Source organism: Telopea speciosissima, chromosome 2 (assembly GCF_018873765.1).
Source record: "Telopea speciosissima isolate NSW1024214 ecotype Mountain lineage chromosome 2, Tspe_v1, whole genome shotgun sequence".
Classification (NCBI taxonomy): Eukaryota; Viridiplantae; Streptophyta; class Magnoliopsida; order Proteales; family Proteaceae; genus Telopea; species Telopea speciosissima.
The window spans coordinates 41,978,883-42,050,971 of NC_057917.1; the positions used below are offsets into that span (position 1 = coordinate 41,978,883).

Consider the following 72,089-nt stretch of genomic DNA (forward strand, 5'->3'; position numbering starts at 1 on the left):
GTGTCCGTAAAAAGGCCTGATGACTTGCATTGAATATCATTGATGTTAACTTCTGTAATTGTTTATTTATGTAGTAATATAGGACAGTGTTAGTTCTGTTTTCATTTTTGTATCCATTGCTTCTTCTGTCTCTCTTTCTATGTATCTATCTTATAATTTCAGCTTTCTCAAATTTTGCAGATTGTTGTGCGGTCAAGTTTTGTTGTGGTTACCGTCACTCTTCGTATTGATTGTGATTATGATGCATTCTTTTATTGGAAGTGTTTTGGAATCTTCCTCTGTCTAACTATTGAAGAATAACAATTTAAAAAGTCGAGGTTTTTGACTCTTCTCATTCATGGCCTCATTTTGCCTTGGTTATTTCCAAACTACATAGCTCAAAATAAAACAGTCTTACCACACATTTTCACCTTTTTTTATTTGAAATATTAATTCCACATTTTCAGACGGGTAGCAATTTGCCGATTAAAAATGTAGAAGAAAACATTATACTAAAATGTTTATTCACTTTTTAGGTTGTTTTTGTTACTGATGCCATCTTAAGTGTTTGGAATTGAGCTTCAAGTTAAATCAAAGCTTGCATGACCTGCACTACCAGAGGGAATCTAAGGGTACTCATGTTCTCATGTTGCATTTTGGTTGCATCTTTTTGCATTTTATTTTGAACATTTAGTTTGGCTGAGTTCGATGGATTCTCAACCACTTCTAGGATTATATTAATTGGAATCAAGTCGGAATCAATAAAGACCAATCCCATTTATGTCACCTTAATTGGTGTTGAAAAAAAAAGAGACCAACCCCTTCTCTCCCTCCTCTGTTCTCGAAGATTCTTCTGTCCCTCTCTAGGATATTCCCTACCCCATGATATCCCCCACCCACAAATATAATAAATTTACTTAATTTCTCCTATTTTGGAGGAGAGTCTTTTTCCCTTCAAACTCTTCCCCTCTATACCCTCCCCTTCTCTCTTTCTCGCTCATTCCCAAGCTGTCTCCCCCCATCCACAAATACACTAAATTTACTTAATTTCTCCCTTAGACATTTTGGAGGAGAGTTCTCTCTCCCTCTCTCTCATACGGACACTCAAAGCTGATGGAGAGTTCTCTCTGCCTCTCTCTCTCTCTCTCTCTCTCATATAGACACTTAAAGCTGATCCTGATTCTCTCTCGAACTCTTCCAATGTTCCTTCTCACAAGTTCTCACTCTCTCAATATATCTCCCCTCACCTGTTTCTCAATTGCCTCGACATATGGCCACACGTGCATTTGCACGTGCACGTTTACTAGTATATGTATATATGTATATATATATATATATTTTAAACTTGGGCTTCCTTTCAACTACATGGAGGGTTTACCTTCACTTTACACCATGTATATATATATATATATATATATATATATATAGGTTAGGTTCACCCCGAGGCCTCAACCCAGGCCCAGCCCAGTGGGGTCTAGCCCTGCCAGGGCCAGGAAAAGCCTCAACCCAGCACGACCCTGTGTTAATCCCAGGCCCAGCCAAGCCTTGTCCGGGCTCAGAGCGGGTTAGGGCTGGCTGGGTGTTTTTGACACCCATACTTCTTGGGGCCCTGCCTCCATTCTCCCCCCCCCCCTCCTAGTTTGGCCCCTTGTGGTCTACCCTCTTTGGTATTTCTAGGAGTGCTCCCGACCGAGGTGATTTGGTTATTTGGTTTGCTTCTTCTTTAGGTCTGTACAATCTGAAGTCCGCTTGGGACCTCTCCTTAGCTGTAAAGGAACGGTGGTCAGTTGACACAATTTGGTTTGGCTTCCTAGTCATATTCCCCGTCACAATTTCACAATTTGTAGAGCTCTTGGATACTACCTATTGACGTAATCTTTCCTCATTTGGAGGCACATCCCACTGACCCCTTCATGTATCCTATGTGTATCCTATGCCGGAATAGGTTCAAGGATATATCTCTTCTTCCACTGCCCTCGCTTCTAGTATATGGTCTTAGCTTCTTGGTCATTGTTGGCATGTCAAAAGGTACATTCTTCATTTTCAACGGGAGTGGATTTGGAGTGACATAACTTTTGATGGCTCGTCAATTAGTGAATGTGACAATAAACTTGCTTTCCATGCCACTACCACCAAATTTGGTTATAATAACCTTCAAAGATAAACTTCCAACTTCAGATCGATCCTTCCATTAGATTTGGGACTCCCTCCATTGGTATCAGAAGCATATTATCATTAGTGTCTTTTAGTTTTATCAACTCTCCCAAGAATAGACGTATTGTAACTTATTAGAATCTCCCTCACTAACTCCTATGTGGGTCTATTGTATTTGGTCCTTTTTCTTTTTCTTTGTATTTCTTCCCCTTTGGGGCCCCGCTTCTCTTTGATAATAAATTTTTATTCACCCAAAAAAAAAAGTAATCCTAGAAGATTTATGGAGCCAGGATCACCTCCAAGTTCATGAAAGGACAAGTGAATCTGGAATGCAATAAAAAACAAGCTATAACAAACAAAACACAATGAAAATTAACATAGACAAATACTAATGAAAGAACTAAACATTTTGGATATATTTAATGTGATTCAATAGTGTTCTATCTTTACAAGACCATATGTTGGTTCCACTGCAGCAATCACAAAATTTACTGCCCAAGGGGTTTCTCTGAGTGGCGCCACTGAAAAATAATGAAATAACTCATCTTCTATCAAGCTATATCTATTATACACCATTTGGCAATAGAGATGAAACAGGTCAACGAAGTCATAGACGTATGATCGGAGCAAGCCTAAGAATGGCAGTGACAGCTGCAACAGCTAATTGTCAGGGCAATCTGAGAGAAGCATCTTTAGTGTTTCGTAAGTCATGAAGACAATGACCACACTTGGGACAACCTTGTAGTATTCTGGCAATATTCCCCGGTAAAAACCCCGCAAGCCTTCAGTCCTGATAATGTGCTTGTAAGTCCCCAAAAGACCTGTCTTATAGACACGGGCTTGACCAGCTGCCCCTTCCAACTGCATCCGTCGCCTTACAAGATCCAGAGGGAATGTAGCTGCAAATTATTAAAGCACAAATGTCAGTCTGCCCCCCACACCCAAAAAAAAAAAATCAATTATAAATTGGTAATCCTATTTCAGCAAGTATCATCATGAATAACTTCCAAGATACAGTTATCGCATTAGAACTTGATAACTTCAGAGAACAGACTTAATAACTTCCATTTACTTGAGCTGGCATAATAAGGGTACATTTAGGTTCAGTTAGCTTTTATGACTAAATGTTGTCAAAGGAAAGTACCATCAAAAGGTCATGAGGTCTTCTAGTTCTAAGGAGCAAGTTTTAAATAGGAGGTGGTTCAACGATACAACTTCATGGGCAGCAGAAGAAAGTACCAGGTACCTGGAGATACGAAAATGAGATGAATTTTTATTCAATAGGTGCAGGACAACATAATTTTGCATTTCATTTATCTGTAATTGGTTCCATACACAAGCTTTGAAAACATCCAGCACTGATTCATTTTGGTTGCCATGATTCCCATGAATCAACATGCCAATATGCTATAGGAGCAGTTGTGCTGTCACCTAGTTTATCAACCAAGAGGCTAGGTCTTCCCACCACCTACTTGACCTGAGGCTCAACTAGTCAACTGTTTATGGTATGGGTCAATTTTGATTGGTAGTCAGTTTGGGAATTATTATATATCATGCAACGAGCATATCCTTTTCCACTCCTTATTCTCCAGGGTTATAATGTTTTCTGTAATTGTCCTCATCATTTTGGAATCTATCTCTGTAACTTGGGTATTTCTACCAATTAGTGATATTTTACAGACTAATATCCAAAAGGCTATATATATATATATAGATGGATAAAGTGGAAAGGTGCATCAGGAGTTTTATGTGACAACAAGGAGCTCTCCTAGAGTCATTTACCGATAAAGTGGCTTTACAAGAAAGGTGGGATCTTGAGGGAGATACCAACGAGATGTGGATTGAGATGACAACTTATATTAAGAAAATTGCTAAAGAAGTCCTAGGGGTTTCCAAGGGTTCGCGTCTGAGTTCTATAGAGACTTTGTGGTCGGATGACAAGGTCCAAGCAGCCATTAAGACTAAGAAAGTTTGTTTTCAGACCTGACAAAGGACTAACGAGGTAGAGGATAAAATGAGATATTATGCGGCCAAAAAAGAAGCTCGGAAGATTGTGGGAAAAGCAAGAGCGAAGAAATATGATGACCTTTATGAAAAACTTAATACAAAAGACGGGGAAAAGGTGATCTATTGGATAGCTAAAATAAAAGAAAGGAAGAGCAAAAATTTGGACCATGTTAGATGCATTAAGAGCGAGGATGGTAGAGTACTATTACGAGATGCGGACATTTTGGAGAGATGGCGTGAATATTTTTACAATCTACTAAATGGAGCTACCTTGACTGATAGGATGGATTCGGAAGTGCAGAGGAACAGTCTTGAAGCCTACACACGTCATGGACTTTTGCAATAAGTTGGCGAGGCCGAAGTTAAAAAGGCCCTACGAAAGCTGAAGGTAGGCAAAACCCCAAGACCGTATGAGATCCCAATTGAAGTGTGGAAGAACTTAGGAGTACGGGGGGCATCTTGGCTATCCAAGCTATTTAACAAGTTTTTGAGTACAAAGAAAATGCTAGATGATTGGAGGAGAAGCATTGTAGTCTCAATTTATAAGAACAAAGGTGATATCCAGAACTGCAATAACTATAGAGGCATTAAACTAATGAGTCATACAACGAAATTATGGGAGAAAATCATTGAAGTCCACCTAAGAAGAGAAACTAATATATCGGAGAACTAATTTGGTTTTATGCCAGGGCGATCCACAACAGAAACTATTTACCTTCTAAGGAGGCTTATGGAAAATTTTAGAGCTTACAAAAGAAACCTCTATATGGTCTTTATCGACCCAGAAAAGGCCTATGATAGAGTTCCTAGAGAACTCATTTGACATGTCTTAGGGAAGAGAAGGAGCTCAAGTAACTATGTGAATATAATTAAGGACATGTACGAGGATGTGGTGACAAGTGTCAGAACCGCAGAAGGCCAAAGTAGTAAATTCCCAATTACAATTGGGTTACACCAAGGATCAGCTCTAAGCCCTTATCTATTTGCACTCATCATGGATGATTTAACCTGGCATATCCAAGATGAGGTCCCTTGGTGTATGCTTTTCGCTGATGATATTGTTTTGATAAACGAGACGGTGGAAGGGATTAACGCAAAACTTGAGCTATGGAGATTATGCTTGGAATCAAGAGGTTTTAAGTTAAGCATAACAAAGACAGAATATATGATGTGTAACTTTAGTCAAACCAGGAGAGGTGATGAAGTAGTGAAACTTGAGGAGCAGGAAATACCACTAAGTGAATACTTTAGATACCTGGGGTCAGCCATTAACAAAGAGGGTTATATAGAGGATGACGTTTCCCATAGAATTAAAGTAGGATGGATGAAGTGGAGAGGTGCATCACGAGTTTTATGTGACAAACACATGCCTATTAAGCTTAAGGGGAAATTCTATAAGACAGTAATAAGACCAGCGATGATATATGGGGCGGAATGTTGGGCCATTAAGAAGAGTAATATATATAAGATGAGTGTAGCGGAGATGAGGATGTTGAAAAGGATGTGCAACAAGATCAGGAGAGATAAAGTACGGAATGATTGTATTAGAACCGAATTGGGAGTTGCACCAATCCAGGACAAGCTCCGTGAGAGCTGCTTGAGGTGGTATGGTCATGTCCATATATATATATATATAGATTTGGAAGGAAAACAAGATTTCCCATGGTATTTTCTGGACAACTCAATATGTCATGTGCTGTCGAAACTAGGTTGGTAAAAACTGGTCGAAACTTGGTATTTTTCGGTCGAAACTGGTCGATACTACCGAAATGTTCTAAATATGGTCGAAATCTGACTTGTACCAAGTTTTGTAAGAAACTGAGAGAGTTCTTGAACCATGGGAACGAGAAGTCAAAACCTACTGACAATTAGGTTGAAGACGCCCTACCGGGCCAGGTGGGGGGGAGTAACAAAGGTTTGGAGATTTGATTCCCTTAATGTTTACATCCCAAATTAACTTCATTTTTTTTTTTTTGAATACTTTATTTCTCGGCCACTGAGTTCATGGTACACGTGAGTCAATATTCAACCCTAAAGAACTAAGCTCTACAAATCTCAGTGGGATTTGGAGGTTGTTACCAGTTATTTCCTAGAAAACCAGTATGATAGACCTAGAATCCAGCCCAGGGTTTACCCCTTGGGCCAGAATCTTGAATAGAACCAAGTTCTATTAAATTTAACTGTTGTTTGGGTTCTTTTGAAAAAGTTGATGAGCTCGGTTTTCTGGTTACTGAAATCATAAATCAGTCTGATAGACTGAGATCTTCCTAAGATCTAGAATGCTGTCAACTGTTTCAATCTCTTTTTCCCCATAATCCAGTTCATGCAATTCAGTTTTTGTCAGGCATTTAAAATTCAGAATCAAGAGACAAATTGGCCTATATGACCTGATAATGTCTAAGTTTTAGCGCAACCTTTCTCTATAGGTGTGGCATAGCAAATCCTGGTATAAACTGGCTGAGATCCTATCCAATCCTGAAACTTAAACCATGGATTTTGTTGCATTCAGATTGCAAATGATCCAGTTTTTAATGACTAGGTGCTTACGGGGGTGCTCAGAAGATCCCAAAATCCTGTTAATGTGTAATAGTTTGTTACTAGGCAGTGTTGTCCCATTAAAATTTGGGAAGTTGGCTGTAAGAAGCACATGTATACATTTCTTTGATGATCAACACTGCCGCAGAATAACCCTTTTATTCCCTTGGGAAGAATTTATTTCCTCACTCTTTCATCTTTTTAGAATCTGCGATCAGTTCAAATCTAAACAACCTCACCATCCCAGGACGGGGAAATTGATTCAATTTTACCCCCTCAAAGTGACAAAGCTACACAAGCATCCCATCTTCCCCTAATGTCAACTCTCAGTTTTGGTGACTAGAACAACTAGCCAGTTTTGGCGAGAAACACAGATCCCAAAAAAATAAGGACAAGAATGCTTAAAGGTGGAGTCACGTATAAATGCTAGGAAGAACTTAAAATGACAACTGAAAACAGTAGCCAACACAAGACTTGTCAATAACCAATAGGACAGATATGTACAAATTTTTTTTTATTTATTTATTTTTTTTTGGGGGGGGGGGGGGCACAGTAGATGAAAATGAGACAACACTAACTTCAAAAAATTCAGAAATGTAGACATAACAAAGTTGATAGCAAATACATATAGTTATTTTCTAAGTGTATGCATTCAAAACATTGTAGCGACTTCTGTTTTATTGATTTCAGTAAAAATTTTCTCATTAAGAGACTGAAAGTCATGTTCCCCATTATATAATAATTTCAGTCATGATGTATATTAGGCTAGGCCAGATTTGGTATGATTTCTAATTCAATTTCGGATTAATTTCAAGAAATAGTCAATAAATTGAAATTGTTATGGTTGCATCAATCTGAAATATTTCAAGAACAAGAAATCCATTTGGTAGTTCAATTTCTGAGAATAGCTTCTCTAGATTTCTTTGGGAGAGGGTGGTGGTGGGCAGTGGCAGAGCCAAGAAGGGGCAGTGGTGGTGCCGGGTGGTGGCGGCGGTGGTGGTGGCAGGGTGATGGTGGCGGAGAGGTGGTGGCAGTGGGGTGGTGGCGGTGGTGAGATCATCAGGGGAAGAAGGGCAGTGCTTTATTCTTAATATGAAATTACTGTTTTGCCCATCAAATTGACCATTTGCTCAACAATGAGCAAGAGTGAAATGAATTTCAATTCTAAAACTGAAACAGCACCTCAGCTATTTCAAAATTTCTATTCCATTTGATTTCTATTTCACTGAAATAAAGCGCAAAAATCAAACCAAACATTTCCAAAATAGAAATCACCGATGAAATTGAAATAGAAATCATACCAAATCAGGCCTTAGATAATAATTCACAAGGCATATGTTAGATAATAACTTGTAAGGAGAGGATTCAATTATTTCAAAGGTTATGTAACAGCTCAATATAGTAAGTGTCAAGGCGTTTTTGAACCCACAAGACGAGCAGAAGACAAGTTGTCCACCTAGAACCAGAAAAAAAAAGGAAAAAGTGGAAAAAGATGGGGAAATGAAAGGAATTGGGGGGATGGGTCAAAATGGGGGTAAATGAGAGCAAATGGAAGAATAGGGCGAAGCAGAAAGAAACATAAGCATCAGTCGTTTCCCTGGGTACTGCGGTCGTCTCCACAGAAGCAGCAGCAATAGGACTGGAGGAGAAAGATGGCTACAGTAACTGCAGCCACAGCTACAGCCACCGCCGCTGCCCAAGATGCAGCAACAATCACTGCTGCTATAGCCACTGCCAAGAAAAAGAAAAGGAGGGAGGAGAAATCTACCTGTTTTGGTCATCAGATTCATCTCTGCCAATCGTCTCCGTAATCTCAAATCGAGGAGAAGAAGACCAAGCAAACTCAAGTCTTCATCTCCAAGTTCCAATGAGAATTTGGTTCCTTTATATTTAATGACTAAAAAAAGTGTTTTTTTTTAATTAGAATACAAAATTCCCATTTTACACATAACTCCTTTAAAACTGAAAACTAAAGGGCAAAATATATTTTGCACATAATCCAGTCTTTTGCCGATTAGTTTAGGTTATGTGCAAAATATATTTTCCTTGGTAGACTACCTTCCAAGGTATATCGGTTGAGAGAGTTTTATGCTTAGTTTGAGTCTGTTTTTGAGTCTTTTAAAAACTTTGTAAGAGCTACAATCCTGGACACCAATTTGATGAATGAGTATGGTTTTTGCCTCCATTATTCTACGACATTCAGAATAACTTCTTGTGAGATGCAGTGAGACCCTTGGTGAGATGCTAAGGAAAGCTTGGTGGAATTCTAAGCTAGGGTTTGGTGGGATGCCAGCTCTAAGGATCAGGTAGGATGTTAGATACTTGACCAATATGCCAAAAGCTCTAGAGCTGATGGAACGCGTTAAATCAAACCCTTTAACCTATCCCATACTAGGCTGTCTCAATCTAGTGTATAGATCGAGCTCCAATAGGCACATAACAGACCACCCCACAGCCGTCGTCCTTGACGGCTCTCACTCTAGGCACCTTTCACTCTGGTGGTAGGTAGCCCTTTCCAAGCGGCTCTACTCTGCTCTAGGGTTATTGCTTAGCGGCAGGTAGCCATTTCTTGACGGATTTCAATCTATTTCAGGTTGCCCTTTCTGTGACTCGAACCCATGATGCGGTGTCCAGCTTTGATACCAAATGTTAGGTACTTGACCGATATGCCAAAACCTCTAAAGTTGATGGAACATGTTAAATCAAACCCTTTAACCTATCCCATACTAGGCTGGCACAATCAAGCGCCCATACAATAGATCGAGCCCCATTAGGCAGATAACATGAGATTCCTGATTCATATCTTTTCTTCTTTTATGATTTTATTAAACCGGAAAAGAAATCAAGTATATGTGTCTCCCTTGTTTGACTTTTCTTGTTTCTGTTCTGTTATGTTCTTGCACATACCCTACTTGCTAGTCTTAACTTCTCCATTGTTACATCTGATATTTCAATTCAAACTGTAGATTTGACAATCGAATACTACTCTAAACTTAACCCACAGATTCAAAATTTGATCTTTATGATGTTCTCCAAGAATCCTACTCAAGTTGGATTTTAATTCTACTTCCTTTTAAATCACATGCTGTTTACTATTTCAGATTGTTAATTTCTTGTAAATTCTGATATCCGATCGTTATTATGATCTTTTATTGGCTACCAGATTTGTTTCTTAAGTTTCTGATTTCATTATTGGGACAAAACCCTAATCAAGAATCCTATTGTCAAAAGGATTAGCACATAACTCTATATCTGACCATCTAGTTTCAGTCAATTTTGAGTTATTCTAGACCATTAAAGTGAGCTTCAACCAGAATTTAATTCCTATCTGAGTTGTTGATTGTTACTTATCGGATTTCTTTTAAATATAGTCTTTTCCCTTCACTCAGATTCTGGTTTTCAACTGCGTTTCTGAACCTAATCTCTTAAGGTTCTTGAAACCTATCACTGACCCAAAATGAACCAGTCTTCAACCCCCCCACCCCCACCCCACAAAAAAAAAAAATTGCAACCGTTAGCCAAATATTCAAGTATCATAATGTAAATAGGCCTTTAAATCAGTACTTTTTATAACCGATAAAAGGTTTCATAGTATATCCCAACCAAGGTACTAAAACTCGGAACTCGACCCTGGGAAAAACCGAGATATCGGTCGAGTTGGTGGATTTTTTTTTTCAACTCGAAACCTGGTTTTGGTGCGTTTTAGACCTAGTTTTGGTCTGAAACTTGGTACTCAGCCTATTTTAGGCTATTTAAACACAATGACATTATCAGATTTTGCTAAAACAAAATCTAAGTAAATGCTTTTGTATTTGTATTTCATTTACTTAAGATATTATTCATAAATAAGCAAATACCCCTATTTGAATCCAAGAACAAAAACTGGCTTTTCGGCGGTAGATGCAATTTTCAAGTTTCTAATCCTGAGGTTTTTCTCAAATCTAAAAATTCCATAAATCTTTTTTTTTTTTGAGTGAATAAATTCCATAAATCTTAATATGGTAAAACATTGCTTAAAAACCAAAAGTGCAGTAAAGTATTCATTTGTTTTGATGTCCAAAAAAATAATTTCATTCAAAGCGATTTTGACAGCATTCGCACATCAAATTAAGTTTGACCGGTACATAACTCCTTCAATACAAATCAGATTTAAGCAATCTTGGATTTGTTGGAAAGCATTCAAAACAAAGCTTTCCAACAAGTCCAATATTGCTAAAATCTGATTTCTATTGAAGGAGTTAAGTACCGGTCAAACTTAATTTAGTGTGCGCAAATTCTATCAAAATCACTCTGACTGAAAATATTTTTTTGGACATCAAAATAAATGAATATTTGACTGCACTTTTGGTTTTTAGCAATGTTTTACCATATTAAGATTTATGGAATTTTTAGATTTAAGAAAAACCCCAGCATTAGAAAGTTGAAAATTGCACCTACCGCCGAAAATCCTGTTTTTGTTCTTGAACTGGGGGGTCGATTGTTTTTCCTTTTGGAATTTGATTTTTTCACTATTTTTATTGGATTCAAATAGGGCGGTATTTGCTTATTTATTAATAATATCTTAAGTAAATGAAATACAAATTCATTTACTTAAATGATTTTAGGCATAAATAAGTGTCTGCATGCCAAGATTTCCCACCGAGATCTCAAGATCTGGCACTCATATAAAGGAGTTTGGGTCGAGATTCTTAAGATCTCACAAGATCTATATAAAGGAGTGAGTCGAGATTCTCGAGATCTCGCTCGAGTTGTTGCACTTTTTGCATTCGTATGCCATCTTGTCTTTGACTTCTCAAAAAAAGGAGATCTCGGTCGAGATCTCGCGAATTCTTGGTCAAGATCTCGCGAGTTCTCGAACTATGATCCCAACAAGCAGCAGTGTAAGATACCAGAAGGTACTTTACAGCACAATTTACACAAGACGAGGTAGGATAACCATATAAAACAAGACAGCATAGAAATAAAACCCACTGTTCCAAGGGCAATATAACTACAAACAAGATCAACAACAATGTCATTTTCTCCTTCAAAAGGAAAAGGGAAACAATGAAGAAATTTGTCATTAAGAGAAGGTAACTTTTTCAGTCCCCACCCCAATTTTCTTTAGGAGAGAGACTGTTAGGGAGCTAGAGGAGATGGAGGCACTCATAGTTGTCAAAGCATCGCGTAGGCATCTAAGCGGAAAATTTGTGCCAAGGCAAGTTGTTGCCTTATAGTCCAAGGCGCTTCGGTGTCGGCAGCATGCTCACCCCTGCGACTTGACTCACCCCTGTGCCAAGGCAAGTTTGCAACAATAGAAACACTACCATAGCAGCAGTAGCAGTAGCGTATAAGTAGAAGATGAAGATGGAAGGAGGGGGAGGAGGAAGAATTAAAAAATTGTAGAAGCAATAGTAGTGGCAGCCACAACAATTGCAGCCGATGAAGAGAAGTTGCAGCGGCCACCACGCCATCATCACTACCATGAAAGAAGAAGAAGAAGAATAAAGAGGAGGGAGCATACCTGTTTGACTCCCTTGAACGCTGTCACAGCTTTGTCGAGATTAGGCAGCCACAAAGACATGATCCTTTCAATGTTATGCATAGAGCACATTTCAAAGAGAACGAGTAGTTTTTGCTCTGTTATTCCCCCTGGCCCTCCACTCCCCGCTTCTAGAATCCATAGACATCAAGAATGCCCCCAACTCCCCCCCCCTTCTTTAATTAGTATTTGTGGAAGAATCCATCGAGAAAGCCTTCAACCCCTATTCTTTAACAAGATATTTATTTATGATATTTTAATATATTAATATTTTATTCATTATAAACAAAAAGAAAAGGAGTAAAATATTAATGTATAAGAAAGGCTTCCAAAGTCTTTCTGGAAATTATAAGATTTAGATAATTACAAATCTTACGAGAATACATTAATCAATACTAAAGCGCCTAAGCACTTAGCTGGCCCTCGAATGCCTTGGATCACTTGGCGCTTTAACAACTATGGAGGCACTGGCAAACACATTGTGGCAAATCAGAATTAAACTAATCACATCAGGGGTGAAGGAAGAAAGATGAATGATGAAAGAAGAAGAAGAAAGAGAAATAGAAGAAGTTGCCGCAAGAGAGGAGAGCAGCCTGCGATAAGTAAATTAGAATTCTCTATCACAGGCAGTCTCTCAATATATAATTATATTAGACAAAATAGGAAGGTAAGGTAGTGTCACACCCCCATCCTCAGATTAGGGTAATGTGACGGGAATATCCCTGTATTCCATACCAAACTACAGGATCGACACTTTGCTGTGTCATGTACACCACCCGGGTTATTATTTACTAAATAAGAACGGAAATCAGAGCTATGACAAGAAGCGTTAAACATAATAATCATAACTAATAGAGAGTTCTAAATGGCACCATATTCATATATATCAATTTAATTCAAGTACTAATAACAAGTATATTGCCCTTAACGGCTTTATTAGTACTTGTAAAGCCGTTAATTACAATCATCCTCAAATGTTCAAAATAAAAGTCTAATCATAATAACCAAGGGCTTTGGATCCTAGCCCGAACTAATGTGCCTCGTGAGCACACTCATCACAAAGGTAGTCTGATGCCTGCTCCGCCTCTTGCTGGCCACCCCAAGCCTCGTAATCCTCACCACCAAGATATGCCGGATCAACCTCTATTGGATCCGCCATCCCTATGTCCATATCTAAAAATAAAGATTCCCGAGGGATGAGCTTATACAAGCCTAGCGAGCGATCAAACCATACACAATCATGCAATAATAGATACACCATCAATGCATGCTAAAGTATGCACATCACATATGATACATGGATGTATTTGTTCATTTTCCCCCTAACAACGAGATTCTAAGTCGGGTTAAGTACTACAATAACACAGGTAGCACCGTCGGCAATGGTGCCATAAACCGGATGGCATTCCGACCATGTCAACCCCATGCTACGATGGAAACCTGCATGGCCGGACTCCCTCACCGAGTTTTCCGCAAGCCCCCGCTACAAACTCTGTCCTGGTGTCTAGCACGAAATATGGTCGGTGACTTCTCGGTGGGCTACCCCGAAATACGGTAGGGACCCATAGGTTTGCCTGACACCAAAACTCCTGTTGGTAAGGGTCGTAGTACTGGGTGAGTTGCATCCTAACCAGCAAACAACTACTGCAATGCATATATATATAAACACACATGTGCGGGTGTAGCCTAGAGGTCGAGTTCATAGTGCCTTAACCGGAAGCCAACTATCCTCTCGTCCCTCTAGCTTACATCCACACCAAGTAACAATACGGCGGGTGTGACACCGAAGTAACGGTAAGCCGGTCACCACCCGAATCCAATCCATCAATCGAACATCATAAAGATTTCACATTTATAGTACCTTACACTAATCACATCTCATTCTCATATATAGCATCATGCATAATTGATCATGTTACATTATGCTTCGTATCAATTCATATGAATAAACAATATAAAGATGAATCAACATGCATAATACTCATACACATCAGTATGCACAGCTTAGCTTGATGCCTAATGAGAAACATGCCGTAAAATAGTTCAAATGTTCAATCTACTCACAAAGGTCCACGCATAGTTAATAATGGCTCTTGTGCAATATACGTTCCTTCCACACGCGTAAGTTAGCCTAATAAGACATTACACGAGTGTATAATAGTCCTAGAGTTGAAACTCCAAAACAGCAGCAATTTGCACTAGGCGGACGATGTCCTGTATCCCAAGCGGCTCATGACATCAGCCGCCTGCTGCAATGTCCGCCTAGGCCAAATCTGCAGCAGATTGGCCCAAGCTCGAGTCAGCCTATAGTCAATGGCTAAGGGGCATCAGGGGGTCATTGTGGGGATGTCAAAGGCCTCCAGTAAGCTATCAAATGCGTAGGTTTGATCCAATTAGGGTTCATGAGGCAATCATTTGATTTCCAACATCCAATTCTCCAAAAATGGAGGTTCTCAATGGGGTTCCATGGCATCTAAGCCATAGGTCAAAAAATGGTCCATTCTAATGCATCAATTGGTACTCTAAGCATCCAATTAGATAGGTAAGACAACTAGAGATAAAAGCCCTATAGGTTGCTAGGAGATTGGATTGATTCCAATGAATTCCAAGTAGAGATTAATTGGGAATCCACATAGGGTGAAGAGTTTACCAAGTATTAGACTAGAACAGCCAAGGGAGGACCTTCTATGGCTGAAATGGAGCTCCGAATCACTCTTCCCACGAATTCCAATCTCCAAGAGAGCTCACAACAGCAAGGGAATGGTCTTGTGAGCTTATGAGTAGCTCCAATGGATGTTGGGGCCTTCCTTTCTTCCTTCTTCTCTTCCTTCCTCCTCTCTCTTCCTTAGGTTGCTCTCCACGTTTTCAGTCCTCTCTAGGGTTGAGAGATGAGTGAAATGAGGGGAAGGCTGGGTTCTTTCCTACTTTAGCTAAGGGGCATAGGCCATGTTTGGTTGGGGCTTGTTTATTGTCCAAATTGGGTTTGGCACATGGAAGATTCCAAATAGGTCATAGGCTCATGGTCTTAGGGTTTAGTTGAGTCATTTGGGTCCCAAATAGCCTAAAATAAGCAATGACTAAGCCCTAAGCTAAGGTATGGTCGGACCAAGCTAAACTTAGCTTCACAGAGAAGCACTTCGACACTAGGCGGCTCATGTCATCAGCCGCCTGCTGTATCTGCCGCTAGGTTCAAAATGCCACAATTGGTGGTCAAAATGGATGGGGCTTCCTCGAGGGGTCTAAACAAGTGAGGGGGGTACTAGTGGGGTCTTCAAGGCATACAGTTGACACACATGGGGCATGTCGAAGGTTAGTTATTTGTTCCCAACCTTAATTGCAACTAAATAGATAAATAAGTAGATTAAAGTTGGTACTCACCATCAATCATGAGGTCTCGTACGAAGGTGGTCCCGTACGACCCGCTCATACCCTCTCACACCCTTGACAAGTACAAGGAGGAAGATCAAATACTCTCCACCCGGCCACGAACCTCCCTTGATCTCGATCTAAGAATCTGTCCTCAATAGGTATACCAGAAGTATGATCGATGATCTTGTACATTGGTTTCATGGTGACAATCCATAGGTCATAGACATACTCGAGCTCCGCACCTACATACAAGTCCAACATTGTAGGGTTTAGGTTACGGGTGTAACAGGTAGTTAGGGATATATGAAATTACCCCTAACCCCTTATTACAACCTTACAAACTAAGGACAGAACTAATGTAAAATAACAGAAAACCCCAAAAACCCAAAATATAAGACTAAAATACCCCTAGTTTTCAACACTCCCCCTCAAGCTGGAGCATAAAGGTCTCCCATACTCATGGTTCGAGAACTCGCGAGATCTCGGTTTCGTGAGATAACGAGTCGAGATGGCCTACGGTTCCTAAAACTGCAATTTCTCAGCGAGATCTCGGCTAAGTCTCGATACACATTTCTCTGTTTTTTTTTAGTTGTAAAATTTCAATATCTCGCCGAGATCTCGGTATCGGGTTATATGGTTTTTTACCCAGTTTTCATGACCCATATGCCCATATGCCCATATGCCCATATGCCCATTTTTTTAAAAGAGAGCAATGGACAGAACTCGGAAATCTCGAGTTGTGTCCAAAGCTCTCTAAAGTTTAGAGAAAAACACTCCAAGAGCTCTCTCTCTCAAATTTCTTCCTATTTCTCTCAAATCTTTGGTGGATTATGATGTTTGAAGTGAGATTCAAGTGGTAAAGTGAAGATTCAACTCCAAATCATTACCTATTTGTAGGATTTCAAAGGTATATTCTAATTTTTCCCAAATCTATTTTTTTCAAAAAAATTTGTGTAATATTTGTTAGATTCATGTGGTTTTGATATATGTTAAATATCTTTGCCCGATCTATCACTTGATGGAGTCGGATTTATTTTTCAGTTATTAAATTTTTTATTATAATTTCTGAAAAAATAAATGATTTATTTGAAAAAAAAAAATGAAAAAAATAGGATGAATAGTGATTGTTTGAAAATGAATTTGATATATGTTAACAACTTGGGATGCTCTACAGCCCCATGGATTAATTTTTTATTTTCACCCATTAAAAAAAATTATTTTATTCTTTAGATTTAATAAATATATTATAAAAATTTAAAAAAAATATATAATATTAAAGAAAAATACTTGTTGCTTATGGAAAATTATGTACAACATATGTATATAATATTCAACTTGAAATGGTGTCAAATACATCATTACATTATATTTTTCTTATACTTTTAAGGTATAAATATTTTTAAAAAAATTTCAAAATATTATTTTTAATTAAGAAATAAATACTAGGGTTAGGGGATAAATAAGAGATAGTTATTTCATAGTTCTGGTTGCTTGACATTACGTTTAAGAGTTATATATAGCATACTTTAAGTCTTGAATACCTTACTTTAAGTGATCCATGGTTATTAATACATGCTTTTTTATGTAACAGTGTAAAATATAAGACATTTTGTACACAATGTCTTATATAGCATGGCAACATGGAGTCCCCATGTCCGCAGACAAAAAGAAGTTCAAATGCAATTATTGTAGGAAGTTGCTATCTGGAGGAGCCACTAGGTTAAAGCAACACTTGTTTGGTACAGGCAAGGATGTTGCCTCATGCCCAAATGTTCCTATCCAAGTGAAAGTGGCAATGGCACAACACTTGAAAGGAGGAAGATTAAAGAAAGCTGAGAGGGAAAGAATGCAACAAGAGTTTGATGAGGCAGTACTAGAGAGGACTGGTGTAGAGGTCTGTGGCGGAGATGATACTGACATTGGGCCTCTACCTGGTGAGTTTCAATCAGAGGTTGAATGGAGAATTTACCAGCAGACTTTGGCTGAGAGTAGACAAAGTTTTCATTTTGAGATTATAAGAGCATATGAGCACTGGGACAAAAGATATACCACGACCCCAAACCCGACCACGAGTACAAGCTCCAAAGCCCATTTTTGAGCAGGATCCCACAACTTTTAGGCAACAAGATGCCTACCAGCCAACCATCCCGCAAGTATTTGGTGGTAAACAAGAGGAAGCACGAAAAGCCTTCAGCAAGTTCATGCTTTACCATGGCATTCCAGCCAATGCAGCACAAGGAACATACTATAATGCATTTCTTGATGCTGCAGGGAGGGCTGGTGCAGGATGGAAGGGACCTTCACCACATGAATTGTACAATGTATATTTGCCTCAGGAGGTACAGGAGCTGAAAGATTACATTGATAGTTTAAAGCCATTGTGGGAGACATATGGGATTACTCTTATGGCTAATGGATGGACTGGACCTACTAGACTATCCATCATAAATTTCATGGTGAGTTGCAATGGAAAGACTGTATTCTTGAAGTCCATCAATGCATCAAATAATGTAAAGGATGCATCATACTTGTATAAGGAGTTGAAGCAAGTGGTGGAGGAGGTAGGACCAAGGAACGTTATCCAAATTGTGACGGATAACGGTTCCAACTTTAAAAAGGCTGGAGAGAAGTTGATGAATAAGAAGAGTAAGAGGATCTAGCTCTTTTGGACCCCATGGGCTGCTGAAGGACATGAGGAAAAAGACTTTGGTGGCAGGTGTGGTAAATAGGGCAAGACAAGTGACAACTTTTGTGTACAACCATTCTTATGCTTTAGCCTTGTTGAGGGAGAAATGCAATGGAGATTTAGTGAGGCCTGGTGTCACTCGATTTGCCACCAATTACATTGCATTGAAGAGCTTTCAGACTAAGGCGATAGGCCTGAGGTCTATGTTTGCAAGTGATAAATGGTTTGGTTGGCAAGGTTCTAAGTCAGAAGATGCAAAGGCAGCACAACAGACCATTGCAAGTGATGGATTTTGGAAGGACTTGGGGAAAGTGGTTGCCATATTAGAGCACGTGGTGGCAATACTGAGGATGGTTGATACAGAGAAGAAGCCTACCTTGGCCCACATTTATGCTGCCATCCAAAAAATGAAGGAAATGGTTAGAGCTGCTATACCTCGAAGTGCAAAGTCCTACACTAAGATCATTGATGAGTGGTGGGAGAAGCACTTGAGTCATCCATTGCATAAGCTGGTGAGTTCAACATACTTTACACTTTAAATGTTATAACTTTTTTACATTTACATATTCAAAACCCAAAGGCATTAAGTCAGTAAAGTCACTAACAAATCATATTTGTGGTATCTACTTTACCAACATACTATTTGAATCCAAATTATCACTGCTCCCATGATCTTGGGCTAGACATAGAATTGTTAGAGGCAGTTCAAACTGTTACTGCAAAGTTAGAGCTCAACCCAAAGACACAGTCTGTTTGCAATGATGAGGTGAGAGTATGGGACTTTGGTACTTTAGTAGTTAGTTTATGAATGTAATTACTAAATAGGAAATACTAATTCCTCAAATTGAAAATAGATCAAATACTTTAGAGAGGCCTCAGCAAGTTTCGGTAGACAAGCTGCAGTAGGGGGTAGACAAAAGTCAGACCCTGGTAGGTGGCATGATATTACATATTTACATTTATGAATTATAATTCTCTCTTTAGAATGTACATATTCTTCCTATTCTATATATGTAATGCAGCCGACTGGTGGGTGCTTTATGGTACAAGTTCACCCAACCTGAGGAAGGTAGCAGTGAGAGTGCTCTCACAAATTTGTTCATCCTCCGGATGTGAGCACAACTGGAGTACATTCTCATTGATACATTCAAAGAGGCGGAACTGGTTGGGAAGCGAACGACTGGAGCAGCTTGTATATGTGCACTACAATATGAGATTAAGGATGAGGCACATACGTGAAGGAATTGAGGCCAATGATAAAGAACCCATTGAACTGTCCAACATTTTCCAAGAGGACTCTGGTGACGATGAGGATCCCCTATTCCAGTGGGTGAGGGATCGTGGTACACCTGATATGGATCAGCCTGGGGGTAGGCCCGACCCCACCATTGCGTCTGTAACCGACACTGATGTTGAGGATTATATGCCGTCGCGAGAGGGGCGTGCACATGCAGAGTCACCGAAACCTTTTAAGCCTGCTGTAGGAAGTCCTGCTGATGATGGTGGTGATGGTGATGGTGATGGTGATGGTGGTGGTGGTGGTGGTGGTGGTAGTGGCATGCCGAGTGGCGGTTATTATGATGATCGTCATGAGGGGATGCTCGAGCAGTACCAGTATGAGGTGGGAACGCAGAGGGACCCTGTGCGTTTCATCGGTGAGTCTCAGTTTACGCATGCCACTCATCAAGACCATGATGGCTACCCTAAAACATACAAAAGAAAGAAGGGTCGCCAACACTCACATCAGTCAGATGCTTAGGATGATGACAGCAGTATGAACACCATGCTTGCAAGTTTCGGAAGCATGAGTATAGATACTACTAGTGAGCATCAGTCATGGTAATCATCTCAGCATCATCATGGCTATGACTATGGCCAGGAAAGCACCGGTTCTGATTATAGTGCCTATGGTCAGTATGGGCAGTCAACAGCTGAGTATGACAGTCAAAGCTCTGGGTCAGGTTTTGGGTACATATTCCCAGTCCCAAACCAGCCATACATGCCTCAAACTCAATATGACAGCAGCAGTGGATCTTACACCTCATACCAACAGCCTCCCATGTACCCTAAGATAGGGAGATTGGTATATGTTGATCAGAAGACTTACATGGCAACTGTGTCACACTATGTGCAACACTACAGCAATTCCATGACTTGGGAATTCTTTGTGGATCAATGTGGGGATGAATTTATTACCCAATCATATTTTATGTAACAAATTCAGTGAACATTGATGTAATGTACTTTTTATTTGAATGTTTTGATTGCTAATTTGCTAAGTTTTACTAAATTATATGTAGAGTAGGTTGTTTTAGACTTTTAGTACGACTCGTCACCTACCAACTTATGATCCAAAGTAAAACTCATATTTGGACTTGTTTTTTAGCAAATCTGGGCATGCCATTGTATTTAAATGGCCTGAAATAGGCTGGATACCAAGTTTCAGACCCAAAATATGTGTAAAATCCACCGAGTTGGGGGTTTGAGTAAAAAAAAAAAATTGCACCAACTCTCACCGAGATCTCGGCTCGACTCGGTTTTTGGCTTGGCCGAGATGCCACCGAGACCCGAGTCTTAGAACCTTGCCCATGTTCAGCTTATTACAACAAGTGCAAAAACTAGGAGCAAAAAGTGACTTGGTAAACATATCTGCCAGCTGATTCGAGGATGAACAAAATGGGGTCTCAACAAGTTTTTTTGATACAGTGTCTCGAACAAAGTGACAATCCACTTCAATATGTTTGGTCCGTTCATGATAGACCGAATTACTCACAATGTATATGGCTGCCTGGTTATCACAATACATCTTTATAGGCACCGGAACAGATAAACCCATCTCAAGGAAAAGAGACCTGAGCCACATTAACTCTGCAGTAGTATGAGTCATAACTCTGTATTCTACTTCAACACTCGACTTAGCAATTGTAGTCTGTTTCTTACTACGCCACGTAACCAGATTACCCCCACCAAAAGTACAATACCCTGTAGACGAGAGACGATCACTGGTCAAACCAACACAGTCAACATATCTGAAACGGCAACAAGATCCATATGCCTATGAAGACGATAAATCAACCCTTTACAAAGAGCACCCTTCAAATAGTGAAGAACACGAACAACTCCATCCTAATGAGCCTTCCGAGGAGACTGCATAAATTGACTAAGGACACCCACTGCAAAGGAAATGTCTGGTCTGGTAACTGTAAGATAGATCAGCTTCCCAACCAAACTTTTGTACTGGTGCACGTCTTAAGGAGAACACCATCATCTACCCCAAACTTCTGATGAGAATCCATAAGAACATCCACTGGCTTTGAAGCAAGCATGTCAGTCAGAAAGAAGGTCTGATACATATTTCTTTTGAGATACATTGACATTTTTCCTACTTCTCACAACTTCAATGCCAAGAAAATAGTGAAGATCACCTAGATCCTTGGTCTGAAAATGCTGTTGTGAATATGTTTTTATTTCATTATACAATTCTTGGAATACAGATAAAAACTCGGAACGATCCAGCAAGAGATACAACTAGGTAAGACGGGAATGATCGTTTACAAATGTGACAAAATACATAAAACTACATTTATTCTTGACACGACAGGGACCTCAGATATTCGTATGAACTAAAGAAAATAAAGACGGACTACGAGCCATAGATCGAAAAGGGAAAGACACCCGGTGGTGTTTCCCCAACTTGCAGGCTTCACACTCTATCCTAGATACATACTTAACAGACGGAAATAATAACCGTAACCTAGCTAAAGATAAACGATCCAAAGAACAATGCCATTGGGAGTCACCCCACCAATAGACGCAGCAGCAACCAAGGAAGTAGCAGCACCACAAGTAAGATAGTACAGCCCATCCTTTTCATGCCCTCTACCAATCGTCTTCCTCGTGTGAAGATCTTGAAAAACACAATAAGTAGGAAAAAATGTCACAGAAAGATGTAAAGCTTTAGTAAGCTGACTAACAGAAAGAAGACTCAATGGACACTGAGGAACATACAACATGGAAAAAAGACTAATGGAAGAGGTGGGAGTAACTATACTAGATCCAATAACGAGAGCAGCAGATCCATTTGCTAATATGACAGATGAAGAAGTAAACAAGGTAGACTCACCAATCATATGAGCAGAAGCCCTGTAGTCAATAATCCAGAGAGAAGTAGTGGAGAAGAAGGCAGATGTACCTGCATGAGCAAGGGTAGCAGTGGAAGACGAAGGTATGGAGGATACGCTACTGCTTAATGGATGCCTCAACAGTTTGTAACCTCCGTAATATCTGAGAAAGCTCATCACGATGAGTAGTGCTAGACAAACTTCCACCTGTAGTGGAACCCGATTGAGAATCATCAGTTGTCACAATATCAACATTCCCAATAGATACTCTATGATTGGCTGATTGGGTTGCCCAATCTGGTTTGCCATGCTTATCCCAACAATAGTCAACAGTATGACCAGATTTACCATAATGAGTGCACTGTCGATTAGAGTGATCACCTGACAGACCACCAGGACTACGACCACCATCACCACAACCTCTCCCTGTGCCATGGCCTATTCCACGACCACAACCAGCAGTAAAAGCAGAGTTATCCTTGGAGGAGGAATCAGCCTTAGCAGGAGCAGCAATACGCTGGAGACGAGAGAAGGTATCAGCCAGTGTAGAAACTATCTTACCAACCAATAAATGGCCCTTCACAGCCTTCAGATCAGAATTTAACCTAGCCAGAAATTTGGAGACAAAGAACTCATTACGCTGAGCTTTTAACTTCTCAATATCAATAGCAAGAGGCTGAAAGACATTCAACTCCTCACCCAGGCCCTTACAAGAATAATAGTACTCTTAAAGGGACTTGGAAGATTGCTGGAGCTGGAACAGTTTTTCATACAAATCATATACACGGTTCATACTTTTCTCTTGAGAATAAGTATCTTGCAGATCATCCCAAACACCTTTAGCTGTAGTGTGAAATATAATGTTGGCGGCTATATCTGGTTCCATGCTATTCCATAGCCAAATGAGAGTGATGGCATTCTCCTTTTTCCACCTCATTGTACTTGCTATCACTGGATAAAGGTGGATCAGATTTAATATATTGAAGCTTGTCCATGAACATGATATACACTTTCACAGCATGTGCCCCCCCATAACAAATAATTCGAGCTCTCCTTGAGCTTGTTGGAGGTAATTGTCACATTCACATTATCAGAAGAAGGTGGAACAGCAGAGGTAGTAGACTTAAGAGTCACCCATAACACAAATAATATGGGCAGAAGCAGGAACCAGCAGCAACAATAACAAATCAGGTGCAAAAAAAACAATTGCAAGAATGATGATTCAGTAGTAAGTGAGCATAAACCATAAATAATATGAGCAGCAGCAACAAATACCAATTCAGGAGCAATGAAGATTACAGCAGAAGTCAAACAATAACCACACAGAGCAAGACAGCAAGTGCAGTAAATAATTGAACAGAGTTGTGGAAGAACATCACCAAGAGGGAATAGATCCTCGAAGAGTGGCAACCAGAGTAGAAGAATCCTCCGGTCACACATCCAGCAGCAACCATCGATTGTCACCAAAAAAAAAAAAACCAAAATCGATATGGAGAGCAAAAATCCATTTCAGATCGATTTCTCCAATATGAAGAACAGAGAGAGAAGATAGAATCTTCAAACCAGCATGAAAACCACCTTAAAGAAGATCATTAAGAAGCAGATTAGGCATAGGAACCACACGTCATTAGCACTCAGTGATAATAGGAACCATCACCATCGAGAGAGAAAAAAAATATTTCGCAGAAACAATATCTGATCGATTCTTCAAGGTTGTCTTCCCATCAGCAACCAAACTCCATCAAGAGAGATCAAAACCAGCCCTCCATTCATTAATAAGGAGGCTTTAATCCATAGCAAACCAGAACAGCAATTGGTGGTTGCACACCAAAAAAAGGAAACAAAAACTGGAAGCTGAAGGAAAAAACCAGAAGAAAGGGATTGAAGAACCCCTGATCAATTAGTATAGCTCTGATACCATGTTGCAAATCAGAATTAAACTAATCACATCAGGGGTGAAGGAAGAAAGAAGAAAGAGAGGGAGAAGAAGTTGCCGCAAGAGAGGAGAGCAGCCTGCGATAGGTAAATTAGAATTCCCTATCGCAGGCAGTCTCTCAATAGTTAATTAAAGGCTTGATGTTTTCTATGCCGCAGCGCAGCCTGCGCCCAGACACATGGGCCTGCCATTCAGGGGGGCAGGGTGGTCATTTCGCCCACCCCCATGTGTCTGGGTGCAGCCTGCGCCCCCAGCACAGAGAACATTTGGCCATAATTAAATTTAGACAAAATAGGAAGGAAAGGTGTTAGGGATATATGAAATTCCCCTTACTTATTACAACCTTACAAACTAAGAACAGAACTAATATAAAATAACAGAGAACCCCAAAAATAAAAAATATAAGACTAAAATACCCCTAGTTTTCAACACACATCAAGGATATTACTTTTTTACGTGTAAGATTTTATCACTTACCTGTGGATGATGCAATGCCTGAAAGACTGCCACAAGCTAGGCTCACAAGTACAGTAGAATCTTGGGGCCTGCCGTCAATATATCAGAATTAGACTGAGGTAGTACAATAATCTGGACATATTAAGATGCCTAATTGGTAATGAAGCAATTACCTTCGCGACTGCCAAGAAGATCTCAACGTCTCATAACCAGAAAAGCTAATTGCTATACTGGGCCCAACCTCCTGTACATACAATGGCAATCAATTAAAATAAACATGATAGTATGGAAAAAGAAAACCACAACAAGAGAAGAAGCATACCAACAATGTTGCCCCAAGCCCTTTATAAAGGCCAAGAACACCCTCATCTCTGCTAATCATACAAAGTGAATGCCAAATGCCTTTGTAGTATGTCACATTCCTCTGTAAATGTCCAAATAAAATGAGTATCGAGAAACCAAATAAGGAACTAAAACATGCACGTAAATCGCAACAAAAACCAAGGAATCTAATGAGCCCTTTCATGGGTATATTTTTAAAGCAATCGTAATTTATAGAAAAACAATTTTAAATAAATGAAACAGATGGCTGTGCTAAATACCAAAAAGGAAAAAGTTTTCATGCACGGCCATGCATTTGCGCGATGGCATTAAATGCAGTCAGATTGGCATAAATGCCCAAATGAAATGGCATCTCCCCCCCCCCCCCTATTTGACAGTCATCAAATTTGACATTGTTTTCTTAGAATCCTACTTCAGATTATTCTTAGATCAGATTTGATTTTCTGTTTCAGATTAGCATCCTATTACAATTGACAAATTCTGTTTCTGTTTTGACTCACTTCTGATCATTGATTTGAGTCCATTAAATTCTGCAATGAGTATTCAATTCTGGAATTCTCTTTTCAAGTATCCTAATCCTAGTACTATACCAGCATAGCACCAGATCTGACCATCAGGTTTCAAACAGATTTTGAGGAGTTATTCCCGAATACTATAGTGGCCTTCGACAAGAATTTTAGGATCATCTGATTTGTTGATTATTTAGTTATTAAATTTCCATTGAATCTGGTGCTTTCTAATTCACTGCGGGTTCTGCATAATTCTGGATTTCTGAAGCATATCATCTAAGGCTTCTAGGAACCCATCAAGACGAAGGGATGAAATATGACAAGGAACTTCCCTCTCCCTAAAGAAACCATCAGGTAGGCAGTAGAAATTCGCCCATTGGAATGTTCATATTTTGCAGGAAATTCTTTGATGTTTTGCGTGTTTGACACAATCATATTCTGGTGCCGAGGTTCAACAAAGGGGGAATCATGTTAAAAGATGGCCCAAACCAGGGTCGAACAAAAGAAAAACCTGGACCACTCGCATTTTTGGTTGGGCTGAGCCCCCCGCCATCAATCGCCACCTGAGGTCACCTCCAACATCAGTCTCCTACCGACAAAGAGAAGCCAAGTCCATCATCGCTCACTCTCTCCCAGGCCAAAAATAGCCAGTGGCAAAGCCCCAACCGCTGCAACACCAACCACCGTGATTTACCCAACAGAATTCATAGTTGTCACGGCGGCATGGCAGTCCAAGGTGATGGAGGCATGTCTACGCGCTTAGGCGGTAAAGCGCCGGCCTAAGTGGTGCCTAAACGGTAAAGGCGGTCTAGTGTTAGTTTTCCCCCTCCCCCGCCCCCCCTAAACACTCAATACATGATGGCATGATGCATCATAGTATCATAACTTATTTCATTAAAAATTAAATTTAAGCCACCTCAAGTCATCAAAATGAAAAAATGTACATGATACATTAAAATTCAGAATAATCAAACATCATAAATTAATTAAGAAACTAAAAGACATAGCACAAATGAATAATCATGATTCCGATTCATCCTTGCTAAGAAAAAAAAGAAGCAGCATCAGCATCCATTGCTCTATCATCAATTCATCATCACATTATGTCATTGCAAAGGAAAAAAAAAAACAACAGAGAAGCAGAGAAGCTACAGCACTATCTAATATTCTAATTCTAATATCTATTTTAGTGATACACCATTACAAAGAAAACATAAAAACAGAGAAGCAGCAGCAGGTGCTAGTACTACAGAGAAGAAGAAGAAGAAGAAGCAGCAGTTAAACAAAGCAAAAAAAAAAAAAAAAACAGAGAAGCAGCAGCAGCAGGAGGCATTACAGACTACAGAGAAGAAGAAGCAGCAGCAGCAGCAGCAGCAGGAGGCGTTACAGACTACAGAGAAGAAGAAGCGGCAGTTAAACAAAGAAAAAAAAAAACAGAGAAGAAGAAGCAGCAGTTAAACAAAGCAAACAAAAAAAAAACAGAGAAGAAGCAGCAGCAGTTAAACAAAGCAAAAAACAAAACAGAGAAGAAGAAGCAGCAGTTATGCAAAGGAAAAAAAATACAAAGTAGTAGCAGCATGCGTTACAAACTACAGAGAAGCAGCAGCAGGTTAGTGCGTTAAAGAGAAGAAGAAGCAGAGCAGCTATCCAAGCAAAAAAGAAAAAGAGAAGCAGCATGCCTTACAAACTACAGAGAAGAAGAAGATCAGTTAACCAAGCATTCAAGCAAAAAACAAAAAATAAAACAGAAGCAGCAGCAGGTTAGTGCGTTAAAGACATAGTTCGAGAACTCGACTTTCTCGGTTTTTGGAAAAGCCGAGACGAGATTGCCTACGAGTCTCAAAAGTGCAATATCTCGACGAGATCTCGGATCTCGGTTGGTTCTCGGTTTCAACCCATTATTTTAACCCACCTACCACTTAAATACCTTACCTAATTGGACAAAACTCGACATATCTCGGTGAGATCTCGGATCTCGGGTCCAGATCTCGGGTTGACCCAAAGTTGAGGCTTCAAGTTGAAAAAAAAAAAAATGCACCAACTCGGCGAGATCTCGACTCCTCTCGGTTTTTCCAAGAGTCGAGTTGGTACCGAGACCCGAGTTTTAGTACCTTGGTTAAAGAGAAGAAGAAGCAGACGAAGCAGAGCAGCTATCCAAGCAAAACAGAAAAAGAGAAGCAGCAGCAGGCAATACCCAAAAAAAAGAGAGTAGAAGAAGACGACGACTATGGAGTAGGGGCTACTAACTACCATAGTTGTCACGGCGTCATGGCGATCCAAGTCGGTGTCTGATCGATATATCGACACATCGCCCGCCATGGCGTTGCCATGACGATCATGTCGACCATGGCAGAATTGTAATTAAATCCAAAGTTGAATGGCAAAGTTGAATGGCAAACTAGTAGATAAATCAAGATTTATAAGAGCAATGGCAGAATTATAATTAATCTGAAGTTGTAAAGGAGTGGCAGAACTGTAGTTTAATGGAGTTAAAGAGAAAACTGAATGGGTTAAACAGAATAGAAATAGAGAATATAAGGGGTTTTATATAAATAATATAAGTTGTCCTTACTTACAATTTTAAAGACTTAATGTCTTCTTCAACCTTGCAATAACACGATAGAAAGAGAGGCAGAGAGGCGGTGAACTGGAGTAGTTCCAGCAAAGGAAACTCCTTATGAAGACGATTCTCCCTGCAATTTCTGGAACAAAATCGCAACACCAAGGTCTGCCGATCCCAACGAGAAATAGCCCCAAAATTCTACTGGCAACCGAATGGTGAGATCTGAAATCAGATCTGGCGGATGTCTTAGTTGCAGGTTACTAAACCAAGGCTAAAATTGGAGATTTTGGGAAGCAGGGAGTGGGTCTAAGGTTGGGGAAGAAACAAAAAATTAAAGAAGAAGAAATCGAAGAGGGAAAGAGAGACAGGACGCCATGGCGTAGGTCGATATGCACAGACCTCCAGTGCCAGGACGCCATGGCGGTGCCATGGCGACGATATGGCGACGCCATGACAACTATGCTAACTACTAAGTGACTAGAATACTCACCTTGCCGGAGACAGAAAGATAGGAACTAGGAAGAAGCTTCGCGGTCTTCGTCTGAGTCTAGTTGCTGGAATAGCAGTGCCGGAAAAGAGAAACTAGGAAGAAGCTTTGCCGCCTTCGTTTACGCAAACTTTGCAGAGAGAAAAAACTGGTCGAGGGTTTTTTACTTTTTGAGAAGTTTTAGGTTTTTAGCTTTTTAGGGATTTCAGTTTTGTATGATCCCATGTAGCAGCATTATACGAAATACTTGTACATCAACAAATAAAAAGTAAAGAAATAGAATAAAGGAATAATGCATTAAAAAACGAAAAAAAAACCACACTCAAGAGAGGCGGCCGACTTGACCACATGGCGCACCAAGGCGTCGCTTTAACCGCCTTGGCGACACCTAGTTGGTCAAGGCAGACGCCTTTCGTGACTCTCATTAAGCGTACCATCGCTTATCACTTGGATTCCCGCTTGGACGCCAAGGTGGCGCCTAGGCAACGCCTTGACAACTATGCAACAGATTTGTCGAACTCTGCCGTTAATGGACAATCTGGTTTCTTTATGAGTTTTCTCAACTACTTCTGTGGAAGCCTCTCTCTGTGCAAGTTAATAGTCAACAGAATTTTAGTACGAAAACCAGAAACCAGGAATTAAAATGAAAGAAAAGGGTAATTTTGAGAAGTTGAATAATAGAGAGGGACAAAGGTGAATGCTTTGGTGCTCTGGGTGACGCATGAGCACCTTGAGATGTCTAGATGTCTAAATTGTTGCTTTTTATGTTTTATTTAAGGGAAATTATCAATACCATCCCCTGAGTTACACCCTTATTTTAATGCAATCCCACTAAGTACCCAAATATCAATCTTAACCCATATTCACACGGTTAACTCTGTGAACTGCAATTGACTAAAATACCCTCTACACTAAAAAATAAAAAATCCATCCTCTTTCAACACCATCACCCTCTTCTTCACAGAATACCACCGCCCATCGTATGCAACTCCCGTAACCCACCTGCAACACCACCCACCCACCTGCAATCTCCGTTCATTTTTTGTGATAAAGGAAAAAAAAGGGAAAAAACTTTCTACTCCCTCTGTATATTCTACTCGTGTTCATCTCTCTCTCTATCCTTCCTTCTCCATCACCATCCTCATCGCCACTCCACCTTCCGGCCTAGGTTCCACTGCTTCTTACATCCGCCACATCTCCACCACTACCCTATCCATCATCTTCCACCACCTACCCACCATCTCTCTCCCTCCGTCCACCCATCATGAAACCCTTCTATGTGATCTCGTTAGTCTCAACAATCCTAACGTGCACCACACCCTCGACACCATCTCCCACACCACCACCATCCGAGCCTTCATCATCAACTTCTTTTGCACCAAAGCTTTCGATGTCGCCACTTCCCTCAACGTCCCCACTTACTACTTCCCCTCTGGTGGTGCCGACCTTGCTGTTCTTTTCTACTTCCCAACTATCCACAACAGCACCACTAAAAGCATCAAAGATCTCAACATTCATCTCCAATTCCCAGGTGTCCCACCCATCACATCCGGTGGTGCGTGCTTGGCATTGTTGAATGTCTCCTCTCGACCTGCATCATCTTCTTGGCTTCTGAGATTATTCTAAGGAACTATACCAATTAAAGTAAACTCTAAGGAATTTTTTGGACCTCCCCCATCCAAGTGGAAGGGCCTTTCTCTTTCTCGAGATCATTGTAGCTCTCTCTCTCGATGCTTGGTCAGTAACCTAGTTCTGGTTCTATGGCCGAGCCTCCCAGCCTCCCCGGGGAGGTTCGGGGAGAAGCTCAGGTAAGGATTGGTACTCCAGGACTCGGTGAGTCTGTGAGAGCTCCACCAGCAGGAGCGACGTGCTCGACCACCGCTGTAAGAGGCCCAAGTTCTTGGTCGTCGCAATTTGGGTTTGCTGCCCAAACTCTTAAAGGACTTCCTCTCCACTTCTCTCTGCCAGCCATGGTGGAAGGTAAGCCTATCGTATACTGCCCTACGAGTGTTATGAACGAGGAACTCCATCTATGGAGCAAGGCAGTGGTGGGATTCTTTGTAGGTCGCAGGCCATCCTTTGAATTCATCAAATCTACCCTTCCGAAGCTGTGGCGATTGTCGAGGCACGTCGTCATCAATGCATTGGATAACGGCCACCTTATATTCCAATTCAGCCACGATGAAGATAAGATCAAAGTCTTGGAAGAAGGACCTTGGAGTTTGGCGAGGAGTCCTCTGATTGTTAGACCGTGGAAACCCGATTTGCCTTTGAAGGAGATGGAAGTAAAATCCATCCCTATTTGGGCACGCCTCTCTATGCTTCTGTTCCACCTCTGGACCTCTGTTGATCTCAGCTCGATAGGCAGTGCTCCTTGTGTACCTTTGTATTCTGATAACATCACCCTCTCAAAAGATCGTCTCTCATACACCCGGATTTGTGTCGAGATAAAAGCCACGACGGAGCTCCCACAGTCCATTACTAGTTACCCTGAGGGAGGTACCAACTTTGAACAAGAAGTTTACTTTGAATGGTTGCCTCCAAGATGTGAGACGTGCTGCTCCTATGGGCATTCAGCAGTTCATTTTGGCAAGGTCATTGCAAGTCAAATGACTTGTTGCTCAGGCTCTAGGAATGGTAGAAGATCGGGTCATAATTCAGTCCAGCCTATTGTAATCGAGTTAGAACCCAAGATTTTGGATCTCAGCCCAGCCGGAAGGGATGCAAGGTCCGACCATGGAGGGTGTCTCCTCTGCTAACCTCCTCTCTTCAATGCCCGAGGTCCCTGCCACCACTGCTTCAGGCCCTTTTCTTGAGGCTCCCTCTACTGCAGTGCCTGCAGGCCTGAACTTAGCACACTCTAAGCTTTCATCCACTTTGCAGCTCTGTTCCAACACAACTGTTGCTTGCAGTTTGACCCCAAATAAAAATCATTCTGAAATCCTGAGTACTTACTCTGAGATGGGTGTGGAGGACGGTTCTAATGGTCCTCTAGTCTCAGCCATGTTGGACCTCTTAAGTCCTACTGGGCCTAGGCTTTCAAGGACTTCTCCTGTGCATGAGGCTGAAAAGATGCAATTAGTCGTAGACTTAAGGGTGAAGCCCACTATGGAGGTTGGGTCTTTGATTGAAGAAGGTGAGATTTAAGAAGACCACCTCCTCCCATATCTAATTCTTGTTATACCCATGTGGGGGAAGTTAACTTAATGGTGGAGTTAGGTACTTCCGCGGTGGAAGAGGTTTTGGCGGATGATGGTAATCTATTTGTCTCATCCTCTCCCCCCTCCTCGTTGGGGTCAAAGTCTAAGAAGTCGAAGAAGAAGTCAATGAATGGAAAAAATAATAGGTCGGGTGTTTGTAGAAGAAGCTTGAGGGTGCCTAAGCCACCTCCTCCGAGATGGGATCCTGGAGCTCCTGAAGTAAATGAACTCTCTCACCAAAAGAATTTGATGATTTCAGGTTCTGTTTCATCATTTGCTGACGATAGGGTTGTTGTCAGTTTGGGCCAAAGCAATGCTCACAATGGTTGTGATGTAGGTTCTCAGGGTGTAGTTCCAGGCAACGACTCTCCTATGGGGGACCTAAATTCTGACTTAGTCACCAATACTTGGGGAGATCCTAGAGCGGATAGCAGTGGTTTTAGCAGGAGATGGGTGGTTCCTCTTATTCCTCCCTATAATCCAAATGGGAAGAAGGTCAACTTTAAAACTTGTGATTCGTTGCTTGGGACCTTACTCTTTGGGTGGTTTCTCTTTAGCTTGATCTGATTGTAGCTCTATCTGTTGTTCAGTGTTTCCCCTCCTCTTGAGGTTTGGGGTTTGTCTGGCTGGTTGTATTTTTTTTTTCTCCTCCCGGATTCTCGGGCCTTTATTTCTTTCTCCTTTTGGTAATGAATTTCTTATTCACCAAAAAAAAAAAGTAAACTCCAAGAACTTTTTGATTTTTTTTTTAAAGAAACAGTAGCAGTCTGTCTTTATTTTATTTTCTTGTCGATCGATCGATCTGTGAGGCAGTATTTTTTTGTTCCGGGGGGTTTCTTTGAAAACTTGAAACTATGGATGATAGTTATCATCAAGATTCATTCACAATGGACATTCAACAATGCAAAGACTGCTTTTTAACCAAAGATCAATGGCCTCTCCTGTGACATGTCTGCCTAATCCAGATATCTAGATTGATGAAATTTACTAGAACTGGAGCTACTATAGGATTTAGAGCGAGAATCAACCATTACCTCCTGATGAAGATGACAAAGAGGGGAAGTCTAGACTTATTAATGATTCTCTCCTTATTAAATCAGCCAGTTCCATGCTCTGGAAGGTGTGATGCAAAGGAAGATCCAATTAGAACTGTTGAAGATGACTCATCGAAACCAGGTTTGCATGCCAAAATCAAGAAGAATCATTGTTAACACCTTCGAAGCTCTTGAGCCCAGAGCAATCAAAGCACTATCTGATGGAATTTGTATTCCTAATAGTCCAACCCCACCAGTTTACACTATGGGACCATTGCTTGGGGACAATGATCAAACAGGTGGTGATCATTGTTAACAGATCAAAATTAGAGTTTGAATGCTTGGATAGTCTAAGACAGACCTCAAGCTATGTATTTATAATAGAGTCAAAAATACATGGACAGTATTGCCCTTAACATAGCCAAGATGGTTGTACACAAAATAGAAATAGTAAAAAGTCCTGAATACCCCCACGATATTCTGGCCCATACAATCCAGCACTTCCCCTCAAATTGATGCATATATGTCATGCATGCCCAACTTGACTAAAATAGAATGAAACACATTGCCACTTAGCCCCTTAGTGAACACATCGGCTAACTGATCAACCTTCACATGCTTAGTACGATCATGCTGGACAGGATTATGAGCAATGCTAATGGCCGCTTTATTATCACAATATAGCATCATGGGAAGATGGACAACAACACCAATATCCTGCAACAATCCTCTAAGCCACAAAAATTCACAGATTCCTTGTGCCATCGCACGGAACTCTACTTCAGCACTGAATCTTGCCACAACATTCTACTTCTTGCTATGCCATGTGATAAGGTTTCCACCCACAAAAGAACAATATCCAAAAATTGATTTTCTATCAGTAGAGCCAGCCCAGTCGGCATCAATATAAGCTTCAACTTTTAGATGACCACTGGGAGATAAAAGTATTTCTTTTCTTGGAGCAGACTTCAAATATCGCTAGATACGAAGAACTACCTCCATATGAGGCAAATAAGGATCATGCATAAACTAGCTTACCAAACTCACGGCAATGGCTATGTCTAGTCATGTATGAGAGAGGTAGATCAATTCGCCTACTAATCGCTGATAACCTCCTTTGCCAACAGGTTCACCTTCTTTCTCCTTGAGTCTTGTAGTAGCTTCCATGGGAGTATCTGAAAGATGACACCCTAACAGCCCAGTCTCAGACAATAGATCTAGGATATATTTTCTTTGAGAAAGAAAGATGCCCTTTGAAGATCGAGCAACCTCTATCCTTAGAAAATATTTTAGAGTTCCCAAATCCTTTATTTCAAACTCACGGCCAAGGAAGAGTTTCAATTTGTTGATCTCATCACCATCATTTTCGATCACTACAATATCATCAACATAGACTATGAGGATAGTTACCTTATCACCAACTCGTTTGATGAACAAGGCACGATCAGCATTGCTTTGCTTGTATCCCATAGAAACCATAGCCTTGTGAAATCTACCGAACCAAGCTCTAGGTGATTGCTTCAACCCATAGAGAGCACGCTTCAATTTATAAACCTTGCCCCTGGTAGTACCATCAGAGAAACCCGATGGAATGTCCATATACACCTCTTCCTCTAGCTCTCCATGGAGGAAGTCATTCTTCACATCCAACTGCTGAAGATCCCATCCAAGATTCACAACACAAGATAACAATACTCTTACAGTGTTGAGTTTTGCTACTGATGCGAAGGTCTCCTAGTAGTCAACTCCATATGTTTGAGTAAAGCCCTTTGCAGCCAGACGTGCCTTGTATCGATCCACTATTCTGTCTGCCTTTTGTTTGACCATAAACACCCATTTACATCCCACTGGCTTTAAACCTGGAGGAAGAGCCACAAGATCCCACATATTATTTTTTTTTCAATACTCTCATTTCTTCCAACATTGCTGCCTTCCACTTTCCATCTGTAGATGCTTCCTGTTAATTTTTAGGAAAGGAAACAGAAGAAAGAGAGGATACAAATGCACGAGAGGAAGGAGAAAGAGAACTATAAGAAACAAACCGAGATACAGGATATTGAGTAGAAGTCCTAGTACCTTTGCGATGAACAATAGGTAGGTCAGAAGAAGAGGTCTGACCAGGAGAAGAAGGATCTGGATCTTGAGTCGGCAACTTGATGGGTATTGATGCTATAGTGGATTGAAGCTGCCCTTTTTTGGAACATCCTTTTTTATAGGTAATAGTATTGGAGTTGTCTATTCTCTTCTGAAATTCACCAATGGTTCTCTGGACTGGAGTCAGCTCCCCTTGAATAGGAACATCACTACTACTATTTTCCATGATCTCCCCATGTAAAGGATTCCCCTCGGATAAAGCGGCAACAGGCAAAGGGGGCTGGGCAGCAGCCATAGGGAGCTAGGCAGCAGCCATAAGAGGCTAGGCAGCAGCCACAGGAGGCTGGGCAAAAGCCATAAGAGGCTGGACAGGAGCCATAGGGGATAAAAGAGGAGGAACCTCAAAGGTCAACACATCTTTCACTAGAACTCTCCCCCTGAAGGGGTGGTGAAGAATAATATGAAAGGCTTTCATGAAAAATAACATCCATACTGACCAAAGTACGACGGGAAGGGGGATGGTAACACTTATAACCTTTCTGGTTGGAGAATAACCCAAAAGATTACATTGTAACCCCCGAGGTTCAAGTTTGCTAGGAGATTTTGTATCACTAGCATAACACACACAGCCAAACACTTCGGGGGAAACCACAAAGGTGGAATCCCCAAGTAAAACTTTAGCTGGACTAGGGGAGTCGAGAACTCGAGAAGGCAACCTATTAATAAGAGAAATTGCACTGAGAACAGCATCTCCCCAATATTGGAAGGGAACATGTTGAGCAAACATCAAAGCTCTAGCCACCTCTAATAAGTGGCGGTTCTTCCTTTCAGCCACACCATTCTAGGTTGGGGTATCGACACAACTAGTCTGGTGAATAATGCAATGATTAACCAAGTATTTTTTAAATTGAGATTCTTTATACTCGGTTCAATTATCACTTCTTAAAATTTTGAGAGTAGCCTGGAACTGAGTTTGGACCATTTTATGAAAATGCTGAAAACATGAAAAAACCTGATTTTTTGTGTGCATAAGATATACCCATGTGTTCCTAGAGTGACAATCAATAAAAGAAACAAACCAACGATGACCAGAAAGAGAAGTTTTACGATTAGCACCCCAAATATCAGAATGCACCAAATGAAAACAAAAAAAACTCCTTTTATTTGAAATAGAATAAGTTGAACGTGTCTGTTTGGCCAGAACACAAGCCTCACAAAAGAAATTAGGGTTATCACAACCTTTTACTAAAGCAGGAAATAAATAAGATAGTGTGCCTAATGGAGGGTGACCTAATTTAGAGTGTCATTGGTAAAGTTCCGAAGAGACGAAGGAGTTCTGGTGGAGCAGAGGAAGTGCTATTGGTGGAGAAAGATGACCATCATCAAGCAGGTACAATCCATCTTGCAATTTACTGCATCCAATCGTCTTCCCTGTCACCAGAACCTAAAAAACACAGTGGGAAGGAAAAAAAGTTACTTTGCCATTAAGATCACGAGTAAGACTACTAATAGAAAGGAGGTTAGTAGCAAAATCAGGAATATGCAAAACGGAAGACAAAGTAAGAGAGGAAGTGCAGGTGATGATTCCTTTGCCAGAGATGGAGCAAAGGGAACCATCAGCTATCTTGACTTTGTCTTTCCCAGAAGTGGGAGAATAGCGATGGAAAAGGTTAGAGGAACCAGTCATGTGATCTGTAGCTCCAGAATATATGATCCAAGGATGGGAAGCTACTGAAGCACAATGACTACCAAATGCAATACCTGATCGGGCAAAGTTTGAACCTGAAGGCATAGTCCGAAATCTCGCGAGATCTCGCCGAGATTCTAGGTTTTTTAGAAATCCGAGTCGAGATGGAAGGGGAAACATAAAAGTGCAAGATCTCGGCGAGATCTCGTCTCGAAAAAGCTTCAAAAACCAGTGAAAAATCAAGATGAAAAATGCAAAATCTCGGCGAGATCTCGGGTCGAAAAGTGGATCTCGGGTATGGGCACCATGATTTGACCCAAATGACTTGTTTTAAGTCTTAAAACAAGTCTGTTTTTGCCTATTCTGTCGACAGAGAGCTCTCCAACACTCTCTTCTTCTCTCCAACTCTCTTCTTCTCTCAATCTTCTCTTTCCATGTTCATTTTTTGGTTGGATTGAAACATTTGGAAGCTGAATTTGGGGGCAAAGTGAAGATTGCAGCTAAATTTTGGAGGATTGCTCAAGTTTGTGAAGGTTTTTTGAAAGGTAAACCCATTTTCCCTAAACCTATTTTTTTTAAAAAAATTTGATGAAATCTTGATAGATGGGTGTGATTTTGAGTTATGTTATACAAGTTAGGCCGATCTATCACTTAATGGAGGCCGAATTTTTTTGGATTATTAAATTATTTATTATAATTTCTGAAAAAAAAATTGAATTTTTTCAAAAAAGAAATTAAAAAAAATAGGATAAATACTTATTGTTTGGATGTGATCTTGATGTATGTTAGATTAGTTTGCATACTCTACAGCCTCATGGAGTCATTTTTTTTTTTCACCCATTAGAAAAAATATTTTATTTTTCAGATTTAATAATTATATTATTTTAATAGTTAAAAAATATATAACATTAAGGAAAAATACCTGTTTTTGTTGGAAAATTATGCACAACAGTTGTACATAATGTCCAACTTCAAATGATGTCAAATACATCATTATGTTATAATATTTTATATTTGAAGGTATAATTATTTTTAATAAAAATTGTAAATATTATTTTTAATTAATAAATAAATACTAGGGTTAGGGAATAAATAAGAGATAGGTATTTGATTGTTCTAGTAGCTTCATATTATGTGTAATAGTTATAAATACAATACTTTTAAATGTTTATTACCTTACTTTAAGTCTATAATAGTTACTAATACATGTTTTTTTATGTAACAGTGTAAAAAATCAGATAAGGGTTACACAATGGGGGATATAGCATGCTTACATGGAGTCCCAATGTCTGAGGACAAAAAGAAGTCAAAGTATAACTACTGTGGGAAGATTCTAAATTCTGGAGGAGCAACTAGGTTAAAGGAACATTTGTCTGGTCTTGACAAGAATGTTGCCAAATGCCAAAATGTTCCGAGCCAAGTGAAACTGGCAATGGCACAAAATTTAAGAATACGGACAAAGAAAGCTGAGAGGGAGAGACAACAAATAGCTTTCGATGAGGCAGTGCTAGAGAGGCCTGGTGTAGACATCCTTGGGGGAGTAGGAGATGATACTGAATATAGGCCTCCACATGGTGAGTTCCAATCAGAGGCTGAATGGAGGATTTACCAGCAGACTTTGGCAACGAGTAGGCAAAGTTTTCATTTTGACAATATCAGAGCATACGAGCAAGCAAGAGGAGCTGGTGGATCTGGCTCAGCTGCACCAGTGCAAGAAGATGAGAGGAGGAGAAGCACTGGCACAAGAGATATCCCACGGCCCCAAGCCCGACCACGAGCACGTTCCCCAGATACCATTTTTGAGCAGGATCCATCTACCTTTAGGTAACAAGATGCCTTCCAGCCAACCATCTCACAAGTGTTTAGTGGTAAACAAGAGGATGCATGGAAAGCCTTCAGCAAGTTCATGCTATACAATGGCATTCCAGCTAATGTAGCTCAAGGAACCTATTATAATGCATTTCTTGATGCTACAGGGAGGGCTGGCCCAGGATGGAAGGGGCCTACACCATATGAGTTGTATAATGTATATTTGCCTAAAGAGGTAGAGGAGCTGAAAGAGTACATAGAGGGTCTGAAGCCATTGTGGGACACATATGGGGTTACTCTTATGGCTGATGGTTGGACTGGACCTACTAGACAGTCCATTATAAATTTCATGGTGAGTTGTAATGGGAAGACTGTCTTCTTGAAGTCTGTTGATGCATCAAAGCATGTCAAGGATGCATCATACTTGTACAAGCTACTGAAGCAAGTGGTAGAGGAAGATATAGGAGCAAAGAACGTTATCCAAATTGTGACGGATAACGGTTCTAATTTTAAGAAGGCTGGAGAGAAACTGATGAACAAGAAGTGTAAGAGGATCCGCCTCTTTTGGACTCCATGTGCAGCCCATTCTATTGATCTAATGCTGAAGGACATGGGGGAAAAAAGCTTTGGTGGCTGGTGTGGTCAATAGGGCAAGGCAAGTGACCACCTTTGTGTATAACCATGGTTATGCTTTAGCCTTGATGAGGGAGAAATGCAAGGGGGATTTAGTGAGGCCAAGTGTCACTAGATTTGCCACCAATTACATTGCATTGAAGAGCATCCAGTCAAAGGTGGTAGGTCTGAGGTTAATGTTTGCAAGTGACCAATGGTTTACTTGGCCAGGCTCTAGGACACAAGAAGGGAAGGCAGCACAAGAGACCATTGCAAGTAACGGATGTTGGAATGACTTATATAAAGTTGTTGCCATATTAGAACCAGTGGTGGTAGTACTAAGGATGGTTGACACTGAGAAGAAGCCTACCTTGCCCCACATATATGCTGCCCTGCAAAAGCTGAAGGAAATGGTCCGAGCTGCAATACCCCGAAGTGCTCGCTCATACATTAACATCATTGATGAGCGATGGGAGAAGCACTTGAGTCATCCCTTGCATAAAGCTGGTGAGTTCAACACTTCAACATCTATACACTTTATGTGAGTTTTTACATTTACATATTCAAACCTCTACAGTAGTAAGTCACTAACAACTTATATTTGTGGTTTCCCCTTTACTAGCATACTATTTGAATCCAAAGTACCAGTACTCGCATGATCTTGGGCTGGACACGAATTTGTTACTGGCAGTTGAAGCTGTTATTGAGAAGTTGGAGGTCAATCCCAAGACACAATCTGACTGCAATGATGAGGTGAGACTATGGGACTTTGGTATTTTGCTAGTCAGTAAAGGAATGTAATTACTAAATAGCAAATACTGATGCCTCTAACACTGTTTCAAATTTCAAATGTAAATAGATCAAGGCCTTCAGAGAGGCCTCAGCAAGTTTCGGTCGAAAATCTGCAGTGGAGGGTAGACAAAAGTCAGACCCTGGTAGGTGGCAATGTGGCATGATTTTACATATATGACTTATAATTTTATCCCTTTACAATTTACATATTCTTAATATTCTTTGTTTATAATGCAGTTGACTGGTGGGTGTTGTATGGTACAAGTTCACCCAACCTGAAGAAGGTAGCAATCAAAGTGCTGTCACAAACCTGTTCATCCTCTGGCTACGAGCGCAACTGGAGTACATTCGCCTTGATACACTCAAAGAGGCGGAATAGATTGGGTAGTCAATGACTAGAGCAACTGGTGTATTTGCATTATAATATGAGACTAAGGATGAGGCACATAAATGAAGAATTTGAGAAGAATGACAAAGAGCCCATCGAGCTAGCCAACATATTCCAGGAGGACTCTAATGAGGATGAGGATCCCCTATTCCAGTGGGTGAGGGATCGTGGTGCACCAGAGATGGATGAGCCTGGAGGTAGGCCTGATTCCACTATTGTGTCCGTAACCGGCACAGATGTTGAGGACTATATGTCGCAAGAGGGGCGTGCACATTCTCAGTCACCGAGACCATTTGAGGCTACAACAGGAACTCCTCCTAATGATGATGATGATGGTGATGGTGACGACCCTGCTGGTGGTGATGACCCTCCTGCTGGAAGTGGTGGTGGTAGTAGACGTCGTGGTGGTACTGGTGGTGGCATGCCTGCTAGTGGGTATTATGATGATCGTCATAAGGGGATGCGCGACCAATACCAGCAAGAAGTAGAAACACAGCAGGACCCTGTACGTTTCACAGGTGAGTCTCAGTTTACACATGCCACACAAGATCAAGACCATGGTGGCCATAGCAAAACCTACAAGAGAAGGACGGGTCACAAACAGAACCAACCTCAGTATGATGACACGAGTATGAACACCATGGTAGCAAGTTTTGGAAGCATGAGTATGGATACTGGTAGTCAGCATCAGCTGTGGCAATCATATCAACCTCATTATGAGTATGATTATGGCGTGAGCACGGTTCGAATATAGTTCTATGGTCAATTTGAAGCGCCAACACATGCGTATGACTATCAAAGTAGTGAGTCTGGCATTGGGTCCAGCATTGGGTCCATCGATCCGTCCACATTCCAAGTCCCAGGCACTCCTCAATATGACAGTAGCATAAGCGGTACATCTCATCCTTCATGGCAACGGTCTAACTCCACTGTAGAACAGTTATACCCTAGATTAGGGATGTTGGCATATGTGGATGAAAACTCTTATATGAATGTTGTGGAGGACTATACACAACAGTTTAGCAACAATATGTTATGAGAAGACTATGTGGTACAAATAGGGAATGAATATGCCATTCAATCTCATTTTATGTGATGAAGTTGTAACTTGTAACTTAAACATTTGTAATGCTTATTAACTTGTTTCCTATTAATTGAATGTTTTGTTTGAGTTCTATGTGCATAAATTATGTCATTAATGTATCTATTATGCTATTTTAATATGTCGCCACCTAGCAACTAAGAGTCTGATGTAAAAGTCATATTTGGACTTTGTTTTTGCAAAATCTAATAATGCCATTGTGTTTAAATGGCCTAAAATAGGCTGTGTACCAATTTTCAGACCCAACAAAGCCCTAAAACCCACCGAGATGAGCCTCCGAGTCAAAAAAAAAAAAAAAATTGCAAAAACTCAACGAGATCTCGCCAACTCGGTTTTTTCGTGGGCCGAGTTGGCTCCGAGACCCGAGTTTTCGGACCATGCCTGAAGGAGCAGGAGAATTAGCAGTAGCGGATGTAGTAGAGGCAGCAGCAGTGGAAGACTTTAGCACACGTAGGAATGCCTGTGGATCATCCTGGGATAGACCAATGGCAGTAGTCGGGGCTGTAGTAACAGTTTTTTTCTTCTTGGCAACCCGTTTAGCATCACAGTTAGCTGGTTTCCCATGAACTTTCCAACATTTCTCTTTGGTGTGGTAAGGTTTATGACAGTGCTCGCAACAGGTCCAGTAGTAACCGGGGCAGCAGTCTGTACTCTATAGGACTGTTTAAGTGTGGGAAAAGGAGAATGGCCCAACACTTGAACAAGAATCTGGTAATACTCCACATTCAACCCTACCAAGAAATCATAGACCCTGATCTTGTCCACATGTTTCTCATAGGCAGCAAAGTCAATGGTTGTAGTAGGGTGGAAATCAGAAAAGTGGTCCAATTGTTGCTAGAGGCTGCGCAAAGTAGTATAGTATTTAGAGACAGATAATTCTCCCTGAGTAGTGTGAAGGACCTTCTTCCTGGGTTCATAAACTTGGGCATCATTGCCAAGTTGCCTGTCTGTTTCCTTGTAAGCAGACCAAATCTGAGAAGCTGTATCAAGGAGAAGAAATCCATGTGCAAGGTCTGAAGTCAAAGAACTAATCAGGTATGACATGAGAACCCCATTGTTCGCAAGCCACCTACTTTGAAGAGGAACAGGTAACACTGGTGCCATCAATATGGCCAGTAAGGCCACAGCCAGCAATGGCAAAGGATGCAGATCAAGACCATAGCAAGTAATTGGAGCCATCCAGTTTGATGGGATTAGGAGGAAAATTGTGATATTCTGTTTTGCCTGAGCCATCGTGATCAGAAGTAGCAGTGGAAGTGGCTGAGTCACCTATAAGCGCAGCAGAGAAGAACCCAAGTCACAGAAGGGCTGGCTGAAGGAGAAATCCAGTAAAACCTCCAAGAGAAGCTCCAAAAATTGAAGGAGGAACTCCTGGAATGATGACAAAATAGGTCTCCAAAAATCAACAATGACAGACAGGACAACACCCCAAATCGATTTTGTCAAGGTTTTGAAAAAAACCCTGATTTTGGAGAGATCGATATAGCAGAAAAGGCTTCAAAATCTTCACTGGATGGAGCTGAAAGAAGGCTCGAGTGTGCTCTTATGAGTGCTGGATCACCCTTCAAAAAATCAGCAGCAACCAAAATTAATAACCCCAAGATCGATTATTGTCAGGGTTTTGGAAAAAACCTGAGATGGGAAAAAAATCGATCTTGAGGTGGTCTTCAAATATGGCTGGAGATAGATGCTTGTCCAATAATTCTGCTGCAATTCTTGATCTTTAATAAGGTGGACAGATTCCTTGTAGTTGAGATTGAATCAGTCCAAGAAAAAAAAACTTGAAGGCTTCAAATTTCGCAGACAAAGTATAAGCTCCTATCAATCAGAATTTTTGTATCATGGAATGAGGTGATGGAGGACAGCAACTGGATCTATGGATCCCCTCATCAGTGCTGCCCTATGTGAGAATGAAGAACAAAAAGAAAAGAGGTGGAGGAAAGGGAGATTGAGAAAGAAAAAGGGAGAAGTAGAGATCTAGAATGGAGGGATGGAGAGCCCTAATTCGAAACCTGCTCTGATGCCATGTTAACAGATCAGAATTAGAGTTTGAATGCTAGGATAGTCTAAGACAGACCCCAAGTTATGTATTTATAATATAGAGTCAAAAATACATGGACAGTATTGCCCCTAACATAGCCGAGATGGCTGTACACAAAATAGAAATAGTAAAAAATCCAGAATACCCCCACTGTATTCTGGCCCATGCAATCCAACAATCACGATGATGCTGATTGCTGACAAGTTTTTGATGTGGCTTGACTCACAACCCAGTCACAATGTAACCTTCTTATCTTTTGGCAGCTTAAGTTTGTTCTCCGCAGCGCAATTGAATGAGATTGCAGTCGGGTTAGAGAACAGTGGCCACTGATTCTTATCAGTGGTACGCAGTCCGCCGATTGAGGACACGAGCAAACACCTTCAAGTGTCGCCCGATCTGGGGAAGAAAGGGACGGGAGGGCATGGTGGAGGTGGAGTTGGGGAGGAGTGGTTAACAAGGGCACAATTGTCTTTTAAAAACAACTAACCTGCTGACATCACTACTTAACAGTTAAAAGGTTAACCCCATTAGATTTTGGGTTCATTTTGATATTCGGGTACTTAGTGGGGTTGCCATAAAATAAGGGTGTAACTCAGGGGGTGGCGATGATAATTTCCCTTTTTTAATGTAAACAGAAGATATTTTTTACAATATTATTTGTTTGTGTACATAGTATCATGCAGGTGAGAAGCATGCAATCACTTCGTTAAAAAATTAAAATGAACAATGACCCATTCCATTGTTTTATTCAGTTTAAGTGTTAACCAAACCCTAGTGTACCACCTACCACAGTTCCACTTCCGGCAATACTACGGTGAATATTCCAGCCAGCAGCAGCGGCATCTTCTGTGTTTCATTCCTGATGACTGTGAATTAGTGTTGATGGCTGCTTACATGATTTCAAGTTCTGATTGGAAGTTTGCACTGTTGTATGATTGTATATCTGTTGTATGATTGAATATTTGTATCTGGTTATATTATACCCTTATTCCTGCCGACTCTTGCTAACTTATTCTTGTTACTATTACTAATTCTCTTCTAATTCCCTTATTCCACCGCCTTGGTTCGCCTTGACAACTATGCTCCAGTTTGACTATTAATTTGACCTGAGGTTCTAGATCATATGTTTGTTTCCTCACCCCCAGACTTCGGGTGATTAGCATAGTTGTCACGGCGTCTTGGCAACATAAGGCGTTGGAGAGGGTCCAATCTAAGGCGACACCAATTAGGCACCCAAGTCGGCCAACGCGCCTGGACGCCTAGGCGACGCTTTGACAATTACGGAACCTGGTCCAATACCAATTAAACCAGTGCAAGGTGCCCTACAATAAGGCGGCAGCCACCTATGCACCTAGAAATCTGCCTGGATGCCTAGGCGACGCCTTGACAACTATGGTGTGCAACAGGTCTCCACATTATGATGTTAAACCCCGATGATACTCAACTATCATCTAAGAGTGACATTCAACAAAAAAACACCTCAAAACCAAGGGAAGGACAATATCTCAGCATACGATGGACTACTACTTTAGCTTGGAGAGTAAGAAACCAACAATGATAGAAGAATGGAAGTAGGCATGCTACAACCTCTGACCATGCAGTTTGTGATATGAACCTGAACCATTTGCTATTAATACCCAAAGGCAACAGTAATACGAATTGGTGTAAAGGAAACTAAACAGTCAAGGCTTTATTTAAACCACTAAAAGTGGCCCATCGGCTTAATATATTCCTAATTCTAATTCAGGAGTTAAGAACCTCCAGATTTTCCATTATCGATAAAAATTACATAGCATCTGTGTTTGGATGCTAGGGACTAGGAACGGTGGGAAGCTACAGTACAGGAAACTCTACCAATTTCCTAATTGCAAGGTAAAAGGTAACATTTTCTTGAAAGGACAAGGAGAACACAGATTACAAAGTTATTCTTTCTGTCTTCTCCACCCCACCACCAAACATCCAGTGATTTCTGGATGAGAGCTCCCTTCTGTCTCAGTGTCTCTCCCTCTCTCTTAAATCTAACCTCTCTTCATCTGCAACTACAGAGAAAGGGTTTGCTGGCCTGATTGAGCTCCACCAGAATCACACACACACAAAGAGAAAGAACTTAATCAATCTGATCTCCTGAGATCCAAATATGAGTAACAGAAGCACAGACATTGCACTGCTCATCAACGATTTAACAATCTATTCTTCTGAGCTTATTCAGTCTGACCTCCTCAAAGAGAGATCTTCTGCACACGGGACCATGCTGACTCTCCCCCGTCGTAGCTCACTGGCTGGAGCTTAATCAATCTGATCTGCATATGCATTTCAGGAAGGGAAAAAAAGGGAAAACACAGATGCCAACCTAAAAATTCTATGGCAGCACAAGTTGTTTTCTTCCAATAAGGATCATCTGGATATGGTCTTAGCTACAACTAAGAGTAGAAAAGAGAAGTTGGTGTTGTATTAGCAGGAGGAACTGAATGGTTGTTTTTCTTGGGACAGAGAAGGTAGAAACAGAAGGGAAGGGATGCTAGGGGCACGTTTTGTAAATACAATGACAAATTGGCATACTTTCGTCTAATAAAAATAGAAATTCTCTCCAAAAAAAATGGCCGACCAAATGGGCCAACTCTAGGAAAATTGCCACTTTCCCCCAATTTAAGTATCGCTGTCTTTACAACCCCCCCCCTGGGCAGAAAAATAATGTAGGGCCCACCTCCACGAACAAAACACAGCCATCAGGTACACTTGCATCCCACTGGATACCTTAAGATTTAGCATGAACAACCTCTTGGAACCATAATTGTCAAGGTGGCAAAGCGACCCAAGGGCATTGGAGGGGTGTCTAAGCACTTAGGCGACAAGGCGCCCCCAAGTGTTATTTTTTATTTCCCCCATTTTCTAACATTATTTAGTATGCTACAATATATACCTTATATCATCAAAAATCAACATTAAGCCTTCTCAAGTCATCAAAATTCAACATTAAGTAACATCAAGTCATCAAAAATCAATATTAAGCCACATCAAGTCATCAAAAATCAACATAAAACTAGAAGACAACAGAACTGAAGAAGCAATCTATTGGCAAGGTACTAAAACTCGGAACTCGGTCCCTTGAAAAACCGAGTCGAGTCGAGATCTCGCCGAATTGGTGCATTTTTTTTTTCCGACTCAAAGCCTCAACTCGGTGGGTATTAGATCTAATTTGGGTCTGAAACTCGGTATTCAGCCTATTTTAGGCCATTTAAACACAATGGCACTATCAAATTTTGCAAAAACAAAGTCCAAATAGGAATTATGTACCTGTCAAACTTAATTTGGTGTGCACGAATGTCGTCAAAATCGCTCTGAATGAAAATATTTTCTTGGACATCAAAACAAATGAATATTTTACCGCACTTTTGATTTTTAGCAATGTTTTACCATATTAAGATTTATGGTATTTTTAGATTTGAGAAAAACCCCAGCATTAGAAAGTTAAAAATTACACCTACCGCCGAAAATCCAGTTTTTGTTCTTGAACTTGGGAGGTTGACTTTTTTTCCTTTTGCAATTTTATTTTTTAACTATTTTTATTGGATTCAAATACGAGGGTATTTGCTTATTTACGAATAATATCTTAAGTAAATGAAATACAAATACAAAAACATTTACTTAAATGATATTAGGCATAAATAAGTGTTTGTCTTAGTTCCTGGCCTAAATAACTGTCTGTATACCAAGGTTTGCATAGATAGGTGTCTGTATACCAAGATTTTCCACCAAGATCTCGAGATCTGGCACTCATATAAAGGAGTTTGGGTCAAGATTCTCGAGATCTCGAGATCTCGGTTGAGTTGTTGCACTTTTGCAACTCATATGCCAACTCGTCTCGGTTTCTCAAAAAATCGAGAAACTCGCCGAGATCTCGGCGAGATCTCGCGAATTCTCGAATTATGTCTATTGGAAGTTTGAAACAATCAAACATACATTTGGTTTATACAGTTCTTAGAAAATATGATCTTATCTATAAGTAATTAAATTGTTCTCGATTTAGAGCAATGTTCTTGTTCTCTAAGAAGTTTGACTAGTCAGATGATTTTATTTTTACATGGGACTTTTAGTATTAGGTAGAGCACAAAACCAGCTTACAAATCCAAAATTGCTTAAATCTAATTTATATTGAAGAAGTTATGTTCCGGTCAAACTTTATTTGGAATGCGCGAACGCTGTCAAAATCGCTTCGAATGAATATTTTTTAAGATATCAAAATAAATGAATATTTTACAGCACTTTTGTTTTTTAGCAATATTTTACCATATTAAGATTTATAGAATTTTTAGATTTGATAAAAACCCCCGCTTTAAAAAATTGAAAATTTTACCTACAGTCAAAAATCCAATTTTTGTTCTTGAACTGGGGATGGACTTTCTATTTTTTTGGAATTTTATTTTTTAACTATTTTTATTGGATTCAAATAGGGGGTATTTGCTTATTTATGAATAATATCTTAAGTAAATGAAATTATTTTTGGCATAAATAAGGGCCAATACCGGGTTCGATATCGATAAAAACCAGTGCAAGGCACCTTGCAATAAGGCGGAGGTTGCCTAGGCCCCAACAAAACCCTCTGGACGCCTAAGCGGCACCTTGACAACTATGCTTGGAACTAAAAACATATACATTTGCTTTTCATTTTTCTGTTGCAACCTGTTGGTAGATCGTGTATTAGGGTTCAGTTACATAGAAATTAGGCAAGGAAAAAATCAACCAACCATTCATTTTAGTATATATGATTATTCACTAATATTTTATGTAGGATGAGAAAAAGCTTAAATATCAGTGTACTTAAGACTTAAGAGAGCCAGAAATAACTAGCATTCAATAAATATAAAATACTAAAACTGAACATAATAAATTAACTTTTCTAGTATCTGTTTGACATTACCTGAGCTGCAAGACGTGTCCTCACTAGATCCAATGGATATGTGATGGATGCAGCCGTTATTCCAGCCAAGCCACCACCTACTAGTCGCACACAAAGGTCCGCACCAATGTTTTCTCCATTACTTTGTAGCCCAGGAATCAACTTGAGTAACTGCAAATGAAAATGAAAATGAAAACTTATTGACCAAAATCTATGAAGATAATAATACCACTTCAAATGAACTGCATGCAACGATTAATTCAGACAGTTGTACGCACATTCTTGTAGCGTTCATAAGCATAGAAGCTGATAGAAGAATAAGGAAGACGATGAACAATTGTGACGAGATTCCCTTTCCAGAATGCTCTAATACCTTCTTCAGAAAAGATACGTGAAGCCTCACGCCAAATGCTAGCCTTGCTCAAACTCGCAACATCAGAGTGCATACCTTGAACCTAAAGAGAAAAAACTATGTGAAATAACCAAGTGTAAGAAAAGAACTTCAACTCTTCATCAATTTCAAAAGAAAAAAGTATGACGTAGTTATAGATATCCCCAGAAACCTCTTCAAATCTTCCCAAATTAATTTCCAACAAATGATAGAATTCTTAACAGAAATATTTTAAGAAAATAACAGCCTAAATAAAGTCGAATAAAAAAAAACTCACAAATATCACAAAAATCTTCCACAACCAATCTTAAGCTAATTAAGGAAAACCCGTGAAAGCCAAGACAGAAGCAGCATCATAGCAATGACTCTATACCACTTTAAGCTGTCTAGAGAAGGACCAATTGCAGCACAATAATATACCCACATCTAGGCCAACCTGGAGGTCTATAGGTAATCACAATTTGCGCAACATTCATGAGCCCAGAAGATTGGGCTGATATAACCATCTGCAGCAATCTTTTCCCGCTGACAGAAAATCAACCAACACTGACAATCTCCTCATTTCAGCAAAAATATAATCCCCCGGTTTCAGCAAAAAAGATGACATAATAGCTTCTATCTCCTCTTTCTTTAGGGAAAGGAATAAGAACAAAGCATCCATCTTCTATTGCTTCTGGAATTCCCAATTATGTACTCCCCCATTTGACCAAATGTGGGTTCTCTCTCTTCTCATTGGTTCTTAAGGAAAAACTTCCTAGGACTATAAACATAGTTATCACAATATCTAGGCGACCCAAGGCATTGAAGGGTCCTACACGCAAGGCGACCAAGACGACAAAGGCATACAACTTGACTAGATGCATAGGCGATGCCTTGAAAACTATGATTATAAACATCCATTTGAAAATGCAATGTCCATACTAAAAAAGATATCATGGCCCTCGAATAAAATCAGCACAACCATCAATGTTGTTCATGAATATGTCATAACTATGAAGGCATCAATGCAATCTGAAAATTCAGATTATAGATCTCAGATGAAAGCAGGCCCAATGATCAAATTTGCGATCAGATCTGAGATAAAGGAATCAACTGCGTTGTAAAGGTAAAAAATCAGATCGATGAAATGGAACTGAAAAGAGATTAGATCGATATTCTTGAGAGGAAGAAGAGAACAGATACCAAAAATTATGTTTGAGATACCAATCCCGTATGCCAAGCTAAACAGTACCAAAACTCTTTAAAAAACTCATTCTTTACTCAAATGATCTCTAATTGATGGGGGCCGTATAACATATATAAAGACCTCCTAAAATTCTTTAAATTGACTCATAAAAGTACTTCTAATCACTCACACCCACACACTCAATAAAGTAAATACTCTCAAAACATAACCCTATCTAAATAACAAGTATCCTAATCTAACACAAATATTTAAATACTAATCTCGCGTACTAACTTTATTCCCATTTATGGCCTTATAAATTAAGCACATTACAATGAAACCCAAGAAATAAGGCCCAACCTATAATATAACTACCCAAATGTCAATTTCAGCCCATTGGACTGCCACAAGCTCCTTTTGGGCCTACATATGGGATTAATGTCTAATGCATATGCATCAATTCCCCTTTGTGTTGAGAAGAACTCATCCTCGAGTTTTGTAGAATGGAAGAATCTTCAACACACGATCATCAACCATTCTCCTTGACTCCACAAGACAAACAATCAGACCACGATCTAATGGTACAAAATCAATGATATGGACTCCACTGTTGCAGTTGTAATATGGAAGCAAAAATTCAATTGGTTCAATCAAAAGATCAACCAGTATATGCTCCTCAATGCCTCAATGGGTGGTTCTTGAATGATAACTGGAGCCACTTTGTCTTCTATTCTCGTAGACTCCTCTTCTTGGTCTTCCACTTATGGCTCTATGAGATCAGTTTATCGAAACAAAGATCCCATACGATCGGATGTGATAAGCAACTGGTTATAAAATTCTTTAAATTATCTTTGAGTTTCTTCGATATTTGTTCCAACCATCCATAAGTTCTCTTACACGAGTTGAAGTTGATGGAAGATAGCAAACAAGAGGGTAGGATTCATGGTATTAACAGTTAGGTTTGGCTTTGGTGCCAATTAATGCAATAAAAAAAAATCCAGATTAAGGATCTCATATGCAAGCAAGTCCAATGATCAAATCTGTGATCAGATATAAGATAAAGGAAGCAGCTGTGTTGGCAAGGGAAGAAATCATATTGATGGAAGGGGAGGGAAAAGAGAGAAGATAGATGTTCTTGGGAGAAAGAAGAGAGAAACTGTGTGGAATACTAGAGGAGAAGAGAATAGAAAAAAAGAGAAGAAATCACATTTGGGATTCCAATCCCATATGCCAAGCTCAACAGTACAAAAACTCTTTAAAAAACTCATTCTTTACTCAAATCATCTCTAATTGATGGGGGTGTATAAGTGTATTCATAGTTGTCAAGGCGGCGCCTAGGCGTCCAGGCGGATTTCTAGGTGCATAGGCGGCTGCCGCCTTATTGTAGGACGCCTTACATTGGTTTAATTGGTATCGAACCAGGTCCTGTCACTTATTTATGCCAAATATCATTTAAGTAAATGTTTTTATATTTAAGATATTATTCATAAATAAGCAAATACCCCCCTATTTGAATCCAATAAAAATACTTAAAAAATCAAATTCCACTAGGATAAAAAGTCAACCCCCAAGTTCAAGAACAAAAACTGGATTTTTGGCGATAGGTGAAATTTTCAACTTTCTAATGCTGGGGTTTTTCTCACATCTAAAAATTCTACAAATTTTAATATGGTAAAACATTGCTACAAAACCAAAAGTGCGGTAAAATATTCATTTGTTTTGATATCTAAAAAAATATATATTTTCATTCAGAGTGACTTTGACAACATTCACGCACACAAAATAAGGTTTGATCGGAACATAACTCCTTCAATATAAATCAGATTTAAGCAATCTTGGATTTGTTGGAAAGCTGGCTTTGTGCTCTACCTAATACAAAAAAGTCTCATGTAAAAATAAAATCATTTGATCAATCAAATTTCTTAGAAGAAGAGAAGGAGAAGAGGACTCCGCGATCTTTGAGAAGTAAAATCGTGAGTGTTATTATATAGTGGTTACATACCTAGAAATCAGACTAGGAATAGGAATTACATTAAGAAAAGGAAACTAACCTAATCCAACTAGGAATCATGTTGAAGATAGGAAACCTGATCTTTAGAGAATCCACAGGACCCTTTAAGACATAAAACTAATATGTACATGATCATATGTACCCCCACAGTACACATGATCACGTACCCCATAGACTCGATAATCTCAACACTTCCCCTAAAGATGGAGCATACAAATCACCCATGCTCAACTTGACACAATTCTTACGAAAAGTAGGCCCAAACAAGGGCTTAGTAAACATATTACCACGCTGATTAGTAGAAGCAACAAATGAAGTAACGGTTGATTAGCTCGATGGCACTTGAAATGGTTTGTTGTAAATGACTGCCAAAGGAATAACACAAAAAGCGAAAGAGGATGATCTTCTGATATACTACGAAGTAAATTAAAACTTAAACTCCCATGTCTGATCTCCCTGGGGTGGCGCCACTGCCACCCAAGGACCCTCCCGCCCCCTCCCTCCCATCTTCTCCTCTCTCCCACTCCCCCTCTGTTGGTCACCCTGCCCCTGGCCTGTCGTGGTCCTCTCTATTCGGCAACTCCAAGTCTCCTACTGGAGATGGCCTTCGACTGCACTTTGTTCCTCCCACCATTAACAGCACCTCTGAGGTTGCTCAATATGATCCTACCTTCTGGTCAATGAAGCTTGCAAATGGGAAACCTGCCTTGTAGGGCATTTTATTGGTAGCTGCCCCCCTTTTCCGGTTGTTAAAACCTCCCTTTCCAATCAATGGAAGCTCCAGGGTTCAATCGAGACTTTCATGCTTGGAAATGGCTTCTTCATCTTCAAATTTTCTGATGCCCTGGACAAATCTTGTGTTCTTGAAGGTGGTCCGTGGAATGTTGGTCCAAAACCAATCCTTCTCAAGCAATGAGACCGGCACCTGCAGCTCAACAAACTTAACCTCAGCTCTATTCCTCTTTGGGTTTCTCTCCTAGGGCTTCCGCTTCATGTTTTGTGCGAGGATAGTCTCAGTGTGGTGGGCTCTGTTCTTAGGAAACCTCTTTTCTCAAATGGAAGAACCAAGAAAAATGACAAGTTGGCCTATGCCAGAATTTATGTGGAAGTTGTCGCCAATGCCCCCCACTGTGCTACTTATTGAGTTTTTTACCACTACCAAGGTAAATGTTTCCCCCGGTCTTCTCCATCTTCCTTTCCCACATCTTTTGAAATCCTCCCCCATCCCCCTCTTAAGCCTTTCATTCACTCTGCCCCTCCTTCCCTCACTCCAGCCTTGTCCGCTCCTTTTTTACCCGCTTGCTCCCTCCTCCCACCACCTCCCCCTTTGGTGGTAATGGTGCCCCCCTCTCCCTCTCCCTCTCGGGGTCGTTGCCGGCATCGAACTCGTAAAACACCTCGCGACATGGCTCGCCTCCTCTTCCCCTTGCGACCTTTCCTTAGCTTCTCCCTCTTGTCAGGTGGTCTCAGGCGGTCTTATGACTGCTGGTCCCAACCGATCCTCCCATTGGAATCTCTGCCTGACTCCTCTGCTATTCCTGCCTCTTTGTCCTCTTCTTCTGTGCCGTTGGCTCTGTCCTCTTCCTCTGTCGTTGAGTCTCTATCTTCCTCTGTCGCCCTGGCCTCTCCATCTCCAACGCTTTCCCCTTTTAGCTTGGGGATTTCTGCCTTTCTCAAAAGCCAAAAGAAATCCTTTTTTACTCCCTTGCGTGGTCCCCTTCTGGTGGGCCTTTCTCCTCTCTCCTCTACTACCATTCCCCACCCATCTTCCCCTCCTCTCTCGTTGTTCCCTCTAGGCCTATTGGGACTGCTGGGCCTAATGGGCCTGTAGCTCCTTGCTTTTGGTCCATTTGTTCCAACCCATCAAATCTGGCCCACCCTTCTTTGGGCCTTAACTCTCCTATTGAGGCTCCCTCCCTTGTGCCCCTGCCTATAGCTCCTCCGCCTTTACGAGTGTTTCGCCACAGTAACCCCAGCTCCCCTCCTTTCCCTAAGATTCGCCCCTACATTGCCTACTCCCTTCCCTGCGCGGAGAAGATTTTGCCTCTAAGTTTGGCTATCAAAGATCATGCTTTTTACCGTGTGGCTATGGATCCGGGTTAGAGATCCTGGTTGCATCGAGGCTTCCTTCGGATCGTCTTTTGTAATCCTTTAGTTTTGTTTTGCTTAGTGGGTAGTTCCTTTTTAGGCTACTGCCTTTGTTTTTGCTAGCCCTTGCCGTTTGGCAAGTCTTATATTTGGTTCACGTTGTTCCCTTCCCCCTCCCCCTCTCTTTCCTTTGGTAATGAAATTATTTATTCATCCAAAAAAAAAAAACAAATGGAGTAACAATCAGCTTCTTCATGACAGCATCCCATACGAAATGGCAATCAACTTCTATATGTTTGGTCCGCTCATGAAACACATGATCACTAGCTATGTAGATGGCCGCTTGATTATCACAAAACATTTTCATAGAATGAGAAACAAGAAATCCCATCTCTCGAAGAAGAGATCGCAACCGCATTAACTCAGCAGCAGTATCAAAACATAGCCCAATATTAAGCCTCAGCACTAGATCTAGCTACAGTGGTTTGCTTCTTACTACGCCATGTAACTAATTACTGCCAACAAAGATGCAAAACCCTATAGTAGATCTCCTGTCACCATCTGCACTGGCCCAGTTAGCATCAGAATACCCTACCAAATCAATATTCTGACAAGGATGATAAACCAGCCCCTTTCCAAGAGCACTCTTAAGGTACCTTTGAATTCTACAAGCAGATTCCCAATAAACCTTTTTCGGTCTTACATGAATTGACTAATAACTCCAATTGCAAATGAAATATCCAGTCTAGTAACTATTAAATAAATTAACTTTCCAACAAGTCTTCTATAATTGTGCACACATCAAAATCCTCATATGTCATAGCAATAAACTTTTAAATGGGATCCATAGGAATGTCCATTGGTTTAGAAGCAAGCATACCAATATCGGTCAACAAATCTAGCACATACTTTCATTGTGAAAGACTGATTCCTTTCTTATGACGAAGAATTTCAATACCTAGGAAATATCTAAGACTACCTAAGTCCTTCATCTAAAAATGCTTATGTAAATAACTCTTGACTTCTGCAATTCCGGAGGCATCACTTCTAGAGTCTATAATATCATCAACATAAACAATCGCAATGACCACCATCGTCCGTTGACAACGAACAAAAACAGAATGATCTGAGTAACATAATGAAAAACTACAGAACTAAACATATCAAACCAGACCCGAGGTGACTGTTTCAAACCATATATAGATTTTCGTAACTTGCAAACTTGAGTAGATTTCTCCCCCTAAGCAACATATCTAGGAGATTACTCCATATACACCACCTCATCAAGATCACTATAGAGGCATTTTTTATATCCAACTGATAAAGAGGCCAATCAAGATTAACAGCAAGAGAGATTAGAACCAGAACAACATTGAGTCTAGCCACAGGAGAAAGTCTCAAAATAATCAACACCATATGTCTAAGTACACCCCTTAGCAAAAAGGCGAGCTTTGAGACGCTCAATGAAACCATCCGTATTATACTTGATTGTATACACCAGTCGACATTGTACCAAATCTTTACCAAGAGGTAAATGTACTAAAGACAAAGTCTGACGAGATAATAGGGCATCTATTTGTGTGTCCATTGCTTGAACCACAAGTTAATGCCTCATTATGATTTTTAGGTGAAAAGAATAAAAGGAAAAAAGAAGAATAAAAGAAGGGAGAAGAGAGATGGTTATAACCATGGGAGTCACAACCTTGAGATTGGGACTGCCCACTTCATTCAATATAAATAGAACTAAGTTACAATAGCCAAAGAGTAAGGAAAAAAGACAAAACAGACATATAATCAACAACTAACACTCCCCCTCGAGCTTGAGCATAGATAATAACCATGCCTAGCTTGTTACAAATATAATCAACTCTACCACTCCCAAGAGACTTGGTAACAACATCTGCAAGTTGTTCTCTTGTGCGAACATGACTTATAAAGATAATTCCCTGCTATAGCTTTTCTCGAACAAAGTGAGAATCGACTTCAATATGTTTCGTTCCCTCAAGGAACACTGGATTCGATGCAATATAATAGCAGCTTGGTTATCACACCACAACTGCATAGGAAACACACTTTCAAATTGGTTATCACACCACAACTGCATAAGAAACACACATTGAGTTCAGTTATCAACTACTTCACCCACATCAATTCACAAGTCACATGTGTCAAGGCTTGATACTCAACCTCTGCGCCAGACCTAGCCACAATAGTTTGTTTCTTACTCTCCAAGATACAAGATTCCCTCAAACAAAAGTGCAGTAACCAATAGTTTATCGCCTATTAACAGAAGATCCAACCCAATCAGCATCACAAAAACCTTCAATACGTCCATGTCCATGATTAGTGTATACTAGACTACGGCCTGAAGCCTTCTTGAGACATCTCAAAAATACGAACAATAGCATCCCAGTGGGATGTACGAGAGGACAGAAATTGACCTACAACACTGAAAGGAAAGGCTATATCAGGTCGAGTCACAATCAAGAAATTCAATTTTCCAACCAACCTCAGATATTTCTCAGGATCATCTAAAGTATCACCACTTTCAGCTGTAAGCTTCATATTGGGACCCATGGGAGTATCCAAAGGCTTGGATCCTAACATCCTTGAATCTGTAGCAAATCTAGAACATACTTCCGCAAAGAAAGCGAAATTCCTTTCTTTGACTGAGCAAATTCAATACCCAAAAAATACTTCAATCTTCCCAAATCCTTAGTTTAAAGCTTCTGTTGCAAGTGTGTCTTCAAACTTTGGATACATTCAACATCATCTCCAGTGATGACAATATCCTCAACAAGGTCAACAATTCTTCCTTTATAGTTGTCCTCCAACCATGACTAGACAATGCCTCTACAAAGGAATTAGGAACAAGATGACAAGAAATAGGAGAAAGACAAGAATAAAAAGTAGGGGACAAACCAGAATAAGACACAAATTAGAAATGGGGTGTTGGGTGCAGCGTCGAACACCCTTACGATTAGCAATAGGAAGATCAAGGTCAAAAACAGGAATATCTATCTCAGAATCTGCAAACGAAGACGATGAGGCAAGTAGTGGAGAGACGGGGGGTACTGGACTGTCCCGAGGGCGACGATAAAAAACCTGCTGACCCACTGGCGGAGGAGGCGGTGACGGTGCTACAACTCGCAGAGCCTGTGGAACAGAATGGTGCACAACATATATGGGGACATCATCATCCAGTTCAGACACAGCAAACAAATCATCCAAGTAGTACGTGAACTCAAAGGAGACACCAGCTGTAACAAAATATTTTTGCAATGCAAGAGAATAACACCTATATCCTTTTTGGATACGTAAGTAACCAAGAAAGATACATTTAAGCACTCAAGGATCCAACTTTGACATACATGGACGACGAACACAGATAAAGCAAACACACCCAAAGATACATGGAGGAAGAGTAAGTAACGGATCAGAAGGAAATAACAATGAGGAATACCACCGAGTAAAACCAAAGGCGGCATGTGATTAATAAGGTAGCATGTAGTCAAAACAACATCAGCCCAAAAAAATTTGGCCACTTTCATCTCAAATGGAAGGGACCAAGCAACTTCCATCAAATGTCTATTTTTTTCGTTTAGCAACACCATTTTGTTAAGGGAATAAGGGGTATATGAACAAGAGGACTGATGAATAATACCACGTTAGCCATAAGCTTAGAAAAGGGGGTACAAAAATATTCTTTTACATTATCATTACATAAGATTTTGATAGACAGGTGAAACTGAGTTTGAATTTCAATTCTGAACGACTTTTCATTAAATAAATCCAAGTGACTCTTGAATAGTCATCAACAAAAATAACAAAGTATTTAAAACCCAACTTAAACCTAACAGGCCAAGGACTTCACACATCTGAATGAACTAAAGCAAAAGGGTGCCCAGACCATTTATTTACAGGAGGGGAATAACTCACATGATGAAGTTTCCCAAACTGACACGACTCACAATCTAAACTATGAAGGGAACAAAAACGAGAATCCAATTTTTGTAGACTATGTAAAGACAGATGACTCAGGCAGCAGTGAACTTGATGAGGAGATAAAACACTTGAGCATACAGTAAAAGGAGAATCGCCTTCAAGAAGATATAACTCCCTGATTCACGGCCTCTACCAATTAGGGTTTCGAATGGAGATTCGATCAAATCTCCTGTTCTATGCGGTGAAACTCGATGTCATTTGTTTCAAAAGATAGGTAGAGTGATCCCCTACAATCTCAATGAAACGAAAATGATCCCGGGACTGTGTCAGATGGAACCTGGACTGAAACCCAGTTCTCAGACTATCCACCGGTTGATCACCACCGACAAATCTAGATCAACCGGTGGGGTTCTACTAGTGAACAGATTTGGAGAACCAGACCTACTACTTCTACCACCAGCTGATCAACCAGTGATCTACCAGTAAATCATTTATCAACCGGTGGCATCTTTCGGTTGGTTCTCAGATTTAATTCATGCTCTGCCCTTCTAGGAATTCTTCTGGTTTTCCTCCAACGCTTAGTTTAACACTTTGTACACATAATTCGGTTAGAAACAAGCATATCGGTGAGGTATATCCATAGTTCGAGAATTCGCGAGGGCAAGTTTCTCAGTTTTTTGAGAAACCGAGACGAGTTGGCATACAAGTTGCAAAAGTGCAACAACTCAACCGAGATCTCTGGCGAGATCTCGCCGAGTTCTCGAGATCTCGAGAATCTTGACCCAAACTCCTTTATATGAGTGTCAGATCTCGAGATCTTGGTGGAAAATCTTGGTATACAGACACCTATCTATGCAAACCTTGGTATACAGATAGTTATTTAGGCCAGGAACTAAGACAGACACTTATTTATACCTAATATCATTTAAGTAAATGTTTTTGTATTTGTATTTCATTTACTTAAGATATTATTCATAAATAAGCAAAGACCCCCCTATTTGAATCCAACAAAAATAGTTAAAAAATCAAATTCCAAAAGAAAAAAAAGTCAACCTCCCAAGTTCAAGAACAAAAACTGGATTTTCGACGGTAGGTGTAATTTTCAACTTTCTAATGCTAGGGTTTTTCTCAAATCTAAAAATAACATAACTGTTAATATGGCAAAACATTGCTAAAAACCAAAAGTGCGGTAAAATATTCATTTGTTTTGATGTCCAAGAAAATATTTTCATTCAGAGCAATTTTGACAACATTCGTGCACACCAAATTAAGTTTGACTGGTACATAACTCCTATTTGGACTTTGTTTTTGCAAAATCTGATAGTGTCATTGTGTTTAAATGGCCTAAAATAGGCTGAATACCAAGTTTCAGACCCAAACTAGGTCTAAAACCCACCGAATTGAGGCTTTGATTCGGAAAAAAAAAATGCACCAACTCGGCGAGATCTCGCCAAGATCTCGACTCAACTCGGCTTTTCAAGGGACCGAGTTGGTACCGAGTTCCGAGTTTTAGTACCTTAGGTATATCGGGGATTCGCTCGGGCTTTGATTTTGGGATTGAATCACCAAGTCTTTCGACAAGGTGAGTGGGTGTGGTTTATCTTATTTTAAGAGTGTTTATTCTTTATAAAAGTTATATGACGCACACATTTTATCCATTATACTTTTGTATAAGTTTATTTATATTTATGCTTTGATTTCATAATTTCACTATGTATGCTTTAACTGTTTTAAGACTTGATTATATCTGTTTGGGAAATGGGATCCGGTGTGGCCGAGGTAGATTTCGGTATTGTGATCGCCATACTAGTGAAGAGATCTTGTTGCATTCGGCATAGGCTTGGAATGGGTAGCGGTGTGGCCGAGGCATGATTCCAGTACCGTATTCGTCATACTAACTGCATTTACAATTATCTGTTGTAATAGAAACATGTGTTGCACTAGGCTCGGAAATGGGTTGTAGTGTGGCTGAGGTATGATTCTGGTACCGTATTCACCATACTTGTTGTATGTGTATTTCTATACTTGAGGAAACGGGGGGACGGTATGGCCGAGGGAATTCCAGTACTGTGATCGTTAGCCTCAAGCATATATGTATATATGTGACACATATTGTTAATGTAGAATGATATATCGTTAGGATAACCAACCCGGCTGCTACAACACCTAGCCAATCAGGGGTTACATGTTGGATGGCCTTCCGTGGTATGTCTGATGATGATTTTCCCGAATACCACTTTCGCGTTAGGATGTGATTATTGCCAAGGCAAACCGAGCCGGGTGACCGATGGTAATTCGGAGACTAGCGGGGTCTATCGGGGTTTGCTGGGAGACCCAAGGCACATTCGGAGACCGGCAAGCTCCCTTTCGCAACTAGGGTTGTATCGCTAGGTGACCCATGTTTGTCGATGCAAATGTTGTTGTATCGATGAATACGGACACCACATCCTTTACAGATGATGGTGAGATGGACTGGTGGAACCCAAATGCTACAGAGCATGATACGGGTTGTGCCTGCGATGACTATGCTTACAGTGTGCAGTGATTGAGGACTTGGCATCCCCATCCTCTTTTTGTTATATTTTGGTGATATTTGGATTATTGTATAAACGATATATTATAATGTTTCAATAATGGTTGGAGAACAAGGATAACTCACAGTTATGTAATAATTTATCACTTAGATTCCCAAATACACAATTTATCAGTATATTATATTTCGCTGCTTCTGATTTGCTACTATTTGAGTAGGGATTGTGACGTTAAGGTATTGTATCTGAGATCCTGGCAGGCTGCGTAGGATGATGGTAAGCATCCTAGTCACATCTCCTGGGTTATAAGGAACAGGGTGGACACCAGACATGTGATCTAATGTACCTGAATCAATGATCCAGGGATGAAAAGTTGAGAGACATGCAGTGGCATTACTAGTCTGGACAAAAGTAGCAGTGGAGGGTTGAGTAGGCTGAGAAGTCTGAAATTAGTTATACCGTGAAAATTCTTCATCGGTCATCATGACCATCTTACTCTCAGATTGTCCAGGTTGGGTGTAAGAGTCAGTACTTGCTGCTAAATTAGCAAACTGCTTCTGAGGAGGTTTGCCATGAAGTTTCCAACAAAAAAATTGGATATGTCCTGATTTACCACAATGATGACAAGTACGAACATTTCCTGAACTATTTGAAGAGTTGGAGGTACTAGTAGTTTATCCTTTGCCATTCCCACTGCTAGTACCACGTGTACCACTATGATTGTTGTTTTGAGATACAAGAGCAGAACTGTCTACTGGTATAGTAATGTAGTCCTAGAATAGGAAATAATCCTACTAGGAGCCAGGTAGAATCAAGCTCTGGTTAAGCCTGCTGTTTAGGGCTGATTAGGGGCTGTTTTAGGGCAAAATTAGGGTTTAGGATGGGAATTTGGGAATGGGGTTTATAGGGTTTTAATCTGTAGGTTTAGAGGGTCATTATGGTATAAAAATATCTGAATTTGGATCAGTTTTAATTTCCTGCAAAAATTAGGGTTAGGGTTTCGGGTTTTGTAATCAAGAAAAACAACTAGAACTAGGGTTAACAGTAGGATTCAGGGGCTGGGGTTTAGGTCGAGTGTTAGGGGGACTTGGGGGAAGGTTCGATCCAATTATGAAGGTAATCTGTCGGCTGAGACAGTCTAGACAGAATTTGGGCCAATTAGGGTTTTAATGGGGAAGAAGAATTTAGGGTTTGTGATGGATGGATGGGATCCAAAGCTGGATCGAGTGGAGGGCACATAGGAAGGGGGCTGTAGCCTGATTTTGATGGTAATCTAATGAGGGAACAGGTCTGGGCAGAGTTAAGACTGGCTAGGGTTTATGGAATACAAATAGAAATAAAAAGAGGATCGAATGGGGAAGGGGAAAGAAGGATAAAACAGAAATTAATAGGTAGACTTACAGCAGATATCCACGGCAGTAAATCTAGCATTGAAGGATAGAACCACCTTCACAAAGAGCCTCCCAGCCGTCACGGCGTAAGGAGTCGCAGGATTCCACCCACCCTTCCACCTTGATAAGCCCACAAGGATGCACACACTCTTGGAGAGCAAGGAGCAGCAAGCAGCCACGAAAAACACTTTTTTTAAATTCAAATCTGTTGTCGGGGAGCCTCCCACGATTCTACTATTTATAATAATAAAAGGGGGCCAAAGGCCTTACAAATAATCAATCTAAAGCAAGTCCTAGTCAGACTAGGAGTGGGCAGTCCTAATCTGAGTCCTAATAATAAAGCATAAAACAGAAATAGACTTATACTCTGAATGGGAGTATAAAGTTAAAACAAGAAGTAATTAAAATACCTATCCCTCTAAAATCGTGGAGGGGAACTAAGAGAAATAAAACATAATAAAAAGACAGGCTGCTCTTCTTCTTCCTTCAGGGTTTCTTCTTCTCCTTCTTCCTTCTTGGAGCTGCATCATATAGGATCATGTGAACTCTCTCAAGATCATAGTTGTTAAGGCGTCGCCTAGGCGTCCAGGCACCTCGGTCGACTTGGGTGCCTCGGTCGCCTTGCTTTTGGGCCCTCTCCAACGCCTTGGGTCGCCTAGACACCATGACAACTATGCTCAAGATCATAGTTTGAAAACTCGTTTCGTTTCGATGTTTCGGGCTGACCGAAATATCCGAAATTTCGAATATTTCGGTCGAAATTTTGCATTTCTCTGTTATGTTTCGGTAGGTCATATCGGTGGGTTTTAGGCCAAGTTAAGGCCTGAAACTTCATGGAAACCCTATTTTAAGCTATATAAACACATTTAAATGTTCGAATTGCAAAAAATAGTCATCCAAAGTGGTGTTTTGGATTTGCACCATTGATTGGCAATGTACGGTCGAATCCTATTGTATAACTTAGTTAATTACACATACACATTGTTTAAGACTTTAAGTACTAGAGGACATAATAAATTAATGATTAATAAGCAATTTAAACAAGTAAATTGACTTGGAAGTTGGAAACATAAAGTGAAGACTTATAAGTCATAACTTAAGTCATAATATTAAGTACAATAAGTAAATAACAAGTTAAGAAGATGATATTAATATGACAATATCCCCAATAGTCCAATACAAGTCAAGTAGTCATCTAGTGACTCAAATGTTTACAAATATTCTAATAATAATTACTCCGACGTCCAGGATCGACCTCACTCATAGTCCAATGGAGCCGACGTGCATTGTTCTCCGACTGTAGGACAAATGAATGCCACGTCATAGTATGGGAGAAGAAACGACCGAGACTAACGAGTTTTGGTATTTATAAAGCTACTTTTGAAAAAAGAATCTCGATATCTCGCGAGATTTTGATTTTGTCTCAAGATATAGCGAGATGGTCAAAATTTCGACTGAGTTTTTACATTTTTTTTATTCGAGCTTGTGTTTCGTTTCGGTCAGGTCGAGATCTCGACCGAGATTTCGTGAGATTTAGTACTATGCTCAAGATACCCATAAAACACAGGAAAGAATATCTACAAAGGAAGTCACCTCTGCGCTTCTAAGAATCTTAGAGTGAACAAAATCATACTCTGTTCCAAGACCACCCAAAAAGCCCATAACCACAAGTTGTTCTCTCTAGTTCTGTACCTGTTGGACATCACTATTAATAGGAAGTAGAGAATTTAATTCTCCATACATCCTCTTAAAATCAGTAAAGTATTGAGTCAGAGGGCGATCCTTCCGATCAACCTGATAAAACTCCTGACAACTCGTAAATACATGACAGGTTGTTCTGCCCAGAATATAGAACATTCAAATATTCCCACAACTCTTTCACAATATCGATGTAGACAAGATCCATAATAGAATTTTCCATGGAATTCAGGAGCTGCCCAAGAATTAGTGCATCAACAGTATCCCATGTAGTATCTTCATCAGGTTTAAATTTTGATAGATGATCCTGTTGATCACTACCTGTCAAAACCAATTTTACAATTTTTTTCTATTGTTGAAAATTGGCAGCCCCTACAAGTTTCTTATCAGTAATCCTGTGAGAAGATGAAGAGACACCCTCAACCACAACATTCTTCGAATCAGCCATTGTAACAAATAAATCAGCAAACAATCAACCAATTTTGCTCAAAAAATCGACCCATAAAATAAATTAAAAAAAGAAACCTGCAAAAGTCGATTGCTAAGGAATCGACAAACCAGAACAAAAAATCGATCCAACAAACACCCCAAAAAAAAAAATCGATCCAAACAGCAGCTCCAACCAAAATTGAACCAACAAAACACCAAAAAAAATAAAGTCGAATTGATTAAAAACACATTCCTCCATAATAGATCTCTCCAAAACCTTGATTGATCATCTTCTTAAATCGATCAACCTATCTTCCATTATGCTCGAACCAACAACTGAAAATCAGAGTGAAATCACCTCCTCTAAGTGTACGCGCAACCTCTGAGTTGAAACAGTACCAACCAAAAGATAAAGGAGAGTTATTACTTTGGATGCAGTGATACCAATGCTTAATCAGATGTTTAAGGATCAAGTTCAGATACCAGGTAAAGAATAAAAGGAAAAAAGAAGAAGAAACGAGAAGGGAGAAGAAAGATGGCTGGAACCTTGGGAGTCACAACCTTGAGGTTGGGACTGCCCACTTCATTCAATATAAATAAAACTAGGGTAGAATAGCAAAAGAGAGGAAAAAAGACAAAACAGACCCTAAAAGGGGGAAATCGAGATTAGCGCAGTCACGATTTCCCCTCTCCTTTTTCGACGACTTCTAACATTAGGAATGGGATGGGTGGGCAAGAAAAAGGCAACAGTATGTAAGGGGGATGGAAGGTGAGAAATAGAAACATATTTTTCAATGGGATAAAAGCAGCCAGGGATTTTGTGCAAAAACGTGTACCTTTGCAGATAGCAATTGGTAAGTCAGTAGGAGAATCCACAGTAGGAACGGGTTTGGGAGATGGTAGTGCAAGATCTGGAGGAGCAACTTCAACAAGATCAGATTGAGTAGAGGGCAGTACATGGACTATTTCTGTAATAGACGGCACTATCTTCGATTGTTGTGTTTAAACCTAAAGAGGACGCAACGGAGGGACAGCACAACCACAGGAAGAGGAGCATCATTAGTAGTAGGGTTAATTTGGTTATTAAGATCAATAGTAGGAGTAATAGGAGAATAAAAGGATTTATTCTCAAAGAATGTAAAACATCAGCAATAACATAATGTCGATGAATGATAAGACCATAATACTTATATCCCTTTTGAGTCTGAGAATATCCAATGAAAATACACTTAATAGCACAAAGTGACAATTTACAATATAAGGATTCAAATTATGGACAAAACAAACACAACCGAAAACTTTAGGACAAAGAGAAAATAGAGGTTTATGAGGAAACAGAATAAAGAATGGGGACTGATTTGATAAAACAAAAGATAGCATCCGATTAATAAGGTAACATGTCATACGTATAGCATCACACCAAAAATGCTTTGGAACAGAAATATGAAACATAAGAGATCAAGCAATCTCCAAACTTCAACAAATGGCAATTCTTATGTTTAGCCACCCCATTTTGTTGAGGGGTGTATGAACAGCTCGTTTGATGAAGAATGCCATGATCCAAGCAAAAACTATTAATTTCATGTTGTACATATTCAAGAGCATTGTCTGATCGAAAATTTTTAATTGAAGTCTCAAACTGGGTCTATAAAAGTATTTAAAAGTTGACAAAAAACTTGAACCCAAGGTTCGAGATCTCGGCGAGATCTCGCCGAGTTTCTCGGATTTTCGAAATCCCGAGACGAGATTGCCTGCGAGTCTCAAAAGTGCAATATCTCGGCGAGATCTCGGCGAGATCTCGGATCTCAGTTGGATCTCAGTTGGATCTCGGTTTCGACCCATTATTTTAACCTACCTACCACTTAAATACCTTACCTAATTGGACAAAACTCGACATATCTCGGCGAGATCTCGGATCTCGGGTCCAGATCTCGGGTTGACCCAAAGTTGAGGCTTCGAGTTGAAAAAAAAAAAATGCACCAACTCGGCGAGATCTCGACTCGTCTCGGTTTTTCCAAGAGTCGAGTTGGCACCGAGACCCGAGTTTTAGTACCTTGCTTGAACCGATGTTTTAATAAATATACCAAGTCATATGAGAATGATCGTCCACAAAGATAACAAAATAAAAAAAACCTAACCTACTTTTAACACGAAAAGAACCACAAATTTCAAAATGGACTAATGAAAATAAAGACGAACTCCTAGGCTTAAGTATGTTAAAAATTTATTTATCCACCCGTGTCCCCCATTAGATAGTCCGCCGTGTTAAAAAGCTCTTGTATGATATACATATTGTTTCCTCCCTTTCCTACAAAATCGGCCTTTTAGAGGAAGCGATTTCTACATGGTATCAGAGCAGGCAGGGGTCACGGAATCAAGTCCCCCTGGGAGCAGGCAGGTGTTAAAAAATTATTTATCTACCCGTGTCCCCCATTGGATAGTCCGCCGTGTTAAAAAGCTCCTGTATGACATACATATTGTTTCCTCCCTTTCCTACAAGGTCGGCCTTTTAGAGGAAGCGGTTTCTACAAGGTATGAGTGGAAAACGATGATTTTATGATGTTTCCATAACTCACAAGCTTCACACTGAAGAAGGTTGACAGCCTTACAACTTGGAACCATGGTTTTGAGCTTATGTAGAGATAAATGACCCAGACGAACATGCCAAAGAAAAGGGGATGGTTCAGTAGTGGTAGTAACAACAGCAATAGAAGGTTCAATGCCATCTAGGTAGTAAAGTCTAGCTTGCTCAAGCCCTCCACCAATCATCCTCCTTGTCTGAAGGTCCTAAAACACACAATATGAAGGATAAAATGTAACCAAACTATTGAGCATTTTGGTTAGTTTACTCGTAGATAAGAGGCTTAATGGTAATTGTGAAATATATGATACAGAGGATAATGTTGAGGAGGAAGTGGGGAATACAGTTCCATGACCAGTGACATTAGTGGAGAAACAATTTAAGTATAAATTGGGAAGAAGAATTAAAAGGGGATAAAGATGAAATAATTCTGGCTCGCCAGTCATATGAGTGGAAGTCTCAAAGCAGCATGAAAAAAAAAACCTATTACTGATAACCTGGGAAGAAAAATTAAATAGGGATAAAGATGAAAATAATTCTGACTCACCAGTCATATGAGTGGAAGTCTCAAAACAGCATAAAAAGAAGAACTATTACTGATTTATTGGAGCTCTAATACCATATAACAGCACTAAAAAGGATAAATCAGCAATTAAAGAAGAGATGCCCAATCCGGATAACACTAGCGGCAAAGGCTTGTTTCACTGGTGGAAATATATTCAACGGGACTGCCATTCGGCAAGTCCGATAGACCAACCGATGAATCCGGATAGGCCCGGTTTGGCTTGCTTGTCTTGTCTTGTCTCTTTCGACAAAAGGAAGCCAATAGGACTTAGGGTTTGACTTCTTTAAGGCCTAAGATCCATTTTGGGTGATGTTTTACTATTAACTGATGCTTGAATTGAGGAAATGACCAAACTAATATCGATATGACTTGGAGGATGCAAATCAAGGTGAGTGGGACTTACCTTAGAACATTCTTTCCAATGTGTGGTGTATATTTATTCTAATTATTGTATTGACATGAATTGAATCATGGTTTGCTTATGAAATACATACATGATGAGAATTAGTATGAAATAGAATGTGTATAGATTTTATTTTGAGATCCCTTTTTAATTGTGTGAATTTGTGCTTAATCTATTGTTGATTGAAATGATTGAGATTATTGCCGTGTAGTTAAAATACAAGTATACTTGTCAAATGTGCGAAATGACGTGTATTATTTTGGGTATAATGTGGTGATGATCGGTATATGTTGTATGACTAGTGAATTGAATGAAATGTGATAATGTGTTGTTGGTAAGATCGAATATTGAACTGTGATTGTGTATGGTTATATTGATGTGAAATGAGTTATGGTCATGGTTGAGAATCCATGAATGTATTGTGTGAGTACTGATGTGTGAAACAGTGTGTGTGTGGTGCCTCACTTAACGGGGGAAAGGAGGAGTAAGTGTACATTGTGGATTATAGAATTGGAGTGAGAAAAATTTATGGTGTACTTCACTTAGTGGGGGGAGGAGTGACAGGAAAATTTATGCTGTACCTCACTTAGGTGAGGGGGGGGGGGGGGGAGGGGGAAGGAGTGAAGGGTACAATGAAAGAAAGGCCACATGAACGATGACATGAGGTGGAGATGAAAGTGTTGTGATTGAGTCCATTCCACCATAAGAGAGTGGATATGGAAGAGATGAAGTATGTCTGTATTGCTGTCATGAGTCCATTTCACCCAGGGTGTGAGTATGGTAATGATAGGGTCTGAATATGACATTATTCTGAATCCATTCCACTGTGACTGTGAGTATAGTGACAAATTGAGTCATGATATGTAATTGTGATGTGATTGTACGGTTGTTTTAGTGAGTCCATTTCACCTGGGATGTGAGTATGGTAGTGATGGGTTGGAAAGTTTGTGTGTGTGTGTGTGTATGTGTAACATCATTTTGAGGTCATTCCATCGTGAGAAGGGAAAGATATCGATTTAGGATTGTGATATGAGATATGATATTATTGTGAGTTCATTCCACCATGAGTGTGGGTATGGTATTGATTTGAGATTTTGAGCATTGAGAGTGATACTACTGGGTATTCCACCGTGAGTGTGAGTATGGTTAACTCACAGATGTGGTATTGAGTTGGTAAACTATAAAATGTGATTTGATAATATTTATGTGTTGGGCATGACCATAAGCGTGTTTAAATTAATATAAAGAATTATAAGATAACTACGTATATTATTGGGTGTAATTGGTGAGTATGTTTCAAGGTAGTATTTACTCACTAGGCTGTTGAAGCTCACCCCTTGTGGATACATTTTAGTGTGATTGCAGGACAAAGAGATGTGATGACTGCTGACCAGTGGAGCAGCAATAGATAAGAAGTGATGACCATGTACAAGTGTCGTGCGAATTCCCCAATGGGGAGTATGATGTAATATATGGATGGGTTGTGTATCATGTTGTACCATTAGGCGGGGAAATCATGTAAAGATTTTTATTTTGTTAAATTCAACATTTTGCATACTCTGAATAAGGATAATGGTATTAGTGATAGGTGTTTAATGATTTTGATTCATATATGAATTGTTTAAATTTAGATGGATTTTTAAGGACCTTACGGTCTCCGCCCATGAGGGCTGCACCTTCCCTTGTCTCTGGACTGGGCATTACAAACTAAGTGTGAGAGACATCAACTGGTGATTTGGGAAAAGAACCAATTGGAGGAAAAAGTTTGAGTCCATTGATTCACCCCCTTATAGTGGCCCTCAGGATCCAATAGAGACAAAATCCACACACACACACACACACCAAAGCCCAATGTTGCAGGGGCAGGAAAAAGAAGAATTTCTAAAGCCGAAAGAAGAAGAAAATCAAAAATAAAAAAATAAATTAAAAAAAGAAGGGATACAATAGTCCAAACAAGGAAAGAGAAGTCTCTCACAAGACTGAAGGAAAAATGGAGTATAGAAAGATTAATTGCAGTAGGGATTGCTGGAATTCCCAGTTAGACCCTGGAACATATTTGCGCATTTACCCCCTTTTGGTGCCCAAGTCCTAAGTCTCATTATAACCTAGAAAGTCCTCCTGAGATAAGTGATGGTGAGATTTTCATACAGTTTCAAGCTCGTCCTATTATGACAGAACTTAATTATCAATGCTTTGACATTAAGCCATCTATTATCCAAAACTAAGTTTGACCTAATCCTTATCCAAAGGTACATACAAAGCTTGATGAAGTGACAATCAAGTTTGATCCATCATTCCGCACAAGCATCCATTAGTTTGCACTGTGTCTCCTATATCTATCTCGCTAGTTTCTCTCTCATCATTAATATTTAGAAGAACTGGTGGTAGAAAAGAACAACAAAAGGAAACCCATTCACTAATACCAAAATCAAGAAGATGATTTATAGTTGGTGACAATGTACTCGTGATGATTGGAGTTGATTTTGGTATTGTTTAATTCCTACAACATCAGTGGCAATATTCTTGTGACCACCAGTGAGAAGATTATTAGCATAAGAGAAGGGATAGGCTCGCCAATGAGTTAGCTCAGGTCTTAGGTGAAGAGAAGAAGAAAGAAAAACCTGTTGGCTATGTTTGTTTGGAATGGACATTATAGGGTAATGAAGTGAAATTTTTTTAAATTAAAAAAAAATATTTTTGTAATCATTACCCCATGTGATTGTATAAACCTACTTAAATTTCATATCATATTTAGTAATGATATATTTTACATGTAATTTATATTTTATTTTTTAAACCAAAAGGAATTGAATGAAAAGTAAAGTGGAATTTTATAACCAAATATGAAATGATTTAGAGTTACTCACATAGTTACATGGGATAATGATTACAGAATTTTCCACCTTAATTAAAATCATTTATGACCTTACCCAAGTCACTTTTTTTAATTGAACCGGTTTGAGGCCGGTTCTCCCGCTATAAGTTCTAATGACATTCCTATCGCCAATATGGAACAAATTCAAGTAGAAGTGAGAAAATTAAGATACATCGTTATTTTTATTTTTTTGGTGAAAAAACTGAACTTTACTGATTAAAACATAATACTTACAATACTAGATAAGTCATCCGAAGAGTAGCTATTAAGTCTGGCATACCTTGATATCCTATCTACTGGTTCTATATAAAGTCTAGGTTGCTTTAAAATTATTACAGACCGAAAGGATGCAAGTAAGTGGGATATATCAAATAACCAAGTGTAAAGTTGAAAAGGCCATGGATGATCTGCAGGGTCCTGAATTCAGTCTTTGAGCTCTTGAGAGTCAGTCCAGACAGCTATTTCTTTGCAATCCAACGAAAGTGACTTCTGGAGTCCTTCTTGGAGTCCTCGCAATTCCGCCTCTTGTGCCGATCCTACATAACCAAATTTCATACAAGAAGCATACAATTGTTTGTTATAAATGAGCAACAAACCCCACCCACCCCTTGAATTCAAATGGCACTAACTTCCATCTGTAATGAGGATACCCTTTCCTTCAGTTGCCAAGTCTAGGTAGAAAGATTCTGGAAGTGATGGTGAAGTGGTCGGGTTGGTGCCCATCTCTCCCAGGGTAACCGATGGGATGAGGTTCAGATCCTGGGTCCATCTCAGAATGTTATTTAGAATGGTTCTTGGATTGAAAGGTCTGTTTTCAAAGAGGATTTGGTTCCTGTGGATCCACACAAAATAAATAGTAATGCACTTAATGCAAAGAAAGTAGGCACCATCCAGGTTACTTGAAGAGACATTTGATAATAGGTTAGCAATGGATTCAATGGGCGTGGTGCCCGTGATATTCTCAGTTCGGAGCCCAAGCGGAACGGCGAACCAGATTCGTTTTGTAAGGTCACAAGAGAAAAAGAGGTGCCATGGGGATTCTTGTGCACTCTTATAGAAAGGGCAGCAGTTATAAGATTGGTCAAGCCATGGAAGGTTAGACTTGGTTGGGATGCCATTGTTAAGGAATTTCCAGAAAAACAGGGAGAATTTGGGTGGGATTTTTAATTTCCATAAACGTTTCCACAGAGGTTGAAGTATGGGGGAAGGGGGCATGGAATTATAATTTGCAAGGTACCGGGCCATTGACTTTGTGGTGAGGCTTCCCGATTTAGAAAGAGGTGAGAAAAGATGGTCAGTGAAAGGGTGCTGTGAGAGAGGTATGGAAAGAATTAGTGAAGATATGGCAGGTGGGAATAAGGAGCTAATTAAAGGTTTATTCCATTCCCTGTTAATAATGAGTTCATTCACAGTTTGGTAAAATGGATTAGTGGGTATGACCTGTTGTAAGGTGGTGAATGAATTGGATGGTATCTAGGGGTCATCCCAAATGTTAATTTTTGATCCATCACCAATTTTCCAGCGGACCACATTGCGTAACAAAGGAACAACAGCCCGAATACTATTCCATGTCCAAGATCCAGTTTTGAGTCTGGTACTGGGGTTCAGAATGGACTTATTAGGGAAATATTTACCCCGGAGTACTCTAGCCCATAGGGAATTTGGCTCTGTAAGCAAACGCCATCCTAGTTTGAG

General features: G+C 40.0%; 1 protein-coding gene across 1 annotated transcript; it reads right to left on the reverse strand.

The window, feature by feature from the left end:
* Window positions 1-2,520: 2,520 nt before the first annotated feature.
* On the reverse strand, window positions 2,521-48,805 carry LOC122649523 (mitochondrial substrate carrier family protein B-like). The gene is made up of 6 exons (XM_043842709.1): window positions 48,600-48,805; window positions 48,343-48,492; window positions 25,087-25,188; window positions 24,938-25,008; window positions 24,786-24,853; window positions 2,521-3,032 (listed from the first exon to the last, which is right to left on the reverse strand). The coding sequence occupies exons 1-6, from the start codon at window positions 48,765-48,767 to the stop codon at window positions 2,794-2,796; spliced, it is 798 nt and encodes a 265-aa protein (XP_043698644.1). The 5' UTR covers window positions 48,768-48,805; the 3' UTR covers window positions 2,521-2,793.
* Between the last annotated feature and the right edge of the window lie 23,284 nt (window positions 48,806-72,089).

Coding starts and splice junctions, on each gene's coding strand:
- LOC122649523 (XM_043842709.1), bottom strand. CDS start 48,767: ATGCACTCTGATGTTGCGAGTTTGAGCAAGGCTAGCATTTGGCGTGAG. Junction 48,493..48,599: donor CTTATGAACGCTACAAGAAT/GTGCGTACAACT, acceptor TTTCATTTGCAG/TTACTCAAGTTGATTCCTGG. Junction 24,854..24,937: donor TCTTCTTGGCAGTCGCGAAG/GTAATTGCTTCA, acceptor TATTGACGGCAG/GCCCCAAGATTCTACTGTAC.